The 72,089-nt window shown below is 37.9% G+C and overlaps 3 protein-coding genes across 9 annotated transcripts; 1 reads left to right on the top strand and 2 right to left on the bottom strand.

Moving 5' to 3' along the window:
* Positions 1 to 13,673: 13,673 nt before the first annotated feature.
* LOC131930145 (uncharacterized) lies at positions 13,674 to 26,984 on the bottom strand. Its single transcript, XM_059286541.1, has 4 exons — positions 26,889 to 26,984; positions 20,741 to 21,216; positions 19,520 to 19,735; positions 13,674 to 14,076 (listed from the first exon to the last, which is right to left on the bottom strand). Exons 2-4 carry the CDS (start codon positions 21,209 to 21,211, stop codon positions 13,888 to 13,890), a joined length of 876 nt encoding a protein of 291 aa, XP_059142524.1. The 5' UTR covers positions 21,212 to 21,216; positions 26,889 to 26,984; the 3' UTR covers positions 13,674 to 13,887.
* Positions 26,985 to 31,692: 4,708 nt separating this feature from the next.
* On the top strand, positions 31,693 to 49,262 carry LOC131930144 (far upstream element-binding protein 1). Of its 7 annotated transcripts, none has more exons than XM_059286537.1 (16): positions 31,693 to 31,838; positions 33,401 to 33,446; positions 35,374 to 35,406; positions 35,538 to 35,580; positions 35,673 to 35,851; positions 39,715 to 39,786; positions 40,148 to 40,205; positions 40,295 to 40,466; positions 40,557 to 40,905; positions 41,064 to 41,173; positions 41,837 to 42,032; positions 42,271 to 42,446; positions 42,529 to 42,686; positions 43,128 to 43,213; positions 43,300 to 43,488; positions 43,978 to 49,262. In XM_059286537.1, the coding sequence occupies exons 1-16, from the start codon at positions 31,764 to 31,766 to the stop codon at positions 44,127 to 44,129; spliced, it is 2,094 nt and encodes a 697-aa protein (XP_059142520.1). In that variant the 5' UTR covers positions 31,693 to 31,763; the 3' UTR covers positions 44,130 to 49,262. The 7 variants fall into 7 exon arrangements, with proteins under 7 accessions (XP_059142520.1, XP_059142517.1, XP_059142519.1 ...); XM_059286534.1 differs by having other exon boundaries at positions 33,401 to 33,482; positions 41,064 to 41,158; XM_059286536.1 differs by having other exon boundaries at positions 33,401 to 33,482; positions 43,300 to 43,467.
* An 873-nt stretch (positions 49,263 to 50,135) lies between these two features.
* On the bottom strand, positions 50,136 to 71,251 carry LOC131930143 (uncharacterized; the record flags this gene model as incomplete). The annotated part of the gene is given in 12 exon segments (XM_059286532.1): positions 50,136 to 53,300; positions 53,815 to 53,926; positions 54,686 to 54,826; positions 54,983 to 55,102; positions 60,779 to 60,918; positions 61,535 to 61,679; positions 62,474 to 62,508; positions 65,052 to 65,218; positions 65,848 to 66,016; positions 66,652 to 66,856; positions 67,801 to 68,518; positions 70,314 to 71,251. Coding segments are annotated over 12 exon segments (5,187 nt in total). The 3' UTR covers positions 50,136 to 50,944.
* Positions 71,252 to 72,089: the final 838 nt, after the last annotated feature.

Below are 72,089 nucleotides of genomic sequence, written 5' to 3'. Positions count from 1 at the left end.
TATTCATGCCCAACAGGCAAGGTATATTTGACACATTTGTCTCTAGGTTGTGTTTCGTAACGAACACCCCAACCTGCTTTAACCTATGTCCCGCCACCACGACATCCGCCAGAAAATAACCACAGTATGGAATGGTTAGTCCATTAGCTGCCGTCAGGCGCATGCATGTGTCAGACCTTAAACTATGGTCTTTTCCTTTCATCCATTTGGTGTAAAATTGTTCCGTAATTGTCGTCACCTGGGAGCCTGTATCCACAATTGCCTTCACCGCGATGTCCCCGATCGTAATCACCATTTCGGGACAGACTCCCATCATTTTGTTTCTTGGGCCATAACCTCGCCCCTCTGTAGCCTGACCCTGCCTTACATAAGGCGATCGTTTCCCCTGACAGTCCCGTGCCATATGTCCGGGTTGTGAGCAGGACAGGCAAATTGGTCTACCGTCAGCTGTCCACTGGAGTGATGGACCAGCAGGTCGCGGCTGTCTAACCTGTCTATGTTTTGTCCCGTTTTTGCCCTGATTCTCTGCTGTTGACCTGCTTTCTAACCTCTCCAATCGTTGGTCAACCTTATCCAGGTGGGCCAACAGTTGAGCCATCATGGTTTCCATCGTGCCGGTCCCTGTGGGTGGGGATTGTTTCTGTTCCGGCACAGAGACTTTGTCTACCGAACAGTTCGATTGGTCCTCATCCTCGGACCTGCGGATCGCTGAGTTCCTGACCTGAAGGAAGGTCAACTGTGGGTCTTTGTAGACCTCTTCTTTCAACTCTCTCCTTAAGATCGGGGTTGCTAGCCCCTCGATGAAATGGTCCCTCAGTAGGCGCACATCAATGTCAGGTGTTTTGCCCTTTACCAAATCAAAGGCCCTGTTCATTCGGTGTGAATACTCCATCACACTCTCCGCCATTCTCTGCTTTAAGCCTACGAACCCCGATAGCAGTTGCGATCCCGACCGTCTCTCCCCAAAGGTCTCCATAATTAGATCCAGCACCTTATCTGGATCTGATTGGATGGTTTTATCGTGGCATTTGACCTCTGCCCTAACCGTCTCTCCTATACTGCCCATCAGCAGTCTTAATCTTTCCTCTGGTGACATGTATCTCGAGGCCCAGGCCGCTTTGACCTCTTCACTGAACCTGTTGGTTAAAGTTGGATCACCGTCCCCGTAAAATTTGTTAATGTGGGACTCTCTGGGCAGGACCACAATATGGGTCTGCTTCTCGTCCAGAGTAGACATTCTAATTTTTATTCCTTGAGTAAAAAAAAAAAAAAAGACCTTTCCTACCGTGTATGTATGAATAATTTTCCTCGTTCCTCAATTTTCACTGTTCCTGAATGTCCGAATTCACACACACGAAACACAGTTATGAACTGGATCTAGGTTGATAGTGGGTGCCTAAAGCGGCTGGTCTAGTTGAATCACCCTGCTCGACAACGCCAAATGTAACGAGTCTATTTGCTTGTAGTGCCAAATGTTAACGAGTGTATTTACTCATTCTACACAACATCGACCACAATATAGATACTCGAAGATGCAGGTTTACCATTGATCCTTTTATTACATGAATCAAAAGAAATGCTTCACAATAATAGAATGAATCAACTGACCCCCAACCGTCCTCACTAGTCTTCACATAACCGAATGCACATGTCTATCGTCCCTATTAACACAATACGTCTACAACGTTCAGTAACCAACTTGATACTGCTACTCCTACTCCTACTCAACACGTCTCTACAGTTCGGCTTTCCCTTCTCAACTGTCGCCTTCCTATCTTATCTCTCCTCGTATTCGTACTAGTATTCGTACTCGTATTCATACTCGTATTCGTAATCGATTCTAATCGTTGCATCAGAATATTAATTGCGCAGCTTCTGTCATACAATCCGATTAATAAACCATCTGCACTGTTACGTCAGCCTGTGAACTGCGCAGCGGCTTTGTCGTATCGCTTCCCAAACTACGCCTTGGCTTTGTGATCGTTATCAGCCCAACATCTGCACTATTGCATCAGACTGTAATACGTTGTTAACCATAATATGGTAACTACCCTAGTTACATATAGATAAACGTCATTTCTAAATAAACGATAACTATATTGTTCTTATTGTTCTACATTATGAAAGGGGTGGGGTGGAGTAGCCTACGATAAGATATTAAAAAATAAATAATCAGAAATAACTAAAGTACTGAGAGTGATCGGGCTAATACCTCAACTCTATATGCCACCTTATTGTCTATTTAGTTTTTTACTTTTTGCAAAACTCTAAAGATTAAATAGCACTATGGTTTCACAACATTTGTTACCTTTAAAAAAAAAATTATTATAATTTCTACAGAGAATGGCCTTCAGCTGTTGCGGTTATCAGAAGCAATTGGCCATGATGGCCATGGCCATTCTGCATTGTTGCACAGTCAAACTAGGTAGGTGTTGTTCTTGTCAGTGTATTGTTGCACACTCAAACTAGGTAGGTGTTGTTCGTTTCAGTGTTTTATTGCACAGTCAAACTAGGTAGGTGTTATTCTTGTCAGTGTTTTATTGCACATTCAAACTAGGTAGATGTTATTCTTGTCAGTGTTTTATTGCACAGTCAAACTAGGTAGATGTTGTTCTTGTCAGTGTTTTATTGCACAGTCAAACTAGGTAGATGTTGTTCTTGTCAGTGTTTTATTGCACAGTCAAACTAGCTAGGTGTTGTTCATTTCAGTGTTTTATTGCACTGTTAAAATATGTGCGTTTGCTTCTTGTCCTTGATATGCTATAGAAACCGTTTTTTGATCGTAGGATTTTGTTACAGTTTGCAGATATAAAATGAATCTGTAAGGAGATCTATAATCTTAACATAATCTCATTCAATATATGCTTGCAAAAAGCTTGAAAAGGGAACAAAAAACTATTTTAGGTATTTCACAAGCACAAATAAATATTACCGAGATCACACACTGAATTATTTTCACGATCCGACAACTGTGGTATATTGTACAAGTGTAGCTTCCCTTGATCACCTCGCTAAGTTTGTAAGCGGATCTGATCAAGAGCTCTAGACTTGTGGCTACTGTATCAGCAGCATTAAAGAAAAACTCAGAGTTAGGCGGTGTATTAAAAAAAAAATCAAATCAAATGAAGGTATAAAAACGGATGTTAGTTTTTGGTTAGGTTTACTCGTGAAATTTAATAAACAGAATCTGTGAAAATAAGATTAGGTTAGGGTTTGAAGGACTAGAATGAGGTAAAGGTTAAGGTTGGTGGCTGTTTATGTAATAGTGTACAAAAAATAATCGAATAGCTGTTTATATTATAGTTTTTTAGTTCATAATATCTGTTTGTTTGTCGGTTTGTTTATTTGTCGGTTTCCTTGGTTGTCGGTTTGTTTGTTTGTCGACTTGTATTTTTTGTCAGTTTGTTTGTAGGTTAGTTTGTCGTTTATTTTGTCGGTTTGCTTGCTTGTTTCTTTGTTTGGTTGTTTGGTCAGTCGGTTGGTCGGTAGGTTGGTTGGTTACTGTGTTGCTATGTATCGAATACACCAGTATGTATATCGGTTGTTCGCATTCTATGACTCTGAGTATACACCTCAGTCTGCAACATTTTGTCTTGTCTGTGAAAACAAATTATTTAAAAAAAAGATCAGTCTCTTGTGCTTCATGTCCGCCTCTCATTTGAGATGTTCTACTGCAGATGGGTAATTAAGTTTTCTCTTGGTTCGTCATGTTGATCGGTGTCTCTCATTTCTCTTTGTCAATAATTTTCTATTATTTGGTCAAGCTCGTCGTTGATCTTTTCTAAAGTTTTGTGAACCTTATCATTTATTATTGTTCGTCAAATGTATGGGTCGGGTTGTGGGGTATGTAAAGCTCATGGCTGATAAACCAGAAAATCCCGAGTTCGAACCCCCGGGCAGATGAGGCTCGATAGCTGGGGACAGCAACTCTTCTAGGAGAGACAACTCCAAAGTCAAACAACTGCTGCCTTGTAGTTTGTTCTTGGTTGGACAAAGGAAGCAAATCCAGAAAGAAAAGCAGGCTGAAATTGGAGTCACCGGGCAGTGTGGCGCATAACGTGTTGACACGAAATACTAAATTACGTATGAGCAAATACCTACGAACTTTACAATTAAAAGTGAAGTAGTTTATCATTTCTGTGTTTTCGTCATCCATAAATGACGTCACGCTTTTTTTGACGATTTTTACCTCCACCCCCCCCCCCCCCCTCCCCTGCGGTCACACCCCCTCAAAATTGCAATTAAATTTTTTTTAAACATCGATATTTTTCCAAAATCTTGTCTGAACTCTGTCAAAATAAAGTATTTTAATCAATTCCTATTACAATTTATTTAAACAGTTTTCTAAAACGCAAAATAACGTCTAAAATTCGTTTTCTAACATTGCTTTTTTTATAATGCAAAAGTGTGACGTCTCACCATCTGACCCCCCCCCCCCCCCCCCCCTCATCACACACCGTCACAAAATTACGGACCCCCCTCCCACCTACGAGTGTGACGTTATTTATGGACGACCCCTATTTATTAATTCTTATTTCTATAATTGTTTTTCAAGATCATCATGTTTCATACTAAAACTGTCATACTTTTGTTTTGTTTTTAGGTGAAGCTTTAGTGCTCAAAGATACTACGCCTCAACTCGTGTTTACGGAAAGTAACGGAGATTTCTACGACTTGCCTCGCCTCGACCAACTTCGTTTTCTGAAGTATTTCCTTCGGCCCACTAGGGACGATAATTTAGAGGCCGATGTTTACAAAAAGCATTCCCCGCAGAGTTCTCCGTCCTTGTATAGTGACGCTGACCTCAACGATAACTACGTGTCCGGTGTTGACTCAATCAGTGCTCCCAGGATTAATTTTCACAATAGTGCAGACTCTGGGGACTCTACGGTGACAGATATTATAGACGCTAAACAATCTTTCGATAGCAGCAAAGCAGAACAATTAAAAGACATAATTAATTTCAGTGGAGATAAACTGCTTTCTATATATAACCGCATGTTGTACGCAGCCGACTTTAATGGCGTTGCACCGGGTTCAAAGTTTGATGTCAACACCGGAGACACGCCAAGAACGATAACCGTGGCTGATAAAAGGGAAGGTAACCAAAACATGTGCAATATAAAGCGAGTCAGTGTGAAACTTCTAATGGAGTTTTTTCTTACCGGGAAGTTGTGCAAAACTCATGTTGTCAGAATGAGGTTTGGTATTGGGAAAAGGTAAAAGGAAAAAAAAAATACAACAACAGAAACTTGCGATGCCATTATTTGTGTGTCTTTTTTCTGCTTGGTGATTTGATGAATGGAAATACATGTTAAATAATAACTAATTAATCGTGTCCACTCTTTAATACTATGTTTTAATTTTTTTTTTTACTTCATGTTACTGACATTGTCAGCTTTCTAAAAACAAAAAACTTGAGTTGTCTTTCTTTATACAGACATTCATCCCAATGTATCTTTCAGACTTTTTTCTTCTGGAGGGTGGGGGTAGGGGGGGGGAGAACATTTTCCCCGGGGTGGGGCAGTAGCGTAGCGAGGGGGGGGGGGGGCGGGGGGACATATGTCCCCGGGCGCCGACCTTAGGGGACGCCAAAATGGGTTGGAAAAATAAATTGAAAGGTTGAGGGGGATGGAAATCAAAAGTTTGAGGGGGGGGGGGGTGCAAATCGAAATCTTGAGGGGGGGGGGGGGGTGCAAATCGAAAGTTTGAGGGGCGGGTGCAAATTGAAATCTTGAGGGGGGTGCAAATCGAAAAGTTTGTCCCCGGGCGCAGGGAAGGGTGACTACGCCTCGGGGGGGGGAGGGGGGCACTGGTTAAAGTATGTATTTTATTTTCTGTATAAATTCCATTTCGTTCGAGGATGGGTGAGGGCTGGGGGGGGAATGTCTCCCTTCCCCCCCCCCCCCCCCCGAAGAGATGCCTGAAAGAAACTCTGACCCATCTTTGTAGCTGTATAGCCCATGGAGGGGTTAGGGATGCTACATCATTTCTGCTCATCTTGATTTGTCTTCTGTCTTCTATTACATGACTCAACTCGCTGTACTTAAAACACAAACAGCAGACGCCATCAGGTTTACTTACACACTTAATTAGGCATACAGAGAACAGCCTCTGACCACATAAACTACACACCACTCAAGGGACATCACTGTGATATACATAATACAAGGGACGTAACAATAACTCACAAGACATAATGTGGTTTAGCGGTAGACTGCGCTAGACTGCTGACCCGAAAGTCTCGAGGTTGAATCCGGTTTTAAAGTCCGTAGAACGTCCATGAGTTCACCTAGCCTTGATGGATACCTAACTCACGTTAGGGAAAGTAAAGAAGGCTAGTCATAATGCTGACCACATTATTTTTTCATCTTCTTCGATGTCTCTATTAGAGTTAGTGGAACATTTGCCGATATTACCTTGTCATAGAAATTGTGGTTATTTTACGTAAAATGAGTGAAAATACCCATTCGAAACCAGGCTATCAACGGGGCAGGTGAAGTAGAGTACACCTGTTCCTGTAACCTCGGTGTATTATAGTGCAGGGGTCGGCAACCTGCGGCTCGCGAGCCGCATGCGGCTCTTTTAATATCAAGATGCGGCTGTCCAGCTCCTTGCACAAATACTAATAATCTTAATCAAAAATTAAATATTTGAAATAAAAAAATGTTAGTGGCTCTTTAAAACCAGGGAAATTTTGAAAATTGTAACTTTTGGCTCTTCCGCTGTAAAAGGTTGCCGACCCCTGTGATAGTGTGATCAGGACTACGCCCAGCCGTCTTTACTTTCCCTGACATGAGCCAGGTATTCATAAAAGCTGAGAGGACGTACCCAACGACTTGAACTCGGGATACGAACTAGATACATTCAGGTTAGCTATAGTGCTCGCCATCCCCCGGCCACTCGGGGGTGTAATGGTGTATCATGTTTTTGTGTTATAAGGGGTGGGGCTGTATAGAGCAAAGGTATATAAGACTATAACACTCTCTTTGATTCTTTTTTGAATTGTTGCAAACAAAATTGACACAAAGACTAAGAGTTCCTTCAACAACTGTTTATGATAAAGAGCGATTTTCTTGAAGATGTGATCTGTTTGGTAAATTAACACATTTTTTGTAGTACTAAATTTTGTTTAGGTATGGGGGAGGGGAGGGGTGGTAATGTATTATTCATATGGGTGTTGGAATGTTATATAAAGCTACAAGGATGGGAGTGGGTTAAAAATGACCCATTTTTGTGCTATACACATTAAATAAACGATCTCAAACGAGTTTTTTTTTTTTTTTTAAAATTCGTAATTATCCTCAAATGTTCATTGCTGCATTCACTTGAAGCTTGAGTAAACACAAAGCAATGGTGTCCATGTTCTGACACAGCTATGTGTAAACTGTTAGGAGTTGCTAGTTGTAGTAATTGTGCTACAATAAAACTGCTAGGAACTGCGCAACATTAAAAACAAAGATAGTGGAATTCCACGCCGAGTTTTAAACTGCTAGTAATTGCGCTACAATAAAACTCGTGAAAACTGGTGGGAACTGAGCTACAAAAAAAGATGTCTGATTTCAAGCTCAATTTAAACTGCTAAGTACTGCTTGAAAGTAAAGCTCATAAAAACTGGTTACTTCTGGAATTAAAAAAAAAAAACACGATGATTCAACACTCATTTTAAACTGCTCAACAATAAAACTCGTGTAAACTGCTAGAAACTCTGCCACAATAAATAAAAAAAGATATTGTGTTCCGAAGCTCAATTTGAAATTGCTATTGTCATGGGAATCTTAAACCTCAGCTGCTATGCGAGTCACGCCCAGCCGAGATAACACAAAATACATTCAGAGGTGTAAAGCTAATGAGGAAAATCTCAGGTTATTACGACCTCAATGGTCATGGCAGTGGCGTAGCGAGGTCGGGTGTCACCCGGTGCGGCACTTAATGGTGTCACCCCCCCCCCCCCCCAGAGGCATAGCGACCCTTCCCAGGGACAAACTTTCAAATTTTCGATTTGCACCCCCCCCCCTCAAGTTTTCGATTTGCACCCCCCCCCCCCCATCGAGTTTTTCTCTATATATTTTGCTATTTTTTGCCTTGGTGTCACCCCCCTAAATGGTGTCACCGGGTGCGGTGATTGTTGTCGTGTTTTTTTTTTGTACCAAATAAATAAGTAATACAACACTCATTCTACTCCCACATAATCATACAAAAACCATACAACAATCAACATTCGGTATTTTATCTCAAGGTAAGCGTTGCACTGGGTGTTTAGAAAATGTTGTTAGATGATACATTATGCCCCTTTTTAAGTGGAACATTTAAATATCGGCAGTGCACATTTGCGCGAAAAATACAATACATCACTTAGGGGAACTATCACATCATTTTGAAATAAGGAATAAAAAGCAATTATTAGAATACACTATCGCAATCGCTAAGGGCATTTCCTATAAAAAAACAAATTAATTTGATTTGAAAAATAAATTACTCGCAAAATTATTGCGACATTTTTTGCGACATTTTTTTAATAAATATATAACAAAATTTATTACTTTGACAATTTTTTTTTTAATCCAGAATATGCAATTTTAATTAATTTGTGTGTTAGTGTGGGTTTACGTTTTTTTTTTATATTCATGTTTTAAATGGGTGTAGAGTAATGGTGTGTGGGTGGTGTGTGGGTGGTGTGTGGGTGGTGTGTGGGTGATATGATGATGTGGTGAAGTAAATAATAAGATTTTGGTTGTGGATCTTTGACCTTTTCTTGAGATCAGACTTTTAATGCCTTGGGTGTGAAGGTGATTGGAGTGATATTGGGGTAGGTGTGATTCGTTGGTTGTGTTAGTGGTTGGGGTTCGTGGTCTGTGTGGGTGGTTGGGTTCATGGGCTGTGTGAGTGGTTGGGTTCGTGGTCTGTGTGGGTGGTTGGGTTCGTGGTCTGTGTGGGTGGTTGGGTTCGTGGTCTGTGTGGGTGGTTGGGTTCGTGGCCTGTGTGGGTGGTTGGGTTCGTGGTCTGTGTGGGTGGTTGGGTTCGTGGTCTGTGTGGGTGGTTGGGTTCGTGGTCTGTGTGGGTGGTTGGGTTCGTGGTCTGTGTGGGTGGTTGGGTTCGTGGTCTGTGTTAGTGGTTGGGGTTCGTGGTCTGTGTGGGTGGTTGGGTTCGTGGTCTGTGTGGGTGGTTGGGTTCGTGGTCTGTGTGGGTGGTTGGGTTCGTGGTCTGTGTGGGTGGTTGGGTTCGTGGTCTGTGTGGGTGGTTGGGTTCGTGGTCTGTGTGGGTGGTTGGGTTCGTGGTCTGTGTGGGTGGTTGGGTTCGTGGTCTGTGTGGGTGGTTGGGTTCGTGGTCTATGTTAGTGGTTGGGGTTCGTGGTCTGTGTGGGTGGTTGGGTTCGTGGTCTGTGTGGGTGGTTGGGTTCGTGGTCTGTGTGGGTGGTTGGGTTCGTGGTCTGTGTGGGTTCGTGGTCTGTTTGGGTGGTTGGGTTCGTGGTTTGTGTGAGTGGTTGGGTTCGTGGTCTGTGTAAGTGGTAGGGTTTGTGGGCTGTATGGGTTCGTGGGCTGTGTGGGTGGTTGGGTTCGTGGTCTGTTTGGGTGGTTGGGTTCGTGGTCTGTGTGGGTGGTTGGGTTCGTGGTCTGTGTGGGTGGTTGGGTTCGTGGTCTGTGTGGGTGGTTGGGTTCGTGGTCTGTTTAAGTGGTAGGGTTTGTGGGCTGTATGGGTTCGTTGGCTGTGTGGGTTCGTGGTCTGTGTGGGTGGTTGGGTTTGTGGTCTGTGTGGGTTTGTGGGCTGTGTGGGTGGTTCGGTTCATAGGCTGTGTGGGTGGTTGGGTTCATAGGCTGTGTGGGTGGTTGGGTTCGTGGTCTGTGTGGGTGGTTGGGTTCGTGGTCTGTGTGGGTTCGTGGTCTGTGTGGGTGGTTGGGTTCGTGGTTTGTGTGGGTGGTTTGGTTCGTGGGCTGTGTGGGTTTGTGGGCTGTGTGGGTGGTTCGGTTCATAGGCTGTGTGGGTGGTTGGGTTCATAGGCTTTGTGGGTGATTGGGTTCTTAGACTGTGTTAGTGATTGGGTTCATGTGCTTTGTGGGTGGTTGGGTTTATGGACTTTGTGGGTGTGTGGGTTCGTGGAATCTGTGGGTGGTATGATTCATGGATTGTGTGGGTTTGTGGGCTGTGTGAGTGGTTAGGTTCATGCGAACCTTTGAGCTATAAGTCAGCAGCTAATATTGACTCGGCTGGCTGCAGCCATATTGACGCTCTCCGGCCGCAGCCAATATTTGATCTGTTAGCTGCAGCCTAGTGACATCCCCCCTTCCCTCCTCACCACTGGCTAATTACGAGGGATATCAGCACACTAATTAGAAAAAAGCCATTAATATTTATGGCAGTCATTAGCGATAGAATAAAAAAGATATAAGGTGTTAATTTCACTGTTTGTATTATGCGTTGACTTCATAAGCTGAGCATTAGTTGTTGTTTTTTAAAATAGTGATATAATTTATAACACTTCATATCTTCAACCAATGATTTTTGTAGACTCTTCAAATTGAAAAATTAAAAATGTTCAGATAACTATTTAAAATTAAAAAAAAAAAAAAGCTATATCCGTTTATTCATTTTTTTAAGAAATAGAATTTTAAAATATCAAAATCTATTTTCTTCTTGATTCATCGTTTGCCAATTTAATTTCCGGGTAGTAATCTTCTACTGCGCATGTGCAAGAATGGAACTCTCCTGCTCTAAAAAAAGAGTTTAACCTACACAAAAGACATCAACACGAGTATATCTTTTAGTCTATACTTTGATGAAACATTATGCAAACATTAAGGCACATCAGCCGCCTTTAGAAACCTGAAGATGTCGGAAAGTACCAGGCTTTCTATATCGATGGCGCCAGTCTTTTGAAATATATACTGCACAATAATGTCGTTTCGTAGCATCTAAGCTCCATGTAGCTTATATCAAAACTGATTATATATATACATATATATAGGCCTATATATATAGGCCTATATATATATATATATATATATATATATATATATATATATATATATATATATATATATATATATATATCCACTAAACAGATAAATAGTTGGACCCTTAATATGCTTGATTTGATGTTCTTTTCTTAAGTTAGCATAGCTTAAAGTAGTATAGATCTATGACCTATACAATCTTTTATACGATGGCACACAAGTAATTCATATCAAGGACCAAAACAATATACTAAATCCCCTTTTTATTTAAACAATGACAAAATAATTCAGATACTTTCAATATAAAAATCAGCTTTGCTTCAATCAGAGTTTCTTCCATGCATCTACCTCCCCCCCCCCCCCCCCCCCCGAACGGAATGGAATTTATATAGAAAACATATACTTTTACCAGTTTCCGCAACCCCCCCCCCCCCCCGAAAAAAAACAACTGCCCCACCCCCTCCCCGGAAAAAAAGTCTGGAAGAAACACTGGCTTCAATGCACTGTACTGCCTTCAATCTTGCTAAACAACTCCCACATTCACCCCCTCATCCACGACCTCCCCTCCCCCTCCCCCCTCTCATATCCATATCAAAAGAAACCAGAGCTAATAAAATAGCAATATAAAAACAGAACGGCATTATAAATGATGGGATTTTATTAATACTGTATGGTAATCATTAATCTATAGACCTAACGGGCAGGGCGCTGGACGTCCGCCTTTACAGTATTCAATCAATTTGCCAAACACACACACACACAAACATACACACACACACACACACATACACACGCACGTATACACAGAGTCGTTAGAACAAAGGATGATTAATTTGTCAAACACAACACACACACACACACACACACACACACACACAAACATACACACGTACGCAAACACATAGTCGTTAGAACAAAGCATGATCTATTTGTCAAACAAACACACACACACATACACACGCACGCACACACGAAGTCGTTTGAACAAAGGATGATCTATTTGTCAAACACACACACATACACACATACACACGCACGCACACACGAAGTCGTTAGAACAAAGGATGATTAATTTGTCAAACACACACATACACACACACACACACTGTCACACACAAGGTCACTAGAACAAAGCATGAACAATTTGTCAAACACACACATAAAACACACACACAAGGCTACTAGAACAAAGGGTGATCTATTTGTCAAATACACAGACATACATACACACTGTCACACACTAGGCCAGTAGAGCAAAGCATGATCAATTTGTCAAACATAAACTCACACGCACATACAATTTATAAACATCACATACACACATACACACGCCCATAACAGAACAAAACATAATCAATTGGTCAAAGACACACACTCACACGTAGACACACACCCACACACACACCCGCCCACGCCATCACGCCGATGGTATCTGGCTAACTACCACTTTAGTCTGACGAGGTTTTTTTTCTTCATCTAATTTCTCCCACTAAGTCTTCGGGTAGAAAAGAAACCATCCCCGATGAAGTCCGCCATTTAATGAATTCCTGGAGGGCCGTTTAAGTGATTGGACCACACACTCCGCCCCCACACACAGTTTGCGTGTGTGTGTGTGTACGTGAGTGTGGATGTGTGTGTGGATAAAATCGTTCCGGCGCAATTTTTTAAAATAAAAGATGGAATATCAACAAAAAAATCAACATAAAAGCAAATTGCATAGCTAAATATAAAGCGTATCATTTGCTACGGATAAAAATAAACAACGCCACTTCTATAAAAGGAAATATTTTTTTTCACATTGTCTAAAAAGCCGTTCCAGCATACGTAATTTTTGTGGGTTGTTTTTTTTTTAAGATTTTTTTTTTCATTTTTAAAATCAATTCTCTTTTTTTATAATTGTGAAGTTTCTTGAATGAGTTGATAAAGTTTTAAAACAGTACTTCTCAAAGCTTCTCTGTAGTACCTAATACTAACACTAACATAACTTTACGGTTAAGGTAAGGTTTTCAGGTCACTGGCTAGACAAGAAAGATAGAAATCAGCATCTGGGTTAAGCTATTAAGATAAGAAAATCTGACTTTAAAAAAATTAGAAGTTTTGCCATACCCTTATAGTTATAATTACACACACACATATATATATATATATATATATAAATATATATATATATATATATATATATATATATCATTTTTTTTAAACCGAGTAAATTACAGAAAAAACACCTTAAAGAAACCTTTAACTGTTCAATGTTGTTTCGTTAGTGCAATAATATGATCTATAATTAACTGTACATGCAAAAACGTGGTGTAGTTATTTACCAACTTAACAGCCGCAAGCTTTTAATGACTCATCTTTGTAAACATAAATATTAAGTGTCGGATTTCTAGTAGCGTCAAGCTCACGACTGTAGTGATTTGATTTCAATTTCCTGAAGTAAATTCTCGCAACAAGATTTGAAAGTTACAGATCTATACTCTCGCGCAAGTTTTTGTTACGTTGTTGATTTAAATATTATGAAACACTATATTAAAAGATACTTTTTTTTGTTTAATTTAATTCAGTGGGTTTTTTTTTTCAAATAAAAATGTTTTTTATAGATTTTTTTGCAAAATGAAAAAAATAACTTAAAAATTATAATTCATTACTTTTTTTAATATTACGTACGTACTATTATAAGAGGACTTAAAATAACGGATTTTTTTAAGCGCGAAAATTTTTTACCAGGCAGTGAAAGTCATCAGGTGTAATTTTTGGGATAAAAATGGTGTTAAACACTATAAAAAAAATACATTGACCAAAATTCATGCACCAGGAAGAAATACGTTTGTTCTTCAGACAATCACACTTTTGTAATCATTAGATATAATCATTAGTCATGCAAATTAATTTCAGCGGAGAGCACTGTCGATAGCTAGTTCTAGATCTACTGCGGTCATTTCTTGTACGAGCTTCTGACCGCCCCTTCCGGTGTCCAAAGATGGCGCTGGTGGTCGTCGAACAGGGGCAGGTTCCTCCAGGAGTACGAGTCCTTGTCGACATAGGTGTCGCCCTTGTACCATTTCCTGACCTTCTGAGTGCTAGACACGGTGGGGCGGCTCAGTCTCAAGATGTGACCTTTGACCTGAAACGGTGAGAAAAGTGTAGGGGTCAAAAGATGGGTAAGTCCGCATATTGAGGACGAATACACATCAATGAAGAACTTAAAACTGAATAAAAATAGTAAGCAAAAACGTGTGTGGTGGATAGCGGCTTAAGCTTAAGCTATAAATAGGCTATAGAGTGACAGGTGTTTTTCGAGGGTTGAAAATATTGTTGTTAAATATTGAAAAACGAAGGCGCGGTGCCTAAATGTATAGCAGTCATCAGCGTCTGTAGAAATATGATAATCAATATTATAGAGAAAGAAATATGTGTGCTTAAAATAGAAATACGACAATTTCTTTATGTAAAGATCAGGAATATCAGTCATTTATTTTGTTATTTTCCCCGCTAATTTTCTCCTTTTCTTTCTTTTCTTCATTTTTTTTTATGTAAAAAATAAATAAATTTTAATTTGTTTTCTATCCCAAAGACTTGTAGTAAATGTGGGTTTTATTTTCAAAACCGTGTTTGTGAACAGTAGCACTAGTGACAGATATTTTATACAAGTAGTGCAAAAAAAATAATTAATATTTTGTAGTACATTCTTCTTCGTCCCTCCAACACAATTAAGTATCAAGTGTCAACCTGATATACACCAAATAGGTCAACTCTGATTTCAGCCTGATTTTTTTCTGCCATCGTCTTTGTCCATCCATGAACAAACTACAAGGCATATATATATATATATAAATATATATATATATATATATATATATATATATAAATATATTGTATATATATGCATTATATATATATATATATATATATATATATATATATATATAATGCATATATATACAATATATTTATATATATATATACATATATATATACAATATACATATATATATATATTATTTATATATATATATATATATAATATATAGGCCTATATATACAATATATATATATATATATATATATATATATATGTGTGTGTGTGTGTGTGTGTGTTTTATAGTATTATTCTTTTAAAAAAGTGGGTGAACTTTTCAGCCCAGGGGTGGCACACGATGACATATATGGCCCAGCTATTCGTGGCGCCATTACGAGCAGATGACACTAACAAATGACATCTCCTCCGGGCACCGAAGAGTTCCACCGAAGGATTGATTGCGACCTGCTAACACGGATAACAGCGAAAATGAAAATTAGATGAATTCGCCTTCTTTAATTGATTAGTAGCTGGATAGGATGCACTTGCGAGTTAATAGTAGCTGAGTTAATTGTCTTGAATATCCGTATTAAAATTTAATTTCTCAATTTATTTGAAGTTGAATTTCGATGTATTAAAGGGAAGCAATTCAGTTCTGAAAGTAACGCTGGAAGGAGATTAGCGAGGGTTGTTGGTCCTGATATTTATACTTTATCACGGGCAATGGTGAATTTAAGTGTATGTACCCAAATTTATTAATGTACGCTTTTAAAATCTCTCCCACTCCCCCTCACCAATTGCTCGTATGCAACTTGTACCCACGACATATTTTTGTAATCATTAATCATTAGTTCCTTTATCTCCCCCCCCCCCCTTTAGTGTCAACTGTACCCCTTGGTACCAGGCCACTGTCCGTGTGATATATCTCATCCCTGTACAAATAAACCTGTGATGGGTGCTACTTAAGAGGTCGGAGGGGTGACATCACAAAGGAGGGAAATAACATCACGATTGGTGAAATTAAATCGCGATTCATCATCGTTTCCCGTTTGTGCCCAAGACACATGGTGCAGATGAAGTAGAGTTCATCTGCTTCAAAGACCTCAGCATATAAAGGGATAGTGTGGTCAGCATTATACCCAGCCGCCTTTACTTTTCCCTAACGTGAGTGAGGTACACATCAGAGCTGGTTGGACTGAGGGACGTTCCACTGATTTGAGCCCGGATTCGATCTCGAGACTCTCGCGATTGGGAAAATTATTTCAAGAGAGTAAGAAAGTATATCAAAAGGTGAAAAATGACATCACGAGGTGGAAAATTGACACCGAAAGATGAGGACTGACATCAAAATGAGATAAATAGCATCACGAGGTGAGAAATGACAGGAGTGAGAAGTGACATTACGAGGGTGGGGATAAATGACATCAAGAGCGTGAATTATGACACACGTGGAACCCCCCCCCCCCCCCCTCCCCAACGGGATAAGATCGAAAAACAAATTTTCTCTTCCGAACCCGCCGAATTACATACTTTTATTACTATGTCAAAAATAGTGCATAGGCCTAATAAAATCTAATAATTTTACAGTACTGAAACACAAAATTACAGTCAATAGTCCTGACCCTAATTCTAATCATAGACTTAGATTCGATAACCTTTTTGTAATTATCAAGAGCCAAAAAAAAAACTTCTGACTTTCTTAAAGTGCATTAGAGAACATCCATCTTTGCAAAATAAATTATTTAATTATGCCAACATGACTCATGACCACTCATTTTTTTTTAACCTCCTTGACATAATAATTTTTCTGGCCAATAATCTATATACTACTAAAAGTCAACTTTGTTTACATGTTTGAATATTTATTTGTTTGCCTGATCGAAAATTGTGATATGTTCGACTCTATCTGGAAAGCTGTAAAATGGTATGCAGGTAGAGAATAATTTTTTAATGCAGACAGACTGTTGATCACAAATTTATTTAAAGACGTTAATTAATTTATTGATTTATTCCTACGCAGAATAACCCATTTTTTTTTAAAATATTTGAAAAGCCACTAGACTCGGCGGGACCGTGACGTCACAGGTTTTTGTTTACTCTTTAGTACAATAAAATGGCGGCGTCTATTGAAGAAAATTGTGTTCCCATTCAAAAGTTTAACGCGTTCTAAATCTAATTTTCTGTCGGTCATAACTTTAACAATACGTCCGTTTGCTGTATTTATTACGTTCCAACACTTATATCAATTTTCAACTGTCTTTTTCATTTAGTTTTACGATAAATTTCTCTAGATCTAAAGATCAGCTATCGAAGGAAATTTATGAATCTAGCCTAGATCTAGATCTAGATCTAGCCTAGATGTAGGTCACTAGATTCAATGTAAATTCTACATCTAGAATCTATTTCAGGCCTTAATTATTTTATATAAATCTTTGTTTGGCTTATTTAAGATAAAATTTAATTTGAAAGTTAGTACTACTAGACTTATTTTTAGATCTAGATCTAGAATCTATACGCGTAAATCAAGTTGCATAAGGAGACACATAGTATAGTATAAAAATTCACTTGTGACGTCACGAGTAAATAGCTAAAATGGTAGCGTAGTCAGCTCTCATGCAGGAGGCACGGGTTCTAGACCAATATGTCAATGAAATTTTTTTTTTCAATTTTTTTTTTAGATGTGAATGATAACGTTGCCTATCTGAACTTGGCAAGATACAGGGCAGGTGAAGTAGAGTTCATCTGTTTCTTTGTCCTAAGCATATGAAAGGATAGTGTGGTCAGATACATGCTCGGCTGGAATTGTTTTTTAAACGATAAAAACATGTTGTCTGAGACTTGGCAGGACACTGGGCAGGTGAAGTAGAGTTGAGTAGGTCACCTGTGACGTCAGTTTATGAAGGGATAGTCCGAAATCGGTGTTTTCGGTGTTTTTAAAAGATAAAAAAACATATATTTGAATGTGGGGTCTGTTTTTTGTGACGATAAGTGACACTGCAGTAGCGTACCGAGGAGGGGGGGGGGGCGGTAGGGGAGGGGAGGCGGGGGGTGGGGAGGGGAGGCGGGGGGTGGGGAGGGGAGGCGGGGGGGGGGGAAGGGGGGGTGGGGAGGTGGAGGGGGGAAGGGGGGGGGACATATGTTGGGGCGCCAAAATGGTTTGGAAAAATAAATTGATAGGTTGAGGGGGGTTCAAATCGAAAGTTTGAGTGGGGGGGGGGGGTGCACATCAAAAGTTTGAGGGGGGGGGGGGGTTCAAATCGAAAACTTTGTCCCCGGGCGCCGGGAAGGGTCGCTATGCCTCTGAGTGACAGACGTGATGTTTTTTGATGGATGACCCCCGAAACCCACAGTTATCCAACGGATGACGGGTATTCTAGTCTATAATATAACGCTGCTGGTAGTGTGTCAGTCCTTCCTTCCTTCCGTCATCGCTATAGATTTTGGGACTATAAAAGTAAACTACGCACCATGCTGTGCTTTTCAGTGCACCGCAGTGTCTTATTATAAGTATTAGAGTAGGGTTTGTTTATATAGCAGCATAGAGCTATTTTATAATTTCCACTGTTTGTACAATTTTGCATAACGTAAAGAGAATATTAAATACACGCACATTGCTAAAACATATTAAAAGGATCAATGTCAAATATAGTTTTCTTTAATATTCCCAGAAAAAGTGGATACATTTTATTAACATAATAACAGTAGGGTAGAAAAATCTAATTAAACTGCTTAGTAATTTTGCCAATGGAGGTAATTCAAAGATAAATTGAACTCACGCTAAAAATGTGAATGCAAAATCTGCAAGACGGAATAATTGTTGGAATAATATAATTAGCAAAATGTGAATGCAAATTATGCTGACGTGTAAGAGTACATTATTGTTGGAATATTATTATTAGCACATTGATTGATAAAAGGCTATCTTTTATTTCTTTTTATTCACTGAATGTACTGTTTACTAATTATAATTTTTAATCAACTATTCCGCACCATTATAGACATTGGGTGCGCAATGGTTTTAGTTATGAAACTCAATTGTAAATTTTTAAAATTAAAATACTGGGAAAAAAATGCGTGAATTGATAAAGTGATATATGGTAGGTAAACACGGAAATTATAGATATTGCCTATTTTTTATTGTATATTATTTATTATTATTCTATCTTTCGGTTTGCGGACAAGCTGGGGTTTTATAAGAGAGGCGTAGCTAGGGGGGGGGGGGTGGAAATCGAAAGTTTTAGGGAGGGGGAGGGGGGGTAGGGTGCAAATCGAAAGTTTGAGGGGGTGCAAATCAAAAGTTTGAGCGGGGGGAATTTCAAATCAAAAGTGGTGCAAATCGAAAGTCTGAGGGGATGGGTGGAAATTGAAATTTTGAGGGGAGGGGGTGCAAATCGTAAGTTTGAGGGAGGGTCAAATCGAAAGTTTGTCCCCGGGCGCCGGAAAGGGTCGCAACGCCTCTGTTTTGTAGTCATTCACTGTGTCAGACGCGTCCGCCGGGACTCGGAAAGGGCGCGATTTGGCGCTACGGGCTAGACTGTGAGCAATATGCCTTTATGATTGCATTTAAATTGTGTTTATGTTATGAGTGTTGTGTTCGTTTTTTCGTTGTTTTTTTTTTTTTTTGCGTTTGTTCGTTTGTGTTGTGTTTAGTTTTGTTCTGTTCCAAAGTTGGTATATTTAAAAATGATTTACCGTGGCGGAGCACGGGATACAGCTAGTAATAATATAATCACATACATTCAATGACAGGATACAACGCTAGTCTCACCTCAGGGATGGCTAATTTATTCCTCGCGCTGGCCTCGATGGCCGCGTGGTTGACGGCCATGGGGATGGGGTGGCCCCACAGTGTGCCAGGTTTTTGCGGCCCGCTCGCCTGTGGATGATTCACGACCGCTGTGCCAGGTGGCGCTATCTGCACGGTCGTCAGGCTGGGGTGGAGCTTATCGCTGCTCTCCGTGTCGTCGTCCCCTTGTACTTGTAACTGTGGGTTTGGTAGAAGGGGAGGGTGGAGGAAGAGGGGGGGGGGGGGGGGGGGGGGAGAGGATAAGGTTTGGTAAAAATATATATGAACAATCATATGAAAGTTACATAATTTGGAATTTACTATCACCCCCCCCCCCCCCACACACACACACGGTGACACATGGAAGTTTTAAGTATCCCCATCCGGAGAAAAATTTCCAAAGGAAACCATGCTATAACTAACATAAAGGAAAAGCTTTTGTAAAAATGTATATGAACAATTGTATGAAAGTTACATAATCTCGAATTTACTATCCACTCCCCCTTCCCCCCCCCCCCCCCCCCCACGGAAGTATCCCCATCCGGAGAAAAATGTCTAAAACAAACCATGTTGTAACTAATACAAAAATTATAATATTTTGTTCACTTATACTCCATTTAATTTTATAACCCCCTCCCCCGCCTATGCCCTACATCTCACACCCACACATACGACACAATCGTGTTACTATACAAAAAAATACTTCTTCAAATAAAATATGAGAGAAATAGCAGAGAAATTAACACATTACATTTTTCCTTTAAAACAAGTACAAAGCTTTACAAATGAATGTTTAAGCTCAAACTAGTTATAAAACAATTTTTGACAACAAAAATATTCCAGGGAAGAGATTGCTAGTTTAAACCAACCCACCCTATGACAAATAATATGCCCTAACCAACCCCACTTTCTCCTTTTGCGCTATATAATACGTCCACGGTCCCTTCTATTGGATAGAGAGCTTCTTCCAGGGCCACCCCCCCCCCCCCCATCCCCCGTAGAACTTCTTTTCCACCCCCACACCACCCCGAACTAAATGGAGTTATATAGAAAATATATACTTTTACCGGTGTCCGCCCCCCCCCCCTGGCAATTTTAGTTCCCCCCCTCCCGAAAACTTCAAGTGCCCCCCCCCCCCCCGTAGAAAAAAGTCTGGAAGAAATACTGATTGGACATGATGACGATGATATTTTGAGCATATACCTCTATAGAATCGCCCTCTCTTGTGGACACATCTAAATCATTCTCCGGCTGCTCCTGTGCCTCTGTCGTCGACAGCCCGACATTTTCTTGAGGTGCCTCCTCAACCTCCTGCCTGACCTCGCCGTCTGGATAGTCCTTCACGCTTTCATCTTCGTCATCTGCATCATCCATCTGCTCCGGGGTGACCCCCGTGTGTTTATCTTCCCGTGGGTCAAATTCAGAACCGTCTTCGTTGTGAGCATCATCGGGTGTATTGTCGTTTTCGTCTACTTGAGGAAACGGTGTATACTCCAATGTGTTGGACTCGTGGTTTTCGGCAGTTTCCGTTCCGAGTGTAGCGTCATCGACTTCGGCAATTTCCGGCCCGTCTCGAGAGTCGGCGGCTGTGTTCGTTACTCCTTCGAGAGGAAAGCTGTCAGGAATGTCCACCCCTTCCCCTACAGCGGGGTTGGCATCACGTGATTCGGACATTTACGCTGGGGAAAAAATTTTAAAAAATTAAAATTTCAATATTAATTTTTTATAATATATAAAGGAGCAGTTTTATTTTTAAAATATATTATGTAATATTGGACGTCAGAGGCGTAGCGACCCTTCCCGGCGCCAGGGGAGACTTTCAATTTGGCACCCCCTTCGAGAACAATCTTTCAATTTTCAATTTGCACCCCCCCCCCCCACCCTCAAACTTTCAATTTGCACACACCCCCCCCCCCCACCTCAAACTTTCAATTTGCCCACACGCACCCCGCCCCATATATTTTTTTATATTTATAATGCAAATCTGCAGCTAAAATGAGATTTTAATTTGTTTTTACAACCCATTTTGGCGCCCCCTAAGGTCGGCGCCCGGGGACATATGTACCCCCCCCCCCTCGCTACGCCTCTGTTGGACGTCGTTGTGAAGTAGTAGAGCATATTATTAAAACCACTAATGTCTCCAGTTCAGTTCCCGAACTCGATAGCTGCTGAGATTAGTGCTAATGGACACCAGCGAGAAAAGTCTCAAAGGTATTTGAGAGGTGTATAAATTCATTTAAAAATCATGCACAGCGTAGTTACAATTAATATGGTTATAAAATCCTGTCTATCTGGTTTTTTTCGGACTTTACTAAAGATTGGACGTATTTGATGTTTATAATATTTTCGGTAACTAAATAAAAATTAAAAAAAAAGCAAAAACAATTTGGTTTTCACGTGTAATGGCGACATAAACAATGGCATCCTGCTATTGGATAGGCCGCCATTGATTTTATTGTACACATTGTAAGCTAAAAATAGAAAACTAGGTCATGGGGTTTTAAATTTGCATGGTTATTTAAAAACTTGATCTGCAAAGTTTTGTAAACAAATAGTTATCGATCACTAAGTTACTGTACAGCCAATCAATATTTGTCTTACGAAAGTGAAACATCCGGTTATAACTTAGGCTTGATGAAAATAAATAGAAATGTAGCCTTAAACTCAACAAATTATTTTCAAGTTCTCTGGATTTGCAACTTTTATAGCATTTATTCTAAAAATATAAAATTTCTAAATTAATTTTAGGCTTAAGTTTTTATTTTTTATTTTTTTTACGGTCTAAATCTAAAAAGCACGTTTTTATTCCATGTCAACAACATTGGGGACGGAATCTCGTCAACTCGCTCGCCTCCATTACAATGCTGAAGTCACAGAAAAAGATTAACTATACTCTATCCGCTCCAATGACTTTTAAGTCTGCAAGGGGTGACCTTTTTCGCTTATATAAGTAAAATGTTACTTTAAAACGGTGTGTGCCCAATCAATTAGCCTCAGATAAAGATTCTGACTTCTTACTTTACGGGTACCAAGAACCAAGCCGTATCTTTGACCCCGTCCTTTACCTTGACCCTAACCTTAACACATGCAAAACGCCATAAACCTATTTTATCGATAATGGAAACATCAGAAATTTATCGAAGTAATTTAATTTACGGTTGGGTACTAGCATTCCCATGCAACATAAGTAATTTACTAAGACGTTTACAGCAAGCAGGTATTGAAAACCAATTTTATCGTTGATTTTATCGATAACGGTAACATCACAATTTGTCTCGATGTAATTTATTGTAATCTAATTCACGGTTGAGTACTTACATTCACATGAAACTAAAGCACTTTGACAACCTGTTTACAACAAACTATGAGGCGTTAGTGATCGTGAAAAGGTATGTCAATCAAACATAACTGTATTGGAAGCCACATGCTTATCATTTAAACAAGTGGCCATATAGGTCCTTACATACAATGCAAACACATACGAGGTAGCCAGTGAATATAAATCGTGTATGCCTGCAATATGTTATGCTAATGTTATTTGAAACCTAATTGAAAATAAATTAAAGGAAGGTTTTATTGGACCCGTATTGGACGTCTTTGTAGCGAGGGTGATTCAGGGGAGGGCATGGCGTAGAGGTATAGTGTGAGGGGGGTAGATTTGGTAAGTTCGATCAGTGCCCGGGTGACACCGAAACGATTGACAATATTGATTTTGTTTTCTAAACGGCTGGCAAGGGTGTAGTTGAACATGACCTTTTCAAGGGTGCGTGGCATAAGAAGAATATGTACACACAGATACTCACAGATACACACGTGTACAAACTACACACACACACACCACACACACATATATATATATATATATATATATATATATATATATATATATATATATATATATATTCAATTAATGTGCGTGTGATGCGTGCGTGTGTGTAAGCTTGTGTTTCTCATTAACAAATCCGCGAAAAACATGTTTTTAATTTTTTATATATCATAGTAAACAGCTGCGCCTGGTAAACTACTGAACTGAATCATCACATTTTATTTTACATCCTTGTATTCTGAACTGGTTTTAATGCAGATTTTAGCTCAATTTAACACACATAGATCTAAATCATTCTAGTAATTTTGGTCTACAAATTTACAAATTTATCTGGCAAGTACATACTGCCCTTAGGAAAAAATATATCGAGATCCATTTTATAGTTAACATGTTAAACATTGATGGATGATTGTAGGCCTTGAATACCATTTAAACTACTTATTAAGACCTTACAAGTTAAATCGTACCTTATGGCGTAGTAGCATTTTTGTAAGGAATAGGTTATATATTCAATTAATGAACGGCGATTAATATAAAACGTGAGTTAAGTACCCATCAGAGCTGAGTGGGGTCAGGGATGTTCAACTGGCTTGAACCGGATTCGAGACTATGACCTGCCACAATGTGCTTTGTGATACCCTGAGATGTCACCATGTGTTATGTGACACTCCGACATGCTCAAGAACTGGTCGGAACGTGTTTGACTTAAGGGAACTTCCATGATGTTCATAGTCTTTAGCCCTCTCCACTTTACTTGCTGATATCAATGTCCTAATCCTAACTCTACTATTCTGATATCCCTGACCTAACCATTACTCAACTTTTCTTTCTGATATCGCTTTCCTAACCTTAAATCTGACCTTAACACTGAATCTAATGTTACCTTAACACTAACCATAAGTTTACAACGATATAGACAGAACAAAATAATTTGCTACGATACTTTAAAGCCTAACCCGGAGAAGTAACCTATTCATAGCTATAGTTTCCTTTTGTGATGGTTATTTAAAAACAATCAATAATCGATCATCAACTGGGGGCATTCGGTTTATGAATCTAATAATGCAACGCGTAATGTTAAAAAGAAAACAACATTTAGAATTAATTTCCTTTGAGCTGCTGCCATATACCCATAAAACCATGTTTCTCAAATATTTTTTTTTCCAGCAGTACAAAATTTAAACGATTACTTATTTCCTAGGAGTGTCAAAACATTTTTTTTCACAATGTATAAAGAATCCTATTTAGACCTTGCGATCCATTGGGCAGTGAAGTATAGTTTATATGTTTCTTGACCCCGGTATAAGAAGGAAGGTGTGGTCAGCACTTTACCCAGCCGTCTGTACTTTCCCTAACGTGAGTTAGGTACCCATCAGAGCCGTGTAGACGTTCTACTGACTCGGACCCGGATACGAACTCCAGACTTTCGGGTTAGAAGCCTAGCGTTTATTTATCAACGTAGACACGGCAGAAACTATGTCAGTGTATCATGGGCGTATAATTTAACACTTGGTCTGTCAGAGGGGGTATTGGGGGGGGGAGTTACTACACACCGCAAAGACCCCACCCCCACCACCACCACGCCGTCCCATATAATGTATAGATATATAATATTTCTTTATTGCGTGTTAACGGGTTGACCCAAAACACGAGTGGTAACAGTTTAAGACTAATCCTATCCGATAAATACGCAATGGTTTAAATCGGTTTCAAAAGCACTTGTCTGATAACGAATGCTTAAGGGCTGAAACTAAACACCTTTCGTAACACTTCTTTGTGGGTCAGGAAGATTGTGTTTTTTTTTATTGTTTTGCTTTATTGTTTTCCCCTCATAGACACGACAGCACTATGTCAGTGTGTCAGGGGCGTATTATTTTAACATTTGGTCTGTCAGATGGGGTGTTGGGGGGGGGGGGCTACTACACACCGTAAAGACCCCCCCCCCCCCACACACACACAAAAACACAAACCCAATGACAGCTGTCTTACATTAATTTACGGCAGAGGCGTAGCGAGGGGGGGGGAGGCGGGGGGTGCGGACCGCATCGGGTGACACCATTTAGGGGGGTGACACCAAGGCAAAAAATAGCAAAATAAATAGAGAAAAACTTGAGGGGGGTGCAAATCGAAAGATTGAGGGGGGTGAAAATCGAAAATTTGAAAGTTTGTCCCAGGTAAGGGTTGCTACGCCTCTGGGGGGTGACACCATTAAGTGCCGCACCGGGTGACACCCGACCTCGCTACGCCACTGACTTACGGCTACTCGTATCGCTTTCAATTTTAAACATCTAAAAGTCAAAATTTATTATAAACACACACACACACACACACACACACACACACACATATATATATATATATATATATATATATATATATATATATATATATATATATATATATATGTATATATATATATATATATATATATATATATATATATATATATATGAGGCAAACAGCACCCTCCGTGATGACAAAAGATAAACTCCTGCCTACAGAACATGTGTCAGGGGCGTATCACGTTGACACTGTTACCTGTGGCCCAGAATGAGGCCACGTCCCCCTGCTGTGTTTTACACCTGGAGACCATTCTACATTCTTTGGTCTCAATGTGGCCAGGCTACTGCATTACTGAACGGTCTGTTGGTCATGCGAAACAAAATAGGGGGTCCTTGTGAACTGTTGTCTTCTGTTGGGTTGGTGTTGGTGGGTGCCAGACCGCTACACACGAAGCAGCGGGACAAAGTCTGACCAGAAGGACCACAGAAAAGCTGGCAATACTTGACCAGATTGACCGCAGAAGACAATGCTCGACCACTTGTACCACAAAGACCAGATGGACCACAGAAAAGAAAAAGTACTTGACCAGATGGACCACAGAAAAGAAGAAACACTTGACACATATGACAATTCTCAACATTTTGTTTCGAATAAAAAAAATAACCAATTGTTATATTCACCCATGACTTTGTAAGCATATTGAATGGCAAGTTCCTTAAATGGTAAGGTGGAGGGTGGGTACGAATAGTGTAAGATGGGATTCTCACATGTTTAGCCATCTTGACCCTATGAAAACTATTAAGCGCCTGGTGACATAGGTTTCAAGAACCCCGAAACAACTATCATAATGTTAGGTTAGTATTCGTCTACATGCGTACACTTGTATATAAATATTAGGAAAATAAAGAATAACAAAATGGTACTGTAAACTGTTATTCATTATCGATTTTTTAACCTTTTTGTTTCAAATAATAAAAAAACGTTTTTATATAGATCTAAGTCTGTTTTAAAATGTATTGTAATAAATTCACTTTAATTTTTCACAAATAAAATCTTTATTTTTTAAATAAATTATTTTACAAATAAATTTAAATAAAAAATAGGATATTTAACATAATGACAGTAGTAAGTGTTAACTAACTGTAACACCTAATGTATTTTTTACTAGTTTTAGCTGTTTAATTAGGACACTATTAAAAACAATATCGTTAATTAAAATTTAAAAAAATTGAACATATCTACCGTGAGGACGATACATAGACAACTTTGAATCCAAATTTGGTAGATCCGATTTCACGTAACATGAAAGCCTGGCCGCCACTATAAAGTTAATCAGACCAATTTAAATGGTGTGCTCCCCCCCCCCCCCCACATATATAAATCAAGACGATCGTTGGTCTTTCAGAGGTTTGGGGTTGCGTAAGGGCGTACCCATTATGTGTCGGCTTGAAGTTAAGGTCGGGGTTGTGTTTATTATTTTTTTTTTACTTTTGATATTCTTATAACAGATGGGGATATAAGGGGAGAAAAGGGGAGGGGGATACCGGCAGGGGTGGGGATATATGGGGATGATGTACTGACAGAGGTGGGGAATGTGGGGTGGGTGATATACTGACAGAGGTGGGGGATAGGGGGGGGGCGGGGATATACTGACAGAGGTGTAGGTAGATGGGGAAATACTGGCAGAGGTCGGGGGTATGAGGGGCGGGGATATACTGGTAGAGGTGGGGTGTATGGTGGGGGGGGGGGGCGGGCGGAGATATACTGACAGTGGTGGGGAATAAGGGGGCGGGGATATACTGGTAGAAGTGGGGTGTATGGGGTGGGGATATACTGGTAGAAGTGGGGTGTATGGGGGTGGGGTTACTGACAGAGGTGGGGGATTATGTGGGGGTATACTTGCAGAAGTGGGGCGGTTATTGGGGGGTATACTTGTAGGGATGGGGGATTATTGGGGGATATACTTTTAGAGGTGGAGGAATATGGGGGGATATTCTGACAGAGGTGGAAGAAATGGGGGGAGGGGTATATACTGACTGGGGGGTGGGAATCTATCGGCTGAATCGGGGGAAAAGAGACAAGAGCGGCAATGTATTCCGTGTTTCCTGGGTAGAGGGGGGGGGGGCACTGAGTTAAGACTAAGTATTACAACAGGCGAACACAACGTACTTGATGCATACACGAATTGCTGAACACACACTGAACTATTTGTGTATATTTGATTTCAATTAAATTTTAACGAAATAATTTAAAAAAAAAACATTTATTTAGCCCTACACCCCCCCCCCCCTTCATCCCCACCGTGATTCCCGCCTTTGAAAATTCCACTTACCAACTTAAGTGATTGATATTCGTCCCCTGTATGTCAGCCCCCCAGGCTTGACAGGGTTGTGCAGACCAATCGATTGATCATGTATGCTTATCCTGATCAATGTGTACGGTCGTTATTAAACGGCGGATCTGAAGCGTGAAAGGTTGGCCTAACTCCGGCTTTATTATACACGCACACATGTGTGAGTGTGTGTGGGGTAGAAAAGGGTGGGGGTAGAGAGGGGAAGTTAATGCTTGTTTATTATCTCGCACTTAGTGGTTTTAAAGATGTTTTCAGTTTGCAGAATCGTGGGTGGTTGCTGGAGTTTTTAGCAACGGGATATTGGGTTAAGATATATATATATATATATATATATATATATATATATATATATATATATATATATATATATATATATATATATATATATATATATATATACATATATATACATATATATATGTATATATATATGTATATATATATATATATATATATATATATATATATATATACATATATATATATATATATATATATATATATATATATATATATATATATATATATATATATATATATATATTTATATAGATATTTATGTGTCTGCATGTAAGTCTGTCTGTGTGTGTTTGTGTGTGTGTGAGTGTGTGTGAGTGTGAGTGAGTGTGAGTGTGTGAGTGTGTGTGTGTGTGTGCCAATATTGTCGGCCTTTTGTCCATTTCTGTCTCTTGGTGTGCAATTTTCATTTGACGGTTTTTATCGGACGACCTAAGGTCTATCGTCTTTTTGTATATGCCGGCATTTTTTTCCAATCGGGCTTTTGTTATCATTTGCCTTGAATTCTAAACCCCAAAATGCCACATTTAGCACTATCTAATTATATAAGGAATAAAATACTTCACTTCTTTTTTTTTTAACTTTTTAAACTTATTTTTTTAATATGAATAGAAAGTGAAATATATGAGTAAAAATTAATTCTAAATGTTGCTGCAAGGGGAGGTAATAAAATAATATTTGGTAATGTTTTCTATAGTGTTCATCTCCCCTTATAGATGCTATCATTGTAAGCCTAGCTGCACGTTGAGTTTCAGATAAGGGTTAAAAAGACACATCCGAGTTTACTTCAGTCATTTATTTCTGTGGATGGAGGAGGGGGGGGAAGAAGCACTTGAAATTTTGGGGTGGGGGAGGGTAAAGTAACGGGGATGTTTGTTGAAGTGAATATTTAATACATACATTATACATATTAGCATTTCAGGTGGTGGTTTATCGTTGCAGGCCTATTATACTGTATTATGTGAGGTATAGACATTTTTTTTTCGCCGGCCTGGCGACGAAATAGTTCGCCAGGCTACTGCGAGGTAGGGAAAAAAATATATAAAGCACATTCTGAGCTGCATTACATAAGTGTGGTTAATAAAATAGATGGCTACTTGACTTAAAGGACTTCTTTAACATTTCTCTACATCAATTATGTGATATCATAATTAAAAAAAGGAAAACGACTGGTAAAAACGCCCCGACTTTCCAAAATTGGAGAGGGGGCGCATTTTAACCAACGTCAATATCTATATAAATGGCGGGGTGAGGGGTGCGCAAAGTTAATAGTTCCCCCAGGCACCGGAATCGGTCGCTACGCCTCTGGGATGAACACTGGTTAGAGAATGTTTTTTCAATGCAATTTTTAGCGCAATTTCCATACTGGACAATTGCGATTATCAACTCGTTATTTCTGGATGGATGGATGTGTGTCCGCAGCCTTTAAGTCGTATCTCCTCCTCAACGAAGCAATATCGAGGACTAGTTCCAAAAGCAAATATGTTAATAAGCATCCGAGGATGAACATAGGCCAAAAAAATTCCCGGAATTCCTTCCTGGATTTCCCGGAAAAGCCAAAAAACCTCGAACAAATGCAGTTTTTGCTCCATATCTCGGCAACCAGACCACTTAGCGACTTGAAACATTTACCAATCGATTCCTGCCATAATTTAGACCAATATTGCCGAATAGAGTTTTCAAAAATATCCTTTCGTTCGGTCACAAAAAATTAATTAAGAACATTTAAACTGAGCATCTTGTAGGCCTAGGATGATTTAAACTGAGCATCGTGTAGGAGTTTATATTTATAGGATGATATTTACAAAAAAATTTAAAATTTAAAATTGTTATGGATAACATAAGGAAATTGAGCTTAAATTGTCACTAGACTTTTTATTAACTTGTTTTTTAAAAATATATCGACTTGAGCAATGCCTGAACAAAAGCTTTGTAAGACACATCTGAAAAGCACATTGGCTAGACACATTGTCAAATGTACGCCTCAGGCAGGTGTGGAAAGAAGCAGAAACAGACGGAATGTCGTGGACCCAATTTGGAGGAATCGCCCAAAACCGAATATGTTCTCTCAAAACCGAGTACGATCGCCCAAAACCGAGCACGATCGCCCAAAACCGAATACGATCGCCCAAAACCGAGTACGATCGCCCAAAACCGAATACGATCGCCCAAAAACCGAGTTCGATCGCCCACAACCAAGTACGATCGCCCAAAACCAAGTACGATCGCCCAAAACCGAGTGCGATCGCCCAAAACCGAGTACGATCGCCCAAAACCGAGTACGATCGCCCAAAACCGAGTACGATCGCCCAAAACCGAGTACGATCGCCCAAAACCGAGTACGAACGCCCAAAACCGAGTGCGATCGCCCAAAACCGAATACGATCGCCCAAAACCGAGTACGATCGCACAAAACTGAATACTATCGCCCAAAACCAAATACGAACGCCCAAAACCGAGTACGATCGCCCAAAACCGAGTACGATCGCCCAAAACCGAGTGCGATCGCCCAAAACCGAGTGCGATCGCCTAAAACCGAATACGATCGCCCAAAACCGAGTGCGATCGCCCAAAACCGAGTACGATCGCCCAAAACCAAGTGCGATCGCCCAAAACCGAGTTCGATCGCCCAAAACCGAATACGATCGCCCAAAACCGAGTTCGATCGCCCAAAACCGAATACGATTTCCCAAAACCGAATACGATCGCCCAAAACCGAATACGATCGCCCAAAACCGAGTACGATGGAGAGGTAACGTTGCGTCTCTGTGCTCCTCAAGCGGTCCACAGGAATGATGATGGTGATGATGAGGTATGGACAGAGGCGTTGCGACCCTTCCCGGCGCCCGGGGACAAACTTTCAATTTGGTGCCCCCCTCGGGAACAGCCTTTCAATTTGCACCCCCACTCAAACTTTCAATTTGCACCCCCTTCAAACTTTCAATTTGCACCCCCCCCCCTCAATCTTTCAATTCTTTTATACAGCCCATTTTGGCGCCCACTAAGGTCGGCGCCCGGGAACATATGTACCCCCCCCCCCACGCTACTCCTCTGGGTATGGAAACGGCCGCTCCCCCTGCTCCCCCCCCCCCCCCCCCCCTGCGTACGCTACTGAACTGAACCATTAATTTCAACGCAATAATAATTTTCGTCTTCTAAGTAGCATGTTACATCATAATGAATACCGAAAATATACAAAAAGCTGTAAGCCTGGTGTAACTAATACTGCTATATATCTAATTGATGTAACAAACGAAAATTAGGCTCGAAAAGCTTAGCCTAGAAACTATTATGCTTTTTTAGGCCTAGGCTAGGCTAAATTAGAATATAAAGGGAGACTATTTATATCCGCCAGGAGTCGCTTTAAATCGGCTTTCCATGAACAGCCAATAGTATAACAGAGAACTTGCAAGATTCCCACTCATGTCAAGCTTCCTTCTTTTCTCTACGCCATTTTTTTCCTGAACATGGCTGATAACCCTGGGTCTGCCCAATTCGACGGAACAAGTGCTTTTGCTTCGGCTGTGGCTCGTGCAAGACAGGTATATTTATTGCATTGAATATGTTTTTAATATTAATAAAGAGATTTAAAAAACACATCATAAATGTTGCTTCGGGCAGAATTAATTTTAAATGGAACACGTGGTAAAAATTTGACGGTCAATTCTGCACTGACGACAGGCCTCGCTGGAAAGTCACACCATTGTTCTCCATTTCCCTCGGTCTTACTAAAAAGCTCTGTTTGTAGGATTTACTTTTACCTTATAAAATATCTGCTTAAGTAGTTCCTGAACTTATCAGTTTGTTTCAGATATATTTTGGACTGAAATCTCATAATTTTCGTTTTAATAGCACTCAGAATTTGCAGTTCACAAGGACAAGCCGACCCAGATATTTCAGAGAACCTGCTCAATCATCCATTTGATTATTTAAGATTTCTTCTCCTACTTTAAACTTGTGTAGACAATCCTGATCTTAATCAGTAACAGTTTTAATAAACATGATACTTTGCAGTTTAGGCTAGTCAACTTTTATTTAAAAATTATGTTCACACAGACTGAAAATCACAGATTAGCAGGGCCTAGGACTTAGGAGTCTACCGCCTATTCTAGATATAGAATCTAGGATCTAGCCTAGAGAGAGATCTAGATATTAGATGAATCTATATCTGGACTGTTAGATCCTGCATTTCTTCTAACTATTCAGTATTTTAGAGTTAAACCTACACATTGAGACCTACACTTAATGCATTTTTAACTTTCACTTCAAGCCAGCAGGCTGTGCAAAAGTGCATTCTTGCCACATTGACATTTCAATTTAGCCTTATTTAGCTTATTAAAAATGCAAGGTCTAGAACTACCTGGTTGTGTAAATTGTCATAGATAAATTACCATCACAAGATCTAGTTGATAATCTTCTAGGGATGAGTGGACATTTTATGCACATTTCTGCTCCCTACCTACCAATACATATTTTTTACAGCTATTACATTTAAAAGTTGTCAACAAGACTGCGCAGGTTCTTCCTGGTCATTTAATGTTTTTTTTTTACTTTCAGAAAATATTTTTTAACATTTGCAGAGTAGTAGTTTCATAAATGCTTTTTTTCTTCCAGGTTTCACATTGGAAATTCTAAAAATGAAAATTTGTTTGCTATTATTATATAAAGTATATATTAAATAATTTATGTATGTTATGATGAATCACCAAGTTGACGTTTTTTATTGTATTGATTTTTATGATGGGTTTATACTGTGCTTAAAAATGCAATGGCTTTAATACTGTTAAATGATAAGAATGTGTAAAATCAAATTTTTTACTTGCAAAAAACTTTGCATAAATATTTTTGCTGCTGCTCTACGTTGACATGCATTTTTTGTCAGTAGTTTTGTATTTTGTCATGCAAAATACCAGATTGTTTTCAGAATAAGATAAGATTTGAGGCTTCTTTAATTTAAACAAAGAAACTGCAACAGGTGATTCAGCGGAAACTATTATGGCCTCCACAAAATGCTAACCATATGTTTTTCTCTTTTTTCCCCTTCCCGTCCCCATTTCCCATTTTTCTTCTCTGTTTCGTGCATTTGCCTGTTCGCCCTGTGTAGATAGCAGCCAAGATCACACCAGGAGCAGGGGACGCACAAGTGCAAGGTATCAAGAGACCTTTGGATGATGGCGCCTCCTTTGGTAAATTAGATCATTTTTCTCAAATTAAAAAGACATTGCAATCCTGAAATTCAGCAAGATAAACATAAGCAAGTTTCCCATATTATTTTGAAGCTGTGGTAAGAATTTCGGGCGCGATCAAAAGAGAATTGCAGTAATATTTTTTTTACCAGTGAATAAAGTTACTGCATGCTATTAAAAACTCTTGACCTACATATGGCCTAAACACTAAGTTTTTTTTCCCATCTTGATTTTAAAAAAAAAAACAACCTTTAAATATAATTTTTTTTAATGAAATGGTATAGAAATCCTTTTCTTTTTGTTACAATTCTAAGTATTTAAATTATCACTAGAAATTTTTTTTCACATTTAAATAAACTAACCTTTGCACATTTTATACCAAACCTGACATTTATAATATCCAACCTTGCTTTTTTTTTGTAGATAGTAAAAAGGCTTGCTATTCTTTTCAAAGGTTTTTTGCTTATGATAGAGGTGATATTAGATTTTTTAAAGTAAACCTTGCGCCAAATCATAGGCTAAATTTTTTTCAAAAAGTCAACTGGCTGTGCCTTTTATTCCAAATAGTAACCACGGCTGATAATTGCTGCTGAAAAAAATATAACTTTATTGAGATAAAATGTTTTCTAAACTAAAAGGGGGCATCATCTGTCTAGTTGGTCAGTTTTTATTATTTTGTATTGTGTTTGTAATTTCAATGCTTTTATTTTTAAAAATTCTTTTGATAAATACATTCCGTGTTACATTTTTTTGATTCACAACTTGTGATTTTTTTTTTACATTTGTTCCGATTTATAAATGTTTGTCTTTATCAGCTTCTGTTGAAAAAGACATGTCTATTATACAGCATTGAAGTTTATAAAAAAAATTATGCCATTTAAATGATGCAGTAGCTAAATATTAAGGGATTGTTACATGTTAAATAACAAGAAATTAGAATTAACATTTTTATCATGTTTTGTCACAGAAACGTCAATTATGACCCTTTTTGAAAATACAATTATGCCTGCATGTTTTTCTCTGACCTATATTCTACACTTTGTATAATTTGTTTCTTACATGTTCTAATGATTTGATTATAACAGCTTCTAATGTGCAATTTATTGAAACATGCCCCAGACATTTTGTTTTCTCAATTCAGTATTTCTTATTTTTTTGTTTGGCTTTGATAGGCCTTTAAGTTTTATTTACTTTTTCCACTCAAATCGAGGCATGGAGAACAATGTTTTTATGTTCTAATAGTTACCAAAAAAATTGCGAGCTTGTATTTACATTGTTTGCTAAATTTGTTTTCTATATGAATTAAGTGGTAAGCAATCATGCATTCTTAAAACTGCTTTTTCATGAGTATTCTTGACATGCTTAGAGTATTGAAATAGGTATGAAAATAATCTTATGTCTCACAGTTCTTATGATGCAATCTTGTAGCATATTTTGACAGTTGTATGAAATGACTTGTGATTTATTGTGATTCATTGATTCCAATATTAGTTTCAAATTAATGTTTCATATCTATGCATCTCTTCCTTTCTTTTTCTATGTTGGTAAACAAGTACTCAGGTGCAAGTTGAGAATTGATTTAATGCTTACATATCCATGCATTGTTGCCCACGTTATCTTATTTTGGTGGTTAGATGTTTACCTTTTTAGAATGTAGATGGTTTTATATGATGAAATTCAGACGGGCGGACTGAGCAATGAACTGAAGAGTCGTCTATTTCTGATAAGCTGTACTACATTCCACACCTTTGGTGTATTTTGAATAGCATTCTTATTAATCTGGATAACACATTTTCAGAATTAAATATTTTTTGGTTTTCTTTTAAATAAGCCCCTAAAGTCTGCACTAATTTTTTATATTCCTGTATTGTATTTTTTTATTTCGTTGCAGGTGAGCCAGAATCGAAGAAAGTAGCTGGTGATTGTAAGTTAAAGAATAGCCAAAAAGAAAGATTATCTTCCTTTTTAAAAAAATTAAAATTAGCAATTAAGTAGTTTTACATTAAAATTTTGTTTACCTCAGTACTTCAGTATCCTAATCAAATTATGTTGCAGCATCAATAGGTGCACAGTTAAGAGCTATTGCTGATAATCAAGGGTAGGTATTCATTTTTTGCATTTATTCTTAACCATTTTTTAAAATTCATTTCATCTTTGCACATCAGATTTTGTTACACAATTTTAAATTAGATTTGGTCAAGGCACAGCAGACGCTGCTCGAGCAGCTCAAGAAGCAGCAGCAAGAATCAATAGACAATTGGGTATTCAACCCGATCCAAGCATGCAGCCTCAAAAGCCAGGACCACATGCTGGGCTAGGAATGGTGACTACAGAGGAGCATAGGGTGCCTGATAAGATGGTTGGATTAAGTATGTATATATCACTAAAAACAGCTTTCTTTTACTTCATTAATATACAGACATGTCTACCATCCCTCCAAAAGCGGAGATAACTCGCGTCCTGTTCCTTCGGAGTTTGTTCGGTTGTTTTTTTAATAATTGATAAGGAACAGTAATAGAGCACAAATTTCAGTTTCCTTACAAGTGTAATCTAATACTAGAACTACTATACTAATGATGTGGATAATCTGGCTTCTATACAGGTTTTTTAGTATTTGCATTGATTTGTAAATTTAAATTATACCTTAAATAATATGTAGGGAGAAAATTACAATAAAATCATGACTAACACGCTAGTTTCTAGATAGTAGATCTATATATATATAGTAGAATTACTCTTACTGATCTATCTTGTTTGTAATTAAGTTGTAACTGGATCTAGTAACTACTTTTATAAAGAACACAGAAGTAACAAGGACTTACTATGTAGATCTAGGTCTTAGCTCTTAACTTGTATTTTATATTACATACCTTCAGCATTCGTTGTTCATATAGCCTAGAACATAGCAAGTTAGGAATAATCAAATCAATAATGTTATGTCAAGCTATGGTTTTTAGAAGCCTGCTAATGTCATTGGACTTTTTTATTTTTGACTTAGTAAAGTAGCGTCAGCGCGTAATTTCCTCTTTTTTGCTCCAAATTCCTCTTTTTAGGCATGACTGTTCCTACTTTTGGCTGACAGGGGTAGGCATGTCTGAAAATTCCTGTTAACTATTCAGTTTTACCTTAAATTTAAAAAATCAGTGCTTAATGTTTTGTGGCTTAATCTTAGCCATTTGTATGGCCAGTAAGCAAAATTGCTATAATTAGGCAGAACTAACTGGCTGAGAATTTTTATAGATTCTTGGAATTCTTCGTTCTGTGACAGTATTGCAAGGATTTCGCTAACACTGATGAGATATATTATCTCCTTAATCAGGGTTTGATAGTAGACCATGCTACACTTTGTGTAAGCTTTTGACGTAACACATTTATTTTAGTTTAACAAACGGTTTATAGTAAAAAAAAAAATCGGGATCAGCATCAGTGCTTAGCTGTAGTCTAGTGATGATTGTTTGGTTACATGGTAGCCAAAATTTATGAAGATTAAAACCCTCACCGTACCCTGTGATTTACCAGCCTTTCAGTACATGGTGTACATCAATTTGGTGTAGTAGGTTCAGGGTTCGTACGCAGTCTGGAAAAAGTCTTGAATTTAGAAAAGTGAATTTAAGACTTAAAAAAGTCTGGAAAATCGCTAGTTTTTGGGCAGGATTTTTTAAAAGTCTGGAAAAAGTCTGGAATCTAGTTTTAGAAACAAAACTTTGTACTCTATATTTTCCAACTTAAAAAATTGTTATTTTTAATTTTAAGTGAATTTACTCCAATTTTTTTTCCCCGCGCTGTGGCGCGGGTTTACTCTCTGTTGTGACGTTTTTCGCTGGTTCGCGGAAAAAATGCTCAGTTACTACGTCATTGGGAGATGAGGGGAAGGGAGGGAAGAGATATTTTGTCGCTCGACTGACCGTGTGAATGTGTTACAAGTACTTAACATTGTCGTTTAATGAAAGAACGATCGCCGTCATGATTGTTAGGCTCTCGGTTTTACCCGCTATTGTTTCATCGTTTGAGGTTGCATGCAGGCAGTCATCACAAAAAATTATGGGGGAGATGTGTGAGTGGTAGTTTAGATATAATTTATCAGTCTGTAAGGCGTCATCCATTTATGACTTACAACATTTTTTCCGATTTTAGACCCCCCCCCTTTCCCCACCCCCGCCCCCCCCCCCCTTCGCCCTCTGTCCACACGCGTTTGCTTACTTTGGATTAATATTAACATTTTTAAGATTAATAAGTTGCAAGCTCTCCTTGGGTTCATACCTGTATTTCTGTTTGCTTCAGCTTAACAAAGAGGTACTATTTTTATTTAGGAGTCGTCCATAAATGACGTCACACTCCGGAAAGTAGGGAGGAGGGTTTTATAAAGTGTGACCACACGCTCTTGCAATAATGTTAGGGCAGATATAAATACCTTGTTTTATTAACACGTTGTGATGGTTTTTTTTAAAACACCAGCACAGTCGTCTTAATTTTACTTTCTACTCGCAAGATACAAGTTTTATGTTTGTTTTAGAATGTAATCACAAAATCTTCCAACCCCTTCCCACTTCCATGTGTACGTCATAAATGGATGACCCCTTTAATTTTAATTCACCTTCCGTTAAACTGTTTTTGAAATCTTTGCAAATGCTGAAGATTAAAGTTAGACTACCCAAATTAATACATTGCATTATTATTCTTTAAAGTAATTAACTCTCACTATTATGCAATACCATTTTAATGATAGTCTAATTGAAAACATAAGCAATTAGATCAGGAACATATTACACAAGTCTAATGTTGGAAACAAAATAGTTGCATCATTTTAATCAATTTTTAATTGTTAAAATTTTAGGTAGGTGGAGTAGGCAAACTTAGAAAAGTGATTTTCTGTCAATTTGGCTAGAGAAAGTTCACTATGAATATAGCTCAATTGCCTAACATAAATGTCAATTTAGTATAAGTAATTATGATGACAGTACAAATAGTGCATCATTTTAAAAAATTATTCGCTAACACTTTATCTGTCTAAAGTCTGGAATTTTTCCAAAAAAGTCTGGAAAATGTCTGGAAAAGGTCTGGAATTTCATTTTCAAAAAGCAGTACGAACCCTGTAGGTAGTTGGAACTTTTGTGAATTCAGCAGTAAGATCAGCTCTTAACTGACTGGGTGTGAGGGAAACAATACCCTTTTGGATGGCAAATGCACCAATATATCATTTGACACAATTTCCATTTAACAGGTCCCTTTTGTCATGGTAAAATAGTTAATGCATTACATATACAATTACCGCTCCTTTTTTTTTAGTCATCAAAGTTAATTTTAACATACTGTGTTTATACTTGATAGTATGCGGATTAACATTTTTTTAAAGTTATTTTTCGATAATTGTCATAAGCTACCTGTAAAAAATGCTGTTATACTATGTTTAAACAGAACTTACTGGCCGTGAGTTAAATCAACTCCTGGAATTCCTCGTTCTGTAACATAAATTTGCAAATATTATGCTTCTAGTGATGATTAATCATACCTTTATAATCAGAATTAGATAGTACCTGCTACACTATTCTTTAATTTTCTTGCTTTTTTTCATAAGCTACCTGTAAAAAATGCTGTTATACTATGTTCAAACAGAACTTACTGGCCGTGAGTTAAATCAACTCCTGGAATTCCTCGTTCTGTAACATAAATTTGCAAATATTATGCTTCTAGTGATGATTAAACATCCTTTTATAATCAGAATTAGATAGTACCTGCTACACTATTCTTTAATATTTTTTTTTTTTTTTTGTTTTTTTCTTTTGTTATTGATTTAAAGGCTGAGCACCAGTCATTTTGCAAAGCTTGTTAAATCCTCTTTCTTGAGTCGAAGATTTAATGTAATGATGTGCGATAGTCATGTTTAAGAATCTAATTTTTACCTAATTACAGTGAGGTTCCTGTAGTGGTCATTTAATGGAAATGTCCTTAATGCATTTTAAAAATATTAAGCAATGTTGTTGATTTCATGAACAAGCAGTACTTAATGCAGAACTAACTGGCCGTGAGTTTAAATTATAAACTCCTGGAATTCCTCGTTCTGTAACATTGTGTTGCAAGGATTTCGCTAACACTGATGAGATTATCCATCTCCTTAATCAGGGTTTGATAGTAGACCTTGCTACATTGGTACCATTATTTAATTTAAAATTCAATTATCACTTGTTCTTTGTATGATAGTTCTAACTGCTAAATTTTCTTTTACTTTCTTTAGTTATTGGAAAAGGTGGAGAACAAATTACAAGGTTACAAGCTGAAACTGGCTGTAAGGTCCAGATAGCTGCTGGTATGTTGTGCATGACAGACCTGAACAACTTTCAAAGCTGATCATCTTAATTTTGCTTTGCTTTTATTGTTAAGAATTCTTATTGCTTCTTGGCTATCTAAGTACCTTTTTAAATAAAAAGTACAAGTTCTCTTATCAAACCTGATGGTTTATAGGGCAAGTGAAGTAGAGTTCACTTGTTTCTGTGACCTCTGCATATGAAGTTACCTATATTTTTAAACTAAAACTTAATTGTATTATGATTTGATATGATGAAGCTTGTTGACGGGCGGACTGAATAACCTTGTTGACTGTCAACTTCTGATCAAATTATGTACCTTTTTGAACATTGATCTTTAAGTAAATAATTTATTTTTTGCAGACAGTGGTGGAATGCCTGATCGACCTTGTACACTAACAGGCTCGCCTACCTCCATTATGTAAGCATTGCCGTTATATGGGATCTTTATTTATTTCAAATGTTGAATTTCGTTTCATGTTCAACATTTATCCATGTTTTTTTTCATAGGATGTGTAAGCAAGCTATGCAGCAAATTATTGAAAGAGGCCAGGGTGGAGGACCACATATGGGAGGAATGGATGGCATGGGAGAGGGTGGAACTGTAGTTGAAATGAATATTCCTGGTTCTAAAGTTGGACTTATAATTGGAAAAGGTGGCGAGACAATTCGCCAACTGCAGGTCAGTTGATTTTTAAATGTAAATATAAATCATGTAGTAATCAATTTAAAAAATGTGATTTTTCTTAGTCTTGTTAAATTATTCTTTCAGGAAAGAGCAGGTGTTAAAATGGTGATGATCCAAGATAGTAATGCTCCATCTGCCCATGATAAGCCATTACGCATTAGTGGTGATCCATCTAAGTGCCAGAGAGCCAAGGAAATGGTTCTTGATCTACTAGCTGAAAAAGATGGAGTTCCAAGACCAGGTGGTGGTGGTGGTGGATTTAATGAGTTTGGCTCACCAATGGGACACATGGGTCATGGCGGTGGTGGTGGTGGCCCCAATGGAATGGACATAGGTGTTCCCAGGCAAGGAGTGGGTTTGGTCATTGGCAAAGGTGGTGACATGATCAAGAAAATTCAAACGGAAACTGGTGCTAAAGTTCAGTTCAAGCCAGGTTGGTTCTTGTGTACATCATTATGAGTTCAACAGTTATTGCAGCATTTGTGTTAATTGATATTATTGTATAAGCTTTTATGGATTGTTATAATTAGCTGGATTAAACAATATTTGTTTTCTCATAATTAGCATCCATATTGTTTCCTTAAATTTAAGATGATGGCCAAAGTCAAGATAGAATCTGTTCAGTCACAGGTCCTCCTGACAAAGTACAACAGGCTGTAAGAATGATTCAGGACCTACTGGCCAAGGCAAATATAATGGGGGTTGGTATTATTCCTTCATTTACTGTAGACCTTGATTTTCATAGCCCCTACTTTTGGCAATTTATTTACAATCAAAATCATGGGCACTGAAAAATATAGGCCAGATTTGAAGGTTTATTTCTTACCTCTTAGTTAAATTACTTTAATTCAAAGCTCATTTAAGAAGCCTATGCTCAATTGAGCTGTATTTGTAATGATGATTAAACAAGTATTACTTAAGCCAAAACTTGTAGGTATACACTTTCTAATACTGCTGTAGACCAATGTCAGTGTTAGTACTAAATGCAAAATTAAAATTAGTTTCAAATTTTTACATACAAAATTTCATGCTGTTGCTTGCCATGTATTTTCCAGTGTTCAAAGATGTGAGTTAGTGTCTAGTTGACTTCCTGGTCAAAACCCATACATGTCCTCACTAATGGAAATTGAAAATCTCTATTAATGCATTAATTTACCAGTTTTTTTTAATAATGTTGGCCACTGAATTTTTGTGACCCATGTCATAAAATTAACCAAATTTTATTAGGCTTACTTTTTAAAACAATGTTGGTAATAGTATTCTTTTACATTCAATCTAGTTATAAGAATATGCAAGTGTAGCTGACCTACAGGTTTTAGAGGTTTTATTTTTAATCTTTTTTTTAATATTGTAATGAAATACAGGGTCAACCCATTCACAACTATGGAGGTCCAATGGGTCCTGGACCTGGCAATGATATGGGAAGAGGTGGACCAGGAAATGGTCCTTTCTCTCCACCAGGTCCTCGTGGTGGCATGGGTGGAAGGTTTGATCCTAACTTTCAGGATCACACAACTTTCACTGTACCTGCAGATAAATGTGGACTAGTTATTGGAAAAGGTATGTTCATTTTTACAAGCTATTGAACTTGAAGTGGTAGCAATTGGCTCAAAAGTGAAAGCTTTATTGCCTAAAATTGTCATATTAAAATAAGATAACAATTTATGCATGTTTTTTTTTTTTTTTTAATGGTGATTCATCAGTTGGAAGGTATTTTTCAGTGGGTATGAATCCTTTAATGTACAAATGTATTTAAGGAAATAATTTGTTTTCTTTCAATATTTACCTTTCTAAATAGGTGGTGAAACCATTAGAGAAATCAACCGCCAGTCAGGAGCCCATGTTGAGTTGGATCGTAATCCACCACCTAATATGAGTGAAAAAGTGTTTAATATTCGAGGCAATCCTAATCAGATACAACATGCTATTCAACTCATCCAAGAAAAAACCGGTCAGCAAGGGCCTAATGATCAGGTCAGTCACAGGTTTATAAAGATTTTGCATGCATTATAAATTATAAATTCATAAAAATTATAATTGTACTTAATTTTTACAGGGACATGGCCCAGGTGGTGGTCCTGGTGGTATGATGGGTGGACCTGGGGGTCCTAATGGTCCACCAGGAGGACCTGGGCCCCAGGGTGGACCTGGTGGCCCAGGACCACAAGGCCCAGGAGGTTATGATCAGTTTGGGGGACAATTTGGTCAGCCAAAGTGAGTATAGCAATTCGTAAAGGAAAAAAAACTAAAACTTGCTGTGCAGATAATTAGAGCTTATTACATTGTTTTTAATGTTGTAAGTGTCGAATGTCTGCTATAGTATACTGCAAGGAATTATGGAATGACATGTCTTGCTTGTGGACTACATTGTTATACCTTCAACTTACCTTGCAACATTTTTTTTTTTAAATGCTGTAGTCTCAGTGACTCTTAAGCTTAGGTTTACTGTTCTGATCACTACAGCAATGAGATTAATTTTGAGAGTCCACTTGGATTTTTTTTTTGAAACATGTTTATCATCCTCATTTTATTTCATGTTTGTTCAGGTGCACTGCTTTTGAAAGTTTAGCTAGTTAAAACATTAGTATGCAAATTCCACTTCTGATTTAAGTTTTGAAATAAAGTAATGGTTTTTAAATTTGCTTACTTCTATAGTCAGCCACCTCAGCAACAGTATGGTGGTGCCCCACAGGGTTGGAATGCCTATGGGAATCAGTACCCTCAACAACAAAATATGCCTAGTAAGTGGGTTTTTTCCAAGTTTTTAGTACACTTTTACTAATATATTGCTGTGCTGGGTTATTTATCTTTATTTTATTATATTTAGATAAGCAACCAAATGATGCAAATGCAGCAGCATGGGCAGCCTATTACTATGCTACTTATGGCCAGGGTCAACCAGGACAGCAACCAACTGCACCTCAACAGCCTGCTACACCACAGCAGCAACCAATGCAACAGCAGCAGCCTGCTCAGACTTCCTACGCTCAACCCAGTGAGTTGAGAGTCAATCACAGTAGGTTTAGATAGGACTTCCACTACTCGCCACATTGACTGTGCCGAGTTCTGGATTATTAACATTTATCAATGCACAAAAAGGGTGGCTTTGGTTTGAAAAGATTAATTTTAAATGTAAATTTATATGATGGTTGGTGATTTACCAATAATGGGGTTGCTGTTTTAATTTGCTAATTTGCTTGAATGGCAAAGATGTTACTACTAAGGTCTTCTTTATGTGCAAATTTATATTGTCTGTTAATTTATTAGCTAATATTGTACATTGGTACTACAGTGAGAGAAAATTAAATTATCGCTATTGTGTTGAGACAGCTTCATTTTTGTTAAAGGTTAAAATTTGAGTCAGTCTGTGATTAATATGTATTGAATTGTTAAATATTAAACTTATTTTAATATCACAAGATGGCTTTGGAACTGCAACTAAATAGACTTTTTTTAATTTCAATTTTCATAAATTTTGACAACTGTTTTTTTTTTTATTATACAGCTATAAACCCCCAAACTGGCCAGCCTGACTACAGTCAAGCATGGATTGAATATTATAGGTCTCAAGGCATGATTCATGAGGCTCAAATGGTTCTGCAGCAGGTGGCAGCTAATCAAGCTGCTGCTCAAGGTGGTCAGCCAGGACAACAGTGACTAGCAGATTCTTGGAGTGGAGTTTGATTTGTTATTTTGTACCCAAGTATGTTAAGTTTTTATTTTTAAAATTTGTATTCAGTGCTGGGTTTTTTTTCTGTGGACTTTTTTTTAGATCTCATCAGCCTAAAATAATTCTTAAAGGAATTTACATCTTGGTACAATTTTAGTTAATGAGAATGAAAGGAATAACTTTTTTTTTCAGTATTAACTTGATCGAGATAGCTTTTGTTGTGTTAGAGTGTATGAAGAAATACGCTTCACTTAAGCTTGGGGACTACAGCTGCAGATGCGCACTTTTTATAGTCTTGCTTTAAGATGTAGGGGATTATTTATGTAATGGGTAGTGATTTTATGTTAATTTGGCTGCCGTGGTAAAACATCCTTAGAATACTTTTTGTGGGAATGTCTATATCCTATTTTATTAAAAGAAAAAGATAACCTTATCCCTTAATTTGTGCATTCGTGTTGTATTTGCTGGTGTTTGCAATATTTATCGTTATCATTAAATATTAACTTGTTAATTTCTAAACAGTTACATATATCTGTATACTACATAATTGGTGATGATTGAAGTTTCTGTAATATTCTTTAGTAATGCCATTGTTAAATCACTCAGATTTATCACTTAATAAGTTACAATACCTTGCATTTTTCTATTTTAAATAGGAGTGATAACCCCCTTTTATATTTTTATATTTCTGTAATCAATGACAATTTGCTATTTTGAAGATAAGAAATATTAATCTTGATGAGTTTTTAAGAATGATAATGATAAAATGCCAGTATCACTGTGACTAATGTTATATCCTATTGTTCTTACGGGTTATCTTTTCCTATTTATTTTAATACAGTTAACATAATGAAATGTTTTTTCTCCCCCACTAAGTATTTTTATTGAACCAAAAGTAATGCATTTGTGTACTTTTTGATCTAAAACAATGCTATTAAAGTATCATAGATTTTATTTTAGATTTTGTTGTAACATTCTTTTGTAGTCACCTGCGCTAATAGGAAATACTGAGATGATTTAAGAATGGCTAGTGTAATTAAAGATAACATTTTTTTATCTAATCAAGCTTTGCCCATATATAAAAGTGTAATTTCATTGTTGTGCACTGTGGTTTATGGGTACTGTTTCAGACTCAAAACATTTTATATTTGAACATGAAGATATACATATTCAAATCAATTGCTTTTTGTTTTTAAAAATAACTTATGCCCTAGGTACAATTTGTTTTAAACCCTTGCATAACATTTTTTAAAATTACGAACAAATACTTTTTTCATCATGTGCTTGCAAATGAGCTATGTTAGAAATGTTATCTTCAAGTCAATAATACTTTTAATAGATAATGCATTAAGTGTAAATTTAGTCCATCAGTTGTTTTTATTTTAACCACATTGCACTGCTTTGGAATTGATTTTTGCTTGATTTGGCTTATATTTTACCATTTTAAGAATGTTATGGATGATGCTACCACACCAGCTCTTAATCATTGCTAGTTTAATTATGGTATGCACCACATTCCAAGGTTGCTAAGGTGTGTTGTGCATGTTATTTTTTTACTTGGAATTTTATTCTTACAACTATATATCTTTTTAACTCTTGTTGTCAATGGTGTGGTAGTGGTTTTCTAATGTAATAAGAAACAGATTACTCTCTGGTAATGGCAGTAGAAATGGATCATATATAGAATTGTATTTCTTGTCTTGTATACACACTCCCTTAAATTTAAATCACCTTGCATGATTTTGTCTTAAACTTGTGTTAATTTGTCAATTTATGTCATGTATTTCCCCTCACTGACACTAAGATGGTTGCTGAATCGGTGTGTGTGTATGTGTGAAAGTTTTGATGAAGCTGTAAATGACATAAAGAATTGAATTATGTGTATATGGTGCAAAGGACTAATTTTATGAAAACATAGTGTTTTATTCACTTTGATTTTCCTCCCTTTCATTTGAATATTTTATATTTGATAATTTATTTTAAAAATAGATTTGATTAATAACTGATATTACAAATGGATTCCCATTTTAAGAAAAATGTTTTAAATTGTGAAACTAAAGTTGTTAGAGATTAACAATGACAAATATCAGCAAATGTTTCTATGTTTGTATTTTGTACATAAGGAAACAAGTCTTTCCCTCCAGTTTATAAAAGATGATAATGTATGCTGTTCATAACTTTCCCTCTAATCTTGTTTCCATAAATTTTTTAACATTGATTTAGTGATGGCAAATTGAAAACGATACAGTATTAATACATTATCATTATTTCAAATGCCTTTTTAACGTGTTGACAATGATGATGATCTGAATTTTTATGATGCTCGTTTTGTTAACTTATTTTATATGGGAACTCAACATGAAAAATAACAATGGAACATATCTTGTATTTTGTAATTCTGCTAATAAGGATGTCTATAATTGATGCAAATGCTTTAGAATTTTCTTGAATGATGAAACTTTAGATGCCAAAGTTTAATTTTTTAATCATTGACATGATGCTCCATAATGCCTAATTTTTAAGACAAAATCTTTTTTATTTAAATATGCCATACATGTTGCTGCCTCTATTTCATGTAAAGAAATAATGAAAAATAGGTTCATTTATAATTAGTACTTTTGCCCCTTATAAAATATTTGAATATACTGTCACAAATGTTGTTTTAATCATTGCTTTTTGTTGTACATTAATCTAGTTAAATCCCTTAATAAATTTTAAGTCAATAGTAGTATTTAATATTTATTTTGTTATATGCAGCAAACAAAAGAATTCTTGTTAAATTTCTATTTGTATGTATGTATTCTTTATGCCCTAAATTCTATTTCTCCTTTTTTGCCACTGTAAGAACATTTTGTTGTTATATTTTTTTAGTTATGTGTTAAATATAGATGTGGATTTTGCAGTTATGTGGGGGAAAATAGGTGGTATCAAATGTTAATGCTTAGGATGTTGTACATTAGAGGTAACAAAGTTGTTGACCTATATGACTGGTACTAGTCAAGTATTCTATCCACCCATTCCTCAAAATTAAAAACAGCACAGATAAGATATATTGCTCATTCTTTTCAACTATGCTTAAGTATTTAATTATAATAACTATTTTGCAAATGGAAATATACATCTCATTAAGTATGTCTTGTAAAATTATCATGGCTTCTTTGAAATTTATGTTTAAAAGATTTATAGGAAAATATTTCTTTTTTATTTGTATTATAATTATGCATCAGCATGTTCTTATGATATTGCACGATTCATTTGTGCCATTTTGAATTGGAGAAATGAAGACTGACCATTCCTTGTAGTTTCACACATAATGATGCTATCTGTAGTTTTTCTCTTATTTATTGAAATGCTTTTTAATTATGTTGTATGAAGTTACCCCTTTAAAATGTCTCGAGACTATATAAATTTGGATTTCATAAAACTGAATATTAAGGCAATTGTTGCTGCTATAATTAATATTGTTAATGTATGATTTTTTTTTTTAAACATGCAAGATGTTAACGAGCTGTGATCATGTTGTTAACTTGCGAATTTGTAGACTTTCCCCCAATTGCATAAGTTAGTTACTTGATACTATGTCCTAATTGCACAAGGCCTTATTCCCTGCATCCTTTATTGCTTAAAAAACATAATGTTCTTGCTCTTTGACACAATACATTTCTAATTGAGGACCTCATTGATGTAGCTATAGTCTATCAAAATATGGCATATACTTTTTATCAAATGTTAAAGGATTTCATGTCAGCAATCATCACTAAAAATATTGCTCAGGTTATCATGGTACAACTCTTCCTATTATATTACTTGAGTTGATAGCTTTTAATAATTGTTTTTGAATACTCGCTTATGTACCTAGTTAAAATTACAATAAACTTAAACTCATTGCCTTAAACATGAATGAGGATATGTAATCAGTTATTTTGATAAATTGTTCACACTGTGCTTCCCTGGGTTTTTGAAATGCTGCACATATTGTTTTATGTTTAATTTAAATTCTATAGCTAATACTATAATAGGTCAGATATTTAAACAAATTACGGTATTGGTCAGATAGAGTAGTTAAAACTTATCATTGAAGTGCTATTTAATTTTATATTTGCAAGGTGAAATTATGAGATGTGTACACCAGTAAACATGTTTATTTTCTCATTTTTTTAGGGTGTAATTTTTCCAAGGAGCATCGTATTAAAAGATCAGTCTTTGTACTCCCTTTTTTAAAAAATTACTTTTTTTTTTAATCTGAAGAATGAATGGTGAGGCATGCTAGTGCATATGTCAATCCTTAAACATCAAGACTTAATTACTTTAGTCATATAACTTATAGACTTCATGTTTGATTCCCTTTTTATTTAAACTAAGAGTATCCTTAAATCCAGTGGAAAAGTGTTGGTTTGTATCTTATGAAGAATGTATGTGTTTAAATGTTTGAGTGTTTTGGCAACCATAAGTCTAGGAGCTGTGACAGCCCGAATTGTGGGAAATGAGAATGTATTTGTTTTTAGACTCCCTACATGTGTGATTAAGCATCCACTCTTTTATCAGGAGTTTTCTTATTGTTGTGTATATAGCTGCATTTACCACTAGCTTAATTCACAATTGTCCTGTGCTGTATACCCTTATGGTTTATCATCTTCAAATATCATAATCACTACAATTCTAATCATGAATAATTCAAATTTTAAATAGTTTTCATAGCTGTATAGTTAATCTTAAAAGCTTGTTGCCTCTTGACATACATCTCTGTGCATAAATTCAATAAAAATATGGGATAATCAACAAAGAATCATTATGTCCATTGTTACGTAAATCCTGTTTGTATGCTTTTGATATGATATAGAATTTTACAGCAATTGTAAATTAGTTTTAGTTTTTCTTTAAAATAATAATTCTTCTCCCTTTTGCTTCAATCATATTGGTATGTATTATTTTCTTGTGTTCAATAGAAAACTTTTTTTCAACATTTAACTTTTTGTATTCTTAACTTGCCTTGGTAATCACGTGTGTATTGGTTATTATTAATTCGGTCCATTTTCAGATTGGATTATTATTAATAAGCATTGTTATTGATTCTTTGGTTTTTAAATGTATATTACAAAGTAAATTTATATGTAAAACAAGTGTTAGTGTTGTCTTCTCTATTTTAGTATTACAATTGCCTGCCTTTGTTAAACCTTGATTATCTGAAGGCCAGAACTGACTGGCTGTTTGAGCACCTGATTGCTTCTGTTTTGAGATCTTGTAAAGCAAAAAGCTATATTCCAAAGGTTGTTACTTTGATATTTCAGGATAGCGTGGTCAGTAATGTCCCCTTGAGACCTATAGGCCTACTTGGCAAATTAAGGGTTCTGGGCTGTAGGTTAAAATTTAAGTGTTATACAGCAGCGCAAAGCCAATGTATCACCCAGAATAAAAGAGCAAGCACACACACACCCAATGTATCTAGACCCAGAATAAAAGAGCAAGCACACACACACACCTTGCGAAGCAAAGACTGTTACATCAAAGCCTGAAAGCTTGGTTTATTTGTGATATTTGATAGGAATAGGATGGTTTTTAGGTGTTTTTTTTAGGTTATTAAAACCAAATTTCATACTTTCTTCAGCAATGCATTTTTTTCCTTCTCAGTTTGGTGACCCATCAAATGAACAGTGGTTAGGAACAATAGAATGTAATGAAACACCAGCAGATCTGTTTAGTATTCCAATCCTAGAACACAACACCTAACAAATAACCGGGAGGTATCTCCCCTAAACTTTCTTGAATATATATAGACATGACTTAACCCATTTTTAATTACTTTAACTTTTTAAAATAGAATTGAATCTTGTAGAAAAAAGAATTGCACACCAAGTGAATGCCAAATAATATGTGCATAATAATAGTGCTGAATTTTATTAGTACTTTATAAATTCACATGCATTTTTTTTTGAGAAATCGGAAAGAGCGTAAACTACTTCTTTCCTGCATGATAAAAAAAATGAACAAATACAGAAAACTTAATTTCTTTATTTACATAGATGTCTGTCTACATTTAAGATTTTTTAAAGAAGAAAGTATAGATGCAAAGATAAGTATAATTGTTCTTTTTACTGTAAAAAAATCCCACTGCAAAAAAAAGCGCAAACAGTTTTATGTATAATCAGATCTTAATAAACATACTGTGAGTACCACATCCTTACTTAAGGTTAAAGCTATGAAATTTTTATTAATAATGATAAGAATAATGTACAGGTGAAATATTTAATCTTAGGTTCAAGTCAGTACAACATGCCCGAGTCCATCTTGTTCTGATGGGTACCTAACTCACCTTAAGAAAAAAATAAAGGTGGTTGGGCATAGTGCTGACCACATTATCCCTTCTTGTTCTGAGGTAAACAGATAAACTTTAACCTCTACTTCATCTGCCCCATGTGTCTTGGGCACGAATGAGAAAAGATGATGATTAACAGCAGCATACATAGTTAACAAAATAGATGCAGTAATTAACAATTGATGCAGTAACGTAATTAATAGTGAAAATAGAAGGCTGTGCTAAATCTTGATTACACCATAAAACAACTGACACCAATTAAAAAATAAATCGTGTTAATGCACTGCATCGCTTAAAAGCTACTATGTCAGTTGTGTTTGTTATTATTGTTAACTATTAACATCCCTTCTTAAATTATAAATATACATCTAAATCAATAGATACTGATTAATTTATTTTGTCCTCATTTTATCGAAATAGGAATCTTCAAAATGTAATCACAATAATTAATAATTCATCAACAAAGCCTCAAAAAAAAAGGATGATAACTCATGATTGATAACTTTGTTCGTGATTTAAAGAATCATGGTGGATAACCGTTTGGTACCTTTCACTAGAAGGGGGACAATCAGATTTCAAAGTATCACACCATGAACTTTCATCTGGTTCTCTTGTGCTAGAAAGATTTGTTCGGAAATTGTTATGATTGTTGTCTTTGTTGCTGGCTTGATTTTGCATCAAATGTTGTGCATTGCAGGCTATGTCCGGAATACCGTTAGTTAGTTCTGTTTGGTTTTTTATTCGGGCTGCAGCCGTTACATGGGACTGGTACCCACTCTCTGCAGTTAAAGCACTCTGTCCGCTGCATGGGTCATGGGAGCACTCTTGGGCAAGTCCATTATCACTGGAGGTGGATGAGCCTTCAAACCCACTTTCTGAAAATGAAGCTCTGCTACCTGGGCAAGCAGACCTCTGAGAAGAATTCAAACTCAATGCTTTTAAGGCAGTTAACTGGGCGTGTTTTAGTGGAACAGGATTGGTGTGGAAAAGCTGAGTTTCAGCACCGAGGTTATTTTGACTTGGGCCACACGCTTGCTGCACAGGAACAAAAGGCTGAGGATGAATGTCTTCATGCACGAGCAAGCTTGTATCAGAAAAACAATGAGACATTGCAGAAATGTGAAGTTCTGCGTTACCAGTTTCTTTTTCTAGATTGTTGTTCATTTGGTCAGCCTGCGCCATTTCTCTGACTATGTACTCGGAAACATTGAATTTTTCGTAAGATTTTAATTTAGGTTTTTCAGAACTGTGGGAATTGACTTCTTGTGAGGCTTTGAGAAGCTTTGTTTTATGAAAATCTTCCGATTCTCCAGGAGATTTTAAATTATGTTTTGCTGCGTTGGTTGGTGATTGACATTTTTCATAGAAGAAAGTTTCAGGGAAGCAGGTGTTTTCATCACAGGTAACTGGTTCTAGACCATTCTCACTTTGCTCAACTGGTTCCCTGCAGCCCCTTGTTACGCTGTGGGTGCATTTTGAGGTGGTGTAAAATTTCTTGCTGGTGCTGCGTGATTCGTCGCAGCGCAGGTTGTACTCAGGTGAGGTGCAGCGGATGTTCATAGCACAACAGTGCCTGTGTGTGTTAGACCTGCTTGAGTCCCAGTCACTGGGGCTTGATTGGTTTTCTTGCTGTATGCGCAGTAAAATAACCTTCTGGTCTTCAATAATTTTTGGAGATGAAATTTGCGAGAGGTTGTTGCTAGACTTACTTGACGTTAATTCTGGGATTGTGTGTATTTCTGAAGTGGCGCCAGCCATATGCAAACCATCTGAGCATGGCGTGCCGGGTCGGAGTTTCAACATGGTAGATGCTGATGCCTTAAGTGTATCATCAATACAGCTTCTGGATTCAAAGTTAAATGCAGCATTATGAATCACTTCATTTTCACCAGCTTGCCGTTCAGTTATAGAATCCATGCCATGAAATTCCTGAAATAATTTTTTCCTGTCCTCTCTTTTGTTGATGCAATGCTGCACCTCTCTGGTCCAAAAGTTTTCAGAATACACTTCGGGTGCATACTGACACACCAAGCACGACTTGACAACAAGGGAGACAAACATTTTCAGATCTAGCTCTTCTTCACGTGTGCGCAGAATATAATAATACAAATCCCTGTGTTTTCTGACAGTGTTACAGTTAAAATCCTTAGATCCACTGCTAAAAACAGTCTCAGTTATCCACGGATTCTCTTCAACATACTTGAGGTATGCATCCCTATGAAATTTTATTTTTTCCATGTCGTTCCAATAAAGAAGTAAAGCATGTTCGTGTGTAGCGAGAAGATTGCTGTGCCCGTCGTCACTTAATGTTCCTTTCATCCTGGAATTGAAGTCTAAAATATGCTCCAGATGGTCAATGCTAGACTTATTCAAATCTACAAGCTCAAGATTTCCTGTCAGAACAAAAGGACTTTCAGGGACTATTTCCTTTGGCACAGTCTGCGAATCATGGCTCTCTACGCTATTTCTAAACAAAGATGGCAACAGTGATTCTAATTCTTCTTCTGCGGCTTGGGGCATGCTAAACAGTTCATTAAAATTTGGCATGTTCTGGCTTGACGCGTGAGGACTTTTGTGAACAGCTTCGCTTGAAGCTTCAAAAGAAGACCCCTGGAACATGTGTTCGCTTCCCTGAGGCAGAGGGGTGCCTGAGAGGTCGGGGACATCTTCACCGAAGCCAGTGAACCTCAGCTCGTCTCTTGCTGGCTCCATTTTCTGCCGTAAGACAGCCCGCACGTGAGCCAGCATTAACATCACTTTAAGCCTCAGGTCGTGGTCCTGGGCAGTTTTTTCTAAAATACGTTCGGCTTCTAATACATTCTCAAAAGCTGCACAGATATTGTTGCTGAAACAAAAGAAAAACAAAATTTTTGTATGGAGTGCAACTGACTAGTTCAAGTGTTAAAGTACTTTGAGACAGCTTTTTGAAAATAGTTAGCTATAATATCGCCGGAAAAAAATGTGAAAAAATAACCACTTGTTAAAAATTTAATTCAGATTAAAAATGTGTAAAAAGTATTAAAATTTGAGGGATGTCAATTGTTAAAAAAATGTTATAATGTAAAGCCTCATATGAAGGATGTCTGCTGACATGAAAGTATTATGATGAACATTTTACCATGGTATTTTCTTTATGAATGCATGTTAGCAAACTATATTTAATTCAATCAAAAACAAATAGCTTACAATGAATGTCTCACTTATTTCTGACTTTAAAATAGCCTTACTCGTAGATCATTTATTAAGATATTAAATACTAATTTAAAAAAATAATTTTTAAATAGATTTTTTTTAAAGTCTCTCATCAAAAGCCAAAATTAATAATAAAATTAATTATATTTCTAAAAAATGTTTTTTACCACTGCAAGTTGACCTCACTCAAGTGGCACAGAGTTAAGGCAGTGTAGTAGTGTGTCCAGCCACACTCTCTGCGGATGTCCAGGGCTTGGTTCAGGTACTTCAAACATTCTTCTGTGAAATTTTAAAACCATTTAACATTCAACGTTTGCAGAAATTAAAAGTAAACAACCTCGTGTAAATTCTAGATATTGTCCAAACAAGTTGACAGTGAGACAGGGTGGGATGATAGAACTCATGACTGCCAGCTCAAAAGACTTGAGTTCGATTCCAGGCTTGAGTCTGTAGGATGTCCCTGTTTCAACCCAGCTCTGATGGGTACCTAACTTATGTTAAGGAAACTAAAGCAGCTGGGTATAATGCTGACCGAACTAACCCCCTCTATGACAAGGTTATTGAAACAGATGAACTCTACTTCAACTGCCTAATGTTTGAGCCAGACTAGGAAAAGATAAAGATGAAACTAATCGGAACAAAAACTAAATAAGCAATTTATGCATTACAAATGGAATGAAGCTATAATCACAAAGTTTATTATTTTTATAATGACAATTTAATGACAATGCATAATAATTTGTAACTGCAAGTTATAATTATTAAATTCCAGCTAAAATATGAAATGAAATTATAATATGCAAGTTTCTGCCAGTAAGCAAATAAAATATTCAATCTTTAGTAGCAGCAGCAAGTGAAAGGAAAATAATTATTTTGAAAACTTGATTATTAAAAAGTGAGGAATCAAATACTTTTTTAAAAAAAGATTAATTCTTTCAATTTCTTAATACTGACAACACTTCTAGGATTATCATATTCGATTATTTATATGTTTAATAACACTAAACCAACTGAGAGAAATCAGAAAAAATTCTGTACCTAATTTCCCTTGTTTGTGTAAAATCATGGCAATGTTATTTAGAGGGACAAGCAGATTCTCAGGGCAGATCCTGGCCAAATACATTCTCTCATTGTATGACAACTTGTACCATTTGATGGCACTGTTTAAGTCATTATTTCCTGGGGAGAAGACAAAAACAATCATTCAAAGGACAAAAATATAAATGGCTAAATATAAATCTTTAGTGAATAGCATTGTTTAAAGAAATTTAGTCAAAGGGAAACTACTCAATTCAAATCTGAAGATACTAAAACTGTTGCCTTTTTAACGTTTACCTCTTTGCTCTGTTAGGCCTATTAGGTTGAGTAAGGTGGACAATTCAGGGTGGTTCTCACATCGATAGTTGATGAACTCCAAAAGTTTGTTTAGTTTTGCTCTTGCTATTTTATTTTTGCCTAAATTCGGGGGTAAAAAACAATGTTTTTTGTATCTTTATATCATTTTAAAAAATCTAAATAAAGAAATTAAAAACAATGATAAACCTAGGATTTATGTACTTATTTTTGTTTACTTCTTCTAACACAGAATATCATATTTCCACTCCCTTCTCCTGACTTTTAATCTATACATTTAGAAATTCACTGGAAACTGGGGAGGTAACCTGCATGCCTGCAGTAGTGTAACTAGTAACTCCCTTTAACACCCTGCCATGTCCCTGACACCAGGGTGTTTGCAGATGAGTGTTCTGCCGCACTATTATGGAGGGTGAGGCTTTCATACAGCACACCCTGGGGTGTCTGTAGTGTGGACTATGGAGGGTGAGGCTTTCATACAGCACACCCTGGGGTGTAGTGTGGACTATGGAGGGTGAGGCTTTCATAAAGCACACCCTGGGGTGTCTGGGCTGTAGTGTGGACTATGGAGGGTAAGGCTTTCATACAGCACACCCTGGGGTGTAGTGTGGACTATGGAGGGTGAGGCTTTCATACAGCACACCCTGGGGTGTAGTGTGGACTATGGAGGGTGAGGCTTTCATACAGCACACCCTGGGGTGTCTGTAGTGTGGACTATGGAGGGTGAGGCTTTCATACAGCACACCCTGGGGTGTCTGTAGTGTGGACTATGGAGGGTGAGGCTTTCATACAGCACACCCTGGGGTGTAGTGTGGACTATGGAGGGTGAGGCTTTCATACAGCACACCCTGGGGTGTCTGTAGTGTGGACTATGGAGGGTGAGGCTTTCATACAGCACACCCTGGGGTGTCTGTAGTGTGGACTATTGAGGGTGAGGCTTTCATACAGCACACCCTGGGGTGTCTGTAGTGTGGACTATGGAGGGTGAGGCTTTCATACAGCACACCCTGGGGTGTAGTGTGGACTATGGAGGGTGAGGCTTTCATAAAGCACACCCTGGGGTGTCTGGGCTGTAGTGTGGACTATGGAGGGTGAGGCTTTCATACAGCACACCCTGGGGTGTCTGTAGTGTGGACTATGGAGGGTGAGGCTTTCATACAGCACACCCTGGGGTGTAGTGTGGACTATGGAGGGTGAGGCTTTCATACAGCACACCCTGGGCTGTAGTGTGGACTATGGAGGGTGAGGCTTTCATACAGCACACCCTGGGGTGTAGTGTGGACTATGGAGGGTGAGGCTTTCATACAGCACACCCTGGGGTGTCTGTAGTGTGGACTATGGAGGGTGAGGCTTTCATAAAGCACACCCTGGGGTGTCTGGGCTGTAGTGTGGACTATGGAGGGTGAGGCTTTCATACAGCACACCCTGGGGTGTACTGTGGACTATTGAGGGTGAGGCCTTCATACAGCACACCCTGGGGTGTCTGTAGTGTGGACTATGGAGGGTGAGGCTTTCATACAGCACACCCTGGGGTGTAGTGTGGACTATGGAAGGTGAGGCTTTCATACAGCACACCCTGGGGTGTCTGTAGTGTGGACTATGGAGGGTGAGGCTTTCATACAGCACACCCTGGGGTGTCTGTAGTGTGGACTATGGAGGGTGAGGCTTTCATAAAGCACACCCTGGGGTGTCTGGGCTGTAGTGTGGACTATGGAGGGTGAGGCTTTCATACAGCACACCCTGGGGTGTAGTGTGGACTATGGATGGTAAGGCTTTCATACAGCACACCCTGGGGTGTCTGTAGTGTGGACTATGGAGGGTGAGGCTTTCATACAGTACACCCTGGGGTGTCTGGGCTGTAGTGTGGACTATGGAGGGTGAGGCTTTCATACAGCACACCCTGGGGTGTAGTGTGGACTATGGAGGGTGAGGCTTTCATACAGCACACCCTGGGGTGTAGTGTGGACTATGGAGGGTGAGGCTTTCATACAGCACACCCTGGGGTGTAGTGTGGACTATGGAGGGTGAGGCTTTCATACAGCACACACTGGGGTCTCTGGACTATAGTGTGGACTATGGAGGGTGAGGCTTTCATACTACACACCCTGGGGTGTCTGTAGTGTGGACTATGGAGGGTGAGGCTTTCATACAGCACACCCTGGGGTGTAGTGTGGACTATGGAGGGTGAGGCTTTCATACAGCACACCCTGGGGTGTCTGTAGTGTGGACTATGGAGGGTGAGGCTTTCATACAGCACACCCTGGGGTGTAGTGTGGACTATGGAGGGTGAGGCTTTCATACAGCACACCCTGGGGTGTCTGTAGTGTGGACTATGGAGGGTGAGGCTTTCATACAGCACACCCTGGGGTGTAGTGTGGACTATGGAGGGTGAGGCTTTCATACAGCACACCCTGGGGTGTAGTGTGGACTATGGAGGGTGGGGCTTTCATACAGCACACCCTGGGGTGTAGTGTGGACTATGGAGGGTGAGGCTTTCATACAGCACACCCTGGGGTGTCTGTAGTGTGGACTATGGAGGGTGAGGCTTTCATACAGCACACCCTGGGGTGTAGTGTGGACTATGGAGGGTGAGGCTTTCATACAGCACACCCTGGGGTGTAGTGTGGACTATGGAGGGTGGGGCTTTCATACAGCACACCCTGGGGTATAGTGTGGACTATGGAGGGTGAGGCTTTCATACAGCACACCCTGGGGTGTAGTGTGGACTATGGAGGGTGAGGCTTTCATACAGCACACCCTGGGGTGTCTGTAGTGTGGACTATGGAGGGTGAGGCTTTCATACAGCACACCCTGGGGTGTCTGGGCTGTAGTGTGGACTATGGAGGGTGAGGCTTTCATACAGCACACCCTGGGGTGTAGTGTGGACTATGGAGGGTGAGGCTTTCATACAGCACACCCTGGGGTGTAGTGTGGACTATGGAGGGTGAGGCTTTCATACAGCACACTCTGGGGTGTCTGGGCTGTAGTGTGGACTATGGAGGGTGAGGCTTTCATACAGCACACCCTGGGGTGTAGTGTGGACTATGGAGGGTGAGGCTTTCATACAGCACACCCTGGGGTGTCTGTAGTGTGGACTAGGGAGGGTGAGGCTTTCATACAGCACACCCTGGGGTGTAGTGTGGACTATGGAGGGTGAGGCTTTCATACAGCACACCCTGGGGTGTCTGTAGTGTGGACTAGGGAGGGTGAGGCTTTCATACAGCACACCCTGGGGTGTCTGTAGTGTGGACTATGGAGGGTAAGGCTTTCATACAGCACACCCTGGGGTGTAGTGTGGACTATGAAGGGTGAGGCTTTTATACAGCACACCCTGGGGTGTAGTGTGGACTATGGAGGGTGAGGCTTTCATACAGCACACCCTGGGGTGTAGTGTGGACTATGGAGGGTGAGGCTTTCATACAGCACACCCTGGGGTGTCTGGGGTGTAGTGTGGACTATGGAGGGTGAGGCTTTCATACAGCACACACTGGGGTCTCTGGACTATAGTGTGGACTATGGAGGGTGAGGCTTTCATACAGCACACCCTGGGGTGTCTGTAGTGTGGACTATGGAGGGTGAGGCTTTCATACAGCACACCCTGGGGTGTAGTGTGGACTATGGAGGGTGAGGCTTTCATACAGTACACCCTGGGGTGTCTGGGCTGTAGTGTGGACTATGGAGGGTGAGGCTTTCATACAGCACACCCTGGGGTGTCTGTGGTGTGGACTATGGAGGGTGAGGCTTTCATACAGCACACCCTGGGGTGTCTGTAGTGTGGACTATGGAGGGTGAGGCTTTCATACAGCACACCCTGGGGTGTAGTGTGGACTATGGAGGGTGAGGCTTTCATACAGCACACCCTGGGGTGTCTGTAGTGTGGACTATGGAGGGTGAGGCTTTCATACAGCACACCCTGGGGTGTAGTGTGGACTATGGAGGGTGGGGCTTTCATACAGCACACCCTGGGGTATAGTGTGGACTATGGAGGGTGAGGCTTTCATACAGCACACCCTGGGGTGTAGTGTGGACTATGGAGGGTGAGGCTTTCATAAAGCACACCCTTGGGTGTCTGGGCTGTAGTGTGGACTATGAAGGGTGAGGCTTTCATACAGCACACCCTGGGGTGTCTAGGCTGTAGTGTGGACTATGGAGGGTGAGGCTTTCATACAGCACACCCTGGGGTGTCTGTAGTGTGGACTTTGGAAGGTGAGGCTTTCATACAGCACACCCTGGGGTGTAGTGTGGACTATGGAGGGTGAGGCTTTCATACAGCACACCCTGGGGTGTAGTGTGGACTATGGAGGGTGAGGCTTTCATACAGCACACCCTGGGGTGTCTGTAGTGTGGACTATGGAGGGTGAGGCTTTCATACAGCACACCCTGGGGTGTAGTGTGGACTATGGAGGGTGAGGCTTTCATACAGCACACCCTGGGGTGTAGTGTGGACTATGGAGGGTGAGGCTTTCATACAGCACACCCTGGGGTGTCTGTAGTGTGGACTATGGAGGGTGAGGCTTTCATACAGCACACCCTGGGGTGTAGTGTGGACTATGGAGGGTGAGGCTTTCATACAGCACACCCTGGGGTGTCTGTAGTGTGGACTATGGGGGTGAGGCTTTCATACAGCACACCCTGGGGTGTAGTGTGGACTATGGAGGGTGAGGCTTTCATACAGCACACCCTGGGGTGTAGTGTGGACTATGGAGGGTGAGGCTTTCATACAGCACACCCTGGGGTGTCTGTAGTGTGGACTATGGAGGGTGAGGCTTTCATACAGCACACCCTGGGGTGTCTGTAGTGTGGACTATGGAGGGTGAGGCTTTCATACAGCACACCCTGGGGTGTCTGTAGTGTGGACTATGGAGGGTGAGACTTTCATACAGCACACCCTGGGGTGTCTGGGCTGTAGTGTGGACTATGGAGGGTGAGGCTTTCATACAGCACACCCTGGGGTGTAGTGTGGACTATGGAGGGTGAGGCTTTCATACAGCACACCCTGGGGTGTAGTGTGGACTATGGAGGGTGAGGCTTTCATACAGCACACCCTGGGGTGTCTGTAGTGTGGACTATGGAGGGTGAGGCTTTCATACAGCACACCCTGGGGTGTCTGGGTTGTAGTGTGGACTATGAAGGGTGAGGCTTTCATACAGCACACCCTGGGGTGTAGTGTGGACTATGGAGGGTGAGGCTTTCATACAGCACACCCTGGGGTGTCTGTAGTGTGGACTATGGAGGGTGAGGCTTTCATACAGCACACCCTGGGGTGTAGTGTGGACTATGGAGGGTGAGGCTTTCATACAGCACACCCTGGGGTGTAGTGTGGACTATGAAGGGTGAGGCTTTCATACAGCACACCCTGGGGTGTAGTGTGGACTATGGAGGGTGAAGCTTTCATACAGCACACCCTGGGGTGTAGTGTGGACTATGGAGGGTGAGGCTTTCATACAGCACACCCTGGGGTGTAGTGTGGACTATGAAGGGTGAGGCTTTCATACGGCACACCCTGGGGTGTCTGGGCTATAGTGTGGACCATCCTGCTCCCCAACAACTATGATCCAAGAAATATTGCACCTGCTTTGTTTACATTTAAATAACTCAGTTTTAAAAAAATGAGGTCACATGTCTAAAAATATACAATTGGTAATGCATTGATGAAATACTCTTAAAATATTGCATCAGCCTTTCTTCTGAGACTTCAGCAATGCTGAAGTAATGATTGGTCAGTACTAAACATGTTATCTTTATATAGAAACAAACAGGAAGAAACGTTTTTCTCACCAATAAAAATGTTTGGGATAGTTTCGTGGATTTCTTGTGTTATTATTTCCTCCTCTACTTGCAGATCTGACACAGCGTATGTTTCACCTAAAGCTCTTTTATTTAACTTCTTAGCTATTTCTCTGCCATAGCGGAAGTCTCTAAGGAAAAGTGAAGTAAAAAGTTAAACAATTTTCGTTTATTGATAGACAGAAATTTTTTTAAAATGTATAATAGATTAATGTAAATAATTGTAAATTAAAAGTTGTATGTGCTACAGACCAGTGATTTTTTTTTTAAATTAATAATTAATTAGCAGTTAAGTAAAATTTGATTTGCTATTACAGAATATGTAGCCATTGCCAAATATTTAAAATTCATTGTACACATTATTCTTCAATTTTCAACAGATGTCTGTTTCTTCTTAGTTCTGAATTGTAATATCACAATTAAGAATTAAATGTCAACATGTTATGCACTGTATGCCCCATTGATATAGACTTCAGTCTGTTTTTTTTTTGGGTTTGTTCCCATAGCCTTTGTCCATCCCAAAACAATCTGCAAGGCATCAGTTGTTTGATTTTGGAGTTTTCTCTCCTATATGGATTACTGTCCCCAGTTAGAGAGCCTCAGCTGCCCGGAGCCCAACTAGGGACTTACAAAATCAGCAATCATAAGCTCTTCTTACAGACAAAGCCACCCACTACCAAAGTTTCAAAAAGCAGTTTCTTACACAATTAATTAATAAGGTTGAGAGAAACAAAACAAAAATTTTACTCGAGAGATTCCTGGTATCTTCCTTGTCTATGCAACAAAATGGCTCGTCTGTCTACAGCATACAGCAACTGGTAGGATGGGCCTTCTGGTGTCAGTTTCTCTATGGCAGACGTCAGGTGACGGTTGGCCTGGTACCATTCATAACCTGTACAACACATTGTCAGGATTAGTTCACTCTCCTGCATAAGAGATATGTAAATACTAAATCTTTCTGAATTTTTTTTTGCATAATATTCATAATAATGGATACAATTTTAAGATGGGAGAGTAGGCAAGATCTAAAAATGTACTTGGCTGCAGTTTTAAACTTCTGTTTGAGTGCAAAATGATGCAGTTAGAAGATTTTGATTCCTATTTTTAATTATTGTTTGTATCTCATTTATTTTTTAATTATTAATAATACAGTTTCAGAGCACTTAAAAATAATAAATAAAATGAAAATAACTTTGAGACTAAAGCTAAAAAACTGATAACATAAATATAAATAGCCGAAATCTAAACAGCAATAATTTAAACACAGAAAAATAAAATTTTGAAATTAGTAAAGAAAAAACTGAAAGTAGGAGATGTATTAATAATTTGTAAAAGCAAAGTTTAAGAATAAGTTCATTGGCAGGGGAAAGCGAAAAAGTTAAAGAATGTACAGCGATCTCATAAATGAGAGACTGGAAGTAAACACAACACACTTACCATAAATCATATATATAATATACACTATGCACATGTTAATACTTTATATATATATATATATAAATATATATACTATTATATACTAATATATAAATAAATACACACACACATCTATATTAAAAACAGTATGATTGAATTTCTTTGGCATTATGCTATTTAAGATTGATTATTTTGAATCTTCACTTTCAATGAGTTTCTACTGACCAAACTAGACTTTTAAACTTCAATTTCAAGAGAGTTATAACTTACTGCAATCTGATTCTTCTGTCCCATGAGGTACAGCTGTGGAAGGGAGTAAGACATGGATGGAGGGAGGCTGACTGCTAAAGACTGGCATACACAAGTTTTACACAATTTAATGGTTAACTGTAAATGGTAGGAACTGTGTGTTGTGGTTCAGCCGTTATCAAATTTCTTTAGCTTTAAGTAAATAGTAATAAACTTAAAAAAAAAAACAACTGAACCAACTCTGTTTTGTTAGTAGTAGTTCTTCAATTCACTAGCTTAAAATAAAGTATTACTTAGCTCTGATCTTAAGGACCCACAATCCTCCTTCCAATTTTATTATTTTATCTATATACCCTATTAGTAGAAGTCTAAATGAGTAGTGCAGGTTATGTCAAGTGTGGCACTTATTAGTATCTACATTAGTAGGCATATACTTTATTCTACATATAGGTAGTCAAACCCTGGCCAATAGCTGTCAAAACTGATGATTCTGTGGGCACTAGTTGATTCTCTGAAACACTGATTTATTTTATTATGACTTCCCTAGTTAAATGATTAGCTAATAAAGTAATAAGACTATTAAGCGTTTTTTTAACCTTAAGAATCGTCTTCCTGTTAATTTAAAAAAAAAAAAAGACGGCTCTTCTAAAACACTAATTTATTTTATTATAACTACTTTAGTAAGATGATTTGTGAATAAAACTATCAAGCATTGTTTCAAACTTAAGTATTGTCTTCTAATTGATTAAAATTTTAAAAAAAGTTCTGAAACATTGATTTGTTTTATTATGTCTACTTAATTAGATGAATGTTAAAAAAAAACTATTAAGCATTTTTTTTTTAACATTTAGTTCTTTCTTTCTTCTGGTTAATTTAAAAAAAAAAAACCAGCCCTAGGATTAATAATGTGCTGTTTTTCAATTAAAAATTTATTTTTTAGGATTGAATGTGAGGCAATGAAGCAAATAGAGTAAACTGAGGCATTCCCTAGACAAAAATATACTGTGTGATTTGTATTCAAACTTTGCAGAAACAGTGAGTATTGATTAAAATAAATAAATTATCTAGCACTAAAAAGATGTTTTTAAAAAAAATTACTTAGGAGAAGTAGGGGTAGAATGGGGGTCAGTTTAGCCCTCTTTCCCAGGATATTACATTATTTCATTTTAAGATTTATTGAATAATCAAACTGGTGGTACAGTACATACATCAGTTTGCCAATCTGTCCCAGAAAATTCTGTGATTTTTTTTTAAAAGCTACATTGATTAGCCAAATCTGGGCACAGTAGAATCTATTAAGTTAAAAAAAAAACTATCTTCCTGTATATTTATTCATAAAACTGGGGAGGTATATGGACAAGCTGAGTATACATAATGCATTCAGTCGTAAAAATACAACAGATGGTGGTTGTTTTCTTATGGATGCAATAATTGATTAAACACAAGTATTAGAAAGGAAATTATTACAGAAACACTATACATCAAAGCTGAAGAATACACAGCAACATTGTTTTGTTATTTAAAGAGAATATATAAGCAGTGAGATCATATCTTAAACACATACTTAATTCAATATTTACATTAGTAGATAAATTTAATGCTTATTGCAGTTTGTGATTCAATCAAATTTGTATACATTGCTTAGTTATAATTATAATGTCTATTTATTAAAATACATTTTTAATCTACTTTACAGTTTTCTTAAAAATTTAACACTAAATTGCTGTTTTACTTAGGGTGGCTTCCACAAAATTTTTTGAACTGTATGCAAGTTTTAAAAATATTTTCTATTAATTTTTCTAAAAATTGAATCTTTTATGTCAAATAAGAGATCTAAATATAATTTAATAATAATAAAGCAAATTTTTAATTAGTTTCAATTAATCCATCAATCCTGAATGGGAAATTGCAGAACAAAGTTAATTTTTCTTTTAAAAAAAAATGATTCTTTTTTGGACAAACAAAAAAGAGGTCTAAATTTAAAACATATTTTAAATATTTTTTTCAATTAGTCAACGAACTAATATATATATATATATATATATATATATATATATATATATATTTATATGTATGTACTGACCAAATACAGTGTGTGTGTGTAATTATGTGCATTAGTGCAGAATATTAAAAGAGAAGCATCCTAAAAACATAAACTGTTAATGAAGTGTTAATTGTTAGTTGTTTTTTTTTCTACATGTAAGTTAAATTAGTTTTGATTATTTATAACTGAAATACTTTTAATCCCAGCTGATAGTTGTCTTTACCCCTTAATGAAAGACCAATTCACCAAGAGCCTGAAGTGTTTGTTATAATTATATTGTTAAAAAACTATTCAGCAGAAAATATGTTAATAGTAGAAATTTAAAATAAAAATGATGATTTAGGCTTTATACAAATGTCAAGGACATAACCTTTCATCCCCTCCCTAAATTCTGTATTCCTCCATTTCTTTAACCTTTATATTTCAGTTATTATGTTTACTTTCTTTATATTTACTTTCACTATCTTTACTTTCTGTTTAAGTGATTTGGAAGTGAAGGGGTAGCTTCTGTATAAGCAGGTACATCATGCCAAAGATATTGAACCATACTTTCCTTTTGATGTACCTGATGCTGAACTGATAGCATTGCCTAAAAATGCTTCCAGTACAGCACAGTCCCTTGGTGTGCCAAACTCCAACGCACTGTTGTAGAGTCCAAGGTAGAAATCTTTAGCCTCTTTCATGAAACACTTCATGATGATACCATTGGCTGTTACTGCCACCTACAATAGATAAATGGAAACATATGAACTTAGGAAACACTTTATGATACCATTGGCTGTTACTGCCACCTACAATAGATAAATAGAAACATACAAATTTAGGAAACACTTTATGATACCATAGCAGTGATGACCACCTATGGTAGATAAATGGAAACATACAAACATATAAAACACTTCATGATGATACCATTGGCTGTCACTGCCACCTAAAGTAGATAAATGGAAACATACAAACATATGAAACACTTCATGATGATACCATTGGTGCTTAAGGAATTATTACAACATTTAGATGTACATTTTTAATACTTAGATTAAATTTCTATCGTTAATATGAATTTATTTTTTAAAGGCAGAACTATTAATATACATTAATGGATATTAATTTAAACATTTTAGTATTTTTTAAAAATGCTATTATAATCTTAATTATCACATTAAATGTATTAAAAGAAAGTAAAGGCTGCAAATGTATGTTTCCTTTTTTTTTACATTTAATTTTTAAAAAAGAGAAGAGTTTTTTTCAAAGTTTAGATTTAACAAAGTGACAAAATAGTACATTATTATCCTTGCCAGATAAAAAAAAAAATTAAAGTGGACATCCAGACAAATTTATTATTGCCTACTTTTAAAAATGACTCATAAGTATTTCTGTTGCAGTGTAGCGCTTGCTCAATCAGGTATCTGACATTAGGCCATTCCTGAATCAGGCCCCCGTACACTAGGCCTTTTCTGCCTTGAATTCGCATATTGGACTCAGTACTCATAAGGACTCGGCACAAAAAGTTGGTGTATCTGAAATATGAAACAAATTTCAGGATAATTCTTGAAAGATTGTAAAATAATTGCTTAAAAAATATTTGGAAGCTGACAGCTTGCTGGAATAGCTTTAAAGAAAAATAAATATTTTTTTTACTTAATGCAGCATATTTGATAGACTATGGTGCACACAAACTCACACATACAACATAAAATAAACCAACTTTGTATTACATAGTACATTAAAGTATACCAATTTTGTATTACACTATAGATGAAATCATACCAATGTTGTATTAAACTCTAGAAGAAATCCTACCCATTTTGTATTAAACTCTAGAAGAAATCCTACCAATTTTGTATTAAACTCTAGATGAAATTATACCAATTTTGTATTACACTATAGATGAAACTATACCATTTTTATATTACACTCTAGATGAGGTTATACTAATTGTATATTAAACCACAGATGAAATTATACCAATTTTATATGACACTATATATGAGATTGTACCAATTTTGACTGTAGATGATATTATAATTACTAATTTTGTATTACACTATAGATGAGATTATACCAATTTTGTATTATGCAATAAATGAGATGATACCAACCACGTATTAACTTTCAGTACAAGACTATCACAAGTAAGAAAAAAATTACTTACTTGTTGCAAGAATGGTCATACCAGTGACCTCTTAGGGCCAGCTTGCCCTGTTTGACAGAGGTCATGTAATAGAACACCACCAACGGATGAATGACCAGGCGATCTACCACCGGAAGGGAACGGACGACGTAGTTACGCTTGAGCTCATGGATTAACCTGGTCCAGTCTAGAGAGTCGCGGTCTGTGGTCACATGCTCCAGATGACCTAAAGTAAATTTGTAATATTCATGGTAAAAAGTTCCCTTTTCAAACCTGATGGTCTATAGGGCAAGTGGAGTGCGGTCAGTGGTGACATGCTCCAGATGACCTAAAGATAATGTAATATTCACTGTAAAAAGTTCCCTTTTCAAACCTGAGGTCTATAGGGCAAGTGAAGTAGAGTTCACTTGTTTCTGTGACCTCGGCATATGAAGAGATAGTGTGTGCCCAGCCGCCTTTACTTTCCCTAACGTGAGTTAGGTACCCATCAGAGCTGGGTGGACTCAGGGACGGTCTACTGACTTGAACCCGGATTCGAATTCGAGACTTACGGGTTAGCAGTCCAGCTCTCTACCGCTAGACTACTCCGTCAATATTCACGGTGAGAATTCCAAAATATTTTGTAAGTTTACACGCAGTTCTATTGAAATAATGATTATTCGAATTATTTGAAACATTTAAAAAAAAAATGTTATGGATAAGTCTACACTCAATATAATTGAATACAAATAAGAAGAGATACATTTAATGAACAAAGAAATCACAACATCAGAAAAAATACAGCTGTATAGTCTTTGATCATTGGTGCCCAAGACAGATGAAGTAGAGTTAATCTGTTTCAATGACCTCTGCATACAGGGGATAGTATGGTCAATACTATGCCCAGCCACCTTTACTTCCCGTTATGTTAGTCAAGTACCATCAGAGTTGGGTGGACTCTTGGATATTCTAAAGACTTCCACCCAGGATCCGAACTCATTACTTTTGGGATAACAGTTATGAGTTCTACCATTTGACCATGTCATCACACCACTGTATTAAAGTAATAATTATTTCTGCAGAAATTAAAAATAACAACCTAAAAATAAATAAATATCAGAGTCTTGATAAGCCATAACCTGTTATAATTAAATTCAAGGAAGAAAGAAATTTAGTGAACAAGATCTTTACCTTCAGTAAAAGAGCTGTCAATAGAATGGCAGAAATGAACAATGGATAAAAGGGTTTGCTCTGGTATCCACTCTGTCACCTCATCCAATCGACCGCTAAATATCTGCGACAAAAACCGAACATCTTTATCTATTCTTTTAGAGAGTATCTCTGCAGGAATTCTAAATTCCTCATTGGCTATGAACTCTTCAGCAAGAAGCCTAACAGCTCCAGGAAGACATAGAGTCCTTAAACAGACATCTGCGTAGTTGAGTACTTCAACCTTCGGAGCGTAAAACTGTAAAATTGAGATAACATCCCAAATATCAGAAAGTAATCCAATCTCAACCTTTTTCATGTTAGGGCCATGATTAGGGTATTGTTTGTATGTTGTGAAAATTATAGTCACTTTCAAAGACATGGATAAAAATTTGATCAACCTGGAGATGAAATCTATGAAGAGATGATCCTGCTGGTTTGTTTTGAAGCTCTCACATTTGTGAAAAACAATAACGTGGGTCATGTCCTTAAACTGTTCCAGGGTGTGGCGCACCAGTGTGAGAACACAGTCTTCGTCAACGGAATCAATGTTGATGGAGGATTTGGTCAATTTTAGAACCATATCAGTTAACAGGTTCTGGAAGGAGAAAAGTCTTTTGCAAGAAAAATGGTGTTGAATGAGGGGGCCACTGTTTTCTTCAGACTGGGTGGAGAGTTCATGAATTTTTTCTTCAATTGCCTGAAAAAAAAATACATTTTCTTACAATCAATAATGGACTTTAAATGATAAAGCCTATTATAAGCCTACATTTTAATTAGGATGATTATGATTGGGTTGACATGTTTGCTCAAACTAAAATATGTTTATGTATTTAAAAAAAAACAATTTAAATATTTGAACTGTTAAATTTATCTGAATAAACTTATAAAGTTTTAGAAAAATACAATCTCTTATGCTGAGAAAAAAAAATACATTTTTATAATCTGTAGGCCCTACATTGAAAACAATATTGAAACTGTGCAAGCAGTTGAACTTAAGGAAAAGTCTTTAAAAAATTTATTTTAAAAATGAAGTAGCTAGGAAAAAAGAAAAACCAAAAATTACTTTAATTTCAATAAACCTGCTTTTAAAAATTTAAATATTTAGGCCCATTATGGTTATCAGCAATAATACATAGGCCCTACCACATTTTATTACAGGCCTACAGTTGTAAGAATACACAACTTTTAATCTAACCCTAACCAAACCACAATTTTGTCTAGAGAAGTACAGCTAACATAATATATATATAATATGTTGGTGTTGTTAAAATCTAAAAAAAAAAAAAAAATCTGACTTATTTCCCTTTATGTTTATAGCCTAAGCACATGAAACTAAGGTCAGTGTGTCAAATCTTCAGTAATAATGAATTTTGTCTTAATTAAACCACTCCCACTTTTTAAGTAACTCAATGTGCTTGAGAAGTCTCAAAAGGTGTTACCAAAATTTAAACCTGATGAATATAGAAATAAAAACTAATGGTGCTCTTTTAAAAAAAATTACTCTCTAGACTTTACTTTCAGTTCAGACAGTCTGATAGGGCAGGTGAAGTAGACAGCAGAGTTTCTTCCAGGCATCTCTTCGGGATGGGAGGGGGGGGCATAACCCCCCCCCCCCCCCCCCGAAATTTTTTTACCGCCCCCCCCCCCCCCCCCCCCCCCCGAACGAAATGAAATTTATATAATTTATATAGAAAATATATACTTTTAACAGTGTCCGCCCCCCCCCCCCCCTGAAGATTTCAAGTGCCCCCCCGGAGAAAAAAGTCTGGAAGAAACACTGGTAGACAGAGTTTCTTCCAGGCATCCCCCCGAACAAAATGAAATTTATATAATTTATATAGAAAATATATACTTTTAACAGTGTCCGCCCCCCCCCCCCCCCCCCCAAAGAAAGTCTACCCCCCCCCCCCCCCCCCCCGAGAAAAAAGTCTGGAAGAAACACTGGAAGTAGAGTTCATCTGTTTCTCTGACCTCAGCAAGTGAAGGGATAGTCTGGTGAGCACTACAGCTATTAGCCTATAGCATGCTGAACTAACCTAAACATTCTTAACTCAGTAAAGCCTATAGTATGCAGACCATTAACCTAACCTAAACATTCCTAGCTCAGTGAAGTCTATAGTTATTAACCTATGGCATGCAAACTGCTTACCTAACCTAAACATTCTAGCTCAGTACAGAGTTTCTTTCAGGCATCTCTTCGGGGGGGATTTGACCCCCCCCCCCCAACGAAAATGAAATTTATATAATTTATATAGAAAATATATACTTTTAACAGTGCCCGCCCCCCCCCCCCCCCCGAAGAAAGTCTACCGCCCCCCCAGAGAAAAAAGTCTGGAAGAAACACTGGCTCAGTAAAGCCTAGATTAGCCTACAGCCTGAATACTGCTAACAAAACCTAAACATTCCTAGCTCAGTAAAGCCTATAGCATGCAGACTGCTATCAAAACCTAACTATTCCCAGCTCAATAAAGTTTATATTCTAGCCCACTCACCTGCCTGACTGTAGTTGACTTGCCGGCCATGGGGGGCCCACACACCTGAACAATGTACCCAGGCAGGAGGAAACTCTTGAGCTCCGTCTTTTCCTTTTGTCTGATATTGGCCGTGGGGTGCCTGTACATGTCTCTTCCATGAACCAGCCCGGGGCTTTGTACTACATGTCCAGCGCTGACGCCATTTTTAGTCTGGCTCAGGTTTCCTGCAATTCTTTGATGACCTGGGCCTTTGTCGTCTGGAGGTTTTGGTTGAGGCGCGAACTCTGTCGGGTAAATATCAGTCGTGGGTTTCAACATCATGATGGGGCAGTGGAGTACTGGAGGAATTGGGTATGGATTTTCCTGCAGGGCGACAAGATTTCCAAATTTTCCATGAGGAAAATCTCTGAAAGAATGGACAGGCTGTTTATGTCCAGTAACATTGCCAATATTTAAATTAGAATTCGGATATTCCGAATAATTATCCGTCAAAGCAGGATCTGTATATGTGGATCTCTGTATAATAATTTCATTCTGCCGTGGCGTTTGGTTATTATGTGATATAGCAGGATTAAAATAATTTCCGTTACATATTCGCGAACCTGGAAACTCTACAGGAGACGGAGTTCCGTTAAAATAACTGCTAGAACTAGCAGGGGCGCAGCTACTGTTGGAAAGAGGAAAAAATACGTCGTCAGATAAGGTGGAGGACACGTATCTCTTATTGTCGAAGTAATCCAGGCCGGGGTGAGGGTTCTGATTGACCTCCAGTTGCTCACGTCTGCCTGATGTGCTGGAAACTGACCAGCCTTGAGCGTGGTCTGGCACTTGTCTGTCGCTGCTCTGGGTGAACAGGACATGGGCTCTGCTAGGATGTCCAGTACTTGAGTGATCCATTTTTAGAACTGGATTTGAAATACAAGGGGAGGCTACTCACACTTGTTTACCTCGGACATAGATCTACACAAGAAAATTAAGAAGGAAAAAGTTAACATTGATGTGCTCTCAATTTTAACACGAGTTTTGTATAAGGGATATCCTCTAACCCAACACAGTTACAGTGTGATAAACAGCCACCCCCCCCCCTCTCTATCTCTCAATTAAAAATGATGTCACTTGGTTACATTCCTCACCATGTATAACCAGCATTCTTCAAAAAGGGATTTCTCACCCCCACACACCCTCTTCCCTAGTAGAACAACTCCTATATCTCCCCCCCCCTTTTTTTTTTAACCCGACCCCCACATCCAACCCCCTGTAGAACGTCTATATCTCCCTCCCCCCTTCAACCCCCTCATTCCACCCCCTGTAGAACAACTCCTATATCCCCCCCCCCCTTTTTTTTAACCCAACCCCCACATCCAACCCCCTGTAGAACGTCTATATCTCCCTCCCCCTTCAACCCCCTCATTCCACCCCCTGTAGAACAACGCCTATATCATCCCCCCCCCCCCCCGCCTTTTAACCCCATCCCCACATCCACCCCCCCCCCCCTTGTAGAACAAGGCCTGTCCCCCTTCTAGGCGTATGACAGCAATTTTTAGACACCCCCCTCAAAACAACACAAATTAACCCCCCCCCCCCCCCCCCCCATTTTAAAGCCATAGTCTATTTGCAGTAACCTAGGTATTGATGCCTGCGATTAGAAGGCCATATTGATTAACTGGTCAATCTTGCAAGATGCAACCTAAACTTATTTATTAGCAAACAAAAAAACAAAACAAAACTAAAACATCCAAAAGTGGCTTTACGAACGTCAACGATGGTAAATATAATTGTTACAGCTTTGGTTAA

Source organism: Physella acuta, unplaced genomic scaffold, assembly GCF_028476545.2.
Source record: "Physella acuta isolate Inbredline_101_S28 unplaced genomic scaffold, ASM2847654v3 ptg001726l, whole genome shotgun sequence".
NCBI lineage: Eukaryota > Metazoa > Mollusca > Gastropoda > Physidae > Physella > Physella acuta.
Note: the sequence above shows the minus strand (reverse complement) of the source record. Positions and strands in the feature narration are given on the sequence as shown.

Bases quoted from the DNA above. Each gene is read 5' to 3' on its own strand.
- LOC131930145 (XM_059286541.1), bottom strand. From the start codon at position 21,211: ATGTCCGAATCACGTGATGCCAACCCCGCTGTAGGGGAAGGGGTGGAC. The intron at 19,736-20,740 runs GTATATGCTCAA...CCAAACCCACAG, and splicing joins GAGAGGGCGATTCTATAGAG to TTACAAGTACAAGGGGACGA. The intron at 14,077-19,519 runs GTGAGACTAGCG...TCACCGTTTCAG, and splicing joins ATAAATTAGCCATCCCTGAG to GTCAAAGGTCACATCTTGAG.
- LOC131930144 (XM_059286533.1), top strand. From the start codon at position 31,764: ATGGCTGATAACCCTGGGTCTGCCCAATTCGACGGAACAAGTGCTTTT. The intron at 40,206-40,294 runs GTAAGCATTGCC...TTTTTTTCATAG, and splicing joins GGCTCGCCTACCTCCATTAT to GATGTGTAAGCAAGCTATGC. The intron at 40,467-40,556 runs GTCAGTTGATTT...TTATTCTTTCAG, and splicing joins AGACAATTCGCCAACTGCAG to GAAAGAGCAGGTGTTAAAAT.